The 72,089-nt window shown below is 39.8% G+C and overlaps 1 long non-coding RNA gene across 4 annotated transcripts; it reads left to right on the plus strand.

Moving 5' to 3' along the window:
- Nucleotides 1-9,777: 9,777 nt before the first annotated feature.
- Nucleotides 9,778-29,951, plus strand: LOC135313212 (uncharacterized). Of its 4 annotated transcripts, none has more exons than XR_010372853.1 (3): nucleotides 9,778-10,042; nucleotides 11,023-11,089; nucleotides 27,095-29,951. It is a non-coding gene; the product is annotated as an uncharacterized LOC135313212 (long non-coding RNA). The 4 variants fall into 4 exon arrangements; XR_010372854.1 differs by lacking the exon at nucleotides 9,778-10,042 and adding an exon at nucleotides 10,090-10,427; XR_010372858.1 differs by lacking the exon at nucleotides 9,778-10,042 and adding an exon at nucleotides 10,435-10,559.
- Nucleotides 29,952-72,089: the final 42,138 nt, after the last annotated feature.

The raw sequence follows: 72,089 nt of genomic DNA on the forward strand, positions 1-72,089 counted from the left end.
GCTGCCAGAATAATACTGTGTGGCAGCTCAAACAGCAACACTTATTTCAGGACTGGCTTAAATATCACAGATATCCAAAAGCAATTTCTGTGGAAGGAAATGAAATTTGTCTTACATGCAATGATAGTACCACACTGAAAAAGATTCAGGGTCTATTGGACAGTTTAAGTATGTTTAAATTGTGCCGTCATCTGGGGAACGACAAGAAAGAAGGATTTTATACGAATTCTTGTTAGAAAAAAAAGCCATCAGCATATTCTGTCTCTGTTGGTGTCATCAAAGTTACACAAGGTATGAGTGGAATCAACTCAACATCATCTGGAAAGGACTCTATAACAGCTAGAGACTGAATTTATATAATACACCCAAGAGAAAAGCAGTTTCTTTTTAGTTGACCGTGTGTAGCAAACAGGTCTAGAAACTGAGACTGAAATATGACAAAACAGCATTATCCTGAAAAGAGAAATGCAGTAACAAAAAAGGAAGAAAGAAACAAACAAACATGTAGTGAGTAATGAGAAAAAAATTCAGGATTGTCTACACAAAGCACGAAGTCTTAATGCATTCAAAGTAAGGAAGAGTTTAAAAGAAAATACTTTATTAAAATGAGCATTGTATGCTGTGCTTGTCTTTTTACAGGTCATTAAAGAGTTACAGTGGCTTCACACTACACCACCTTGAGGTTTTCACCTCAAGCAGGATTACTTATTGTTTCTGCTCCAATCCGTTTTATTTCTGACTCCTTACACATGCTCTCAACACCCAGCCAGGGATGAAGGGCTGGGATACTGTGAAACAGGTTGCAAGCTCTGCACTTGGGCTGACCAAGGACAATTCTATTTTGTGGCCACTTAGAAAGCTGTAGTGTGTGATTCTTCCCACTACCTTGTTGAAAACAAAACCTTTCAGTCCATGACATGAAAATGCAGTGTTAAAGTGTCCCCTCTGCTTCTGTAGCAGGTGTGTACCCGGGTCCCCCAGCACACTCTGCTAAAGCCCTTCCCAGAGCTGAAATATGTCGGTGGGATGTTTGGCTCCATCAAAGAAACTTCTGCAAATGCCACTTCGATGAGGGGTGAGGAGTGTCACACCCAGCAGAGGACAAGAACTTTGCTGCAGTGGGCAGGAGGAGCCCAGGTTCTTAACCCAACCTGTGCTGCTTCACAAGCTTTTGCCTGGTAGATGTGGCTCAATGTTTCACTGCTTAACATTATTTAAAGTGCAATGTTTGGGGCTGGTCTATGGGCTGAAGCAAGGACTGCTATCAGTGCCTGCTTTGCCATCTGGGGTCTGGTCAGACAGTGGCAACAGATGCAGCCTGTGCCACCCTGGTCCCCACCACCCCAGCCCTGCACACCCGCAGAGACCCACTGGTGATGAGGCCATCGGTCACAGCAGGGCAGGAGGGACAGCACAAGGCAAACACATCTGCACTGAAAGGCTCACCTCTCATCTCTACCAAAAACCTCCTTCCACAAGAGAAAATTAATGAAGGAAAAAGAAATGAAGCTTTCAGGGCCTGTTATCAGTTCAAACACTTGTGTTAATAAGAATCCCATTTTTAGTTGTTGTTTCTGTGCAAAGTACCCTTTCCAAATAACCATGATCTAATGAAAGATAAACCATCCAGATGTGCTTGTATAACAAAATAAAACATGAGAGACACTGTGGACTCAATAAACCCTCTAACAATAACAACAACTATAAAAAGTTGACAGAGGAACTTAAGAATCGTTGACAATTTTCCAAAGGAAGAAAACAAATCCGGTAGGGTCAGCCCAAAATATTTAAAGTCTAAAGCAATCATCTGAAATGTGCTTTTCATACTACAGATTTTGCTGGCACATCTTTTCATATCCTGCTTAGAGCCACCTGCATAAGTAATGCATGCATTAATTAGCTAGGGATACATAGGCAGTGAGATTTTAATTTTTTTTTTAAATGTAAATTGTCTATAGCATACAGCTTGACTTTTGTGTCTTTGATCTGCTGATAATCTCTTAAGTGTGTGGATTTCAGCAGGCCAAATAATTTTTATCTCTGCTGGGAGTACTTTTGGCAAGTTTTCCATCAGTAGGAAATGAGCTGGAAAACTCTAGTCAAACTTCAAAGCAACAGCTTAAGGTGGTCTTTCATTTCATAAATTTCAGACTGCCTCTGCTATTTAACAACATACTGTGTTCTTTCTCCCCAACACACTTTTAAAAACCGTGAGCAAGATGAATTTATGAAAATCATACATGAGATATGTGAGAGATCCTGCTGCTCTGGAATACAGGGCATTTTCTACATTATAAAGATACTAAGGGAAGTATTAAAGCCTCAAACACTGTCTCTTACTAGTGTATTAATTTGTACAAATAAATTGAATTCAAATCCTTTTACACCTCAGAGTCGTATGGGCTGGGGTGGGAGGCGCATTGTTCATTTGTTTGATTGATTTCTGCTTTAAGTTTTCCCCCCATTTTGTTATAAATATTGATTCTTCTCCATCCCACATTCTGTAATAATGAATTTCTGAGCTCTAGTAATGTTCCCAGGTATGTCTCACATGGCTACAATAAAGTAGGGAAGCCTGCTGTAACTCATACTAGGAAGAGGGGAAACCTAGCTATAGTGGTTTAACCCCAGCCGGCCACTAAACACCACACAGGCACTCACTCACTCCCCCCTGGTGGGATGGGGGAGAGAATCAGAAGGGTACAAGAAAACTCATAATTGAGATAAAGACAGTTTAATAGGTAAAGCAAAAGCCGCACATGCAAGCAAAGCAAAACAGGAATTAATTCACTGCTTCCCCTCAGCAGGCAGATGTTCAGCCATCTCCAGGAAAGCAGGGCTCCACCATGTGTAAGGGTTACTTGGGAAGACAAAAGCCATCACTCCAAGCATCCCCCTCTTCCTTCTTCTTCCCCCAGCTTTATATGCTGAGCATGATGTCATATGGTATGGGATATCCCTTTGGTCAGCTGGGGTCAGCTGTCCCAGCTGTGCCCCCTCCCAGCTTCTTGTGCACCCCCAGCCTATGCGCTGGTGGGGTGGGGTGAGAGGCAGAAAAGGACTTGACTCTGTGTAAGCGCTGCTCAGCAGTAACTAAAACATCCCTCTATTATCAACAGTTTCCAGCACAAATCCAAAACACAGCCCCATACTAGATACCATGAAGAAAATTAACTCTATCCCAGCCACAATCAGACCACTAGCTAAAAATCCAAAGGGCACAAAAGCAATCTCTTTCAGGGGTTAAAATTTAAGATAAGGCAAGACACAAGTAGATGTAATTAGAGAGAGAATCTAAAGACATCTCAGTAGTCATGTCTTCAAAACTATCATAAAAGGTCACCTGGACTCAGAAGTGAACGATGTGCAGAGAGCATTTAACCGCACCTTCTCTTGGAGCAACTGATTCAGTTATTAATTGTCCAGCCATTAACTGGGGCTGTGCAAACAGCTTCACAAGCCAAGTGAGGCCAGGATATGTTTGGCTTCTTGAACATTATTTGCAACTGCATTTCTCTCACTTTTAGTGTAAACTTTAGTCTTAAAACAGTCTGCTTCCTTCTCAGAAGTAATTGTCACTTCACAGCAAAAATGTTACTGAAGGTCACAGAAAACACAACTGCATTTATATAACTATTGTTCCAATTCTTGGCTAAACACCTACAAAGCAACACAACCGGGTATGAACTAATTGGTTGCCATAATGCATAATGCTATCCCAAGAGAAAGTAGAAACCAAAAAAAAATTTTTTAGTGGCCAGTTAAAAAAAAGAAACTATACCAATATGAATGGTTTCTATGTTTGTTTATTTGATGATGGTAATCTTGAAGGAAAAAAAGAGGAGATGATGCAGCTCTGGGAGACCATTTATTTTTTCAGAGCATTGGAAGAACGTGGGATCTGTTGACCTGGAACAGCAGCAAGAATGAAAAACAAGTCCAATGACAGTGCCCTTGGCAGCAGGTAAAAGATGATGTTTTGGGGAATGGGGATGCCAGGAGCCAGCACCCACCAGCAAGCCTGCCAGAGACACAGCACCACCAGCGACAGGGTTGGCTTTGGGCTTCATCTCAGATGTTACCTTGCTGTATAGCTGCTACTGCCGTATGGTACAGCACGATTTGTCTAACCCTCATCAGGTTGCGTGCCCTACTTCTGCCTAAAGACATCTGCAGACAGAGGAAGGATATGCCCAGAAATCCGATTACTACCTCCTCATTCATAAAAGGAGGTTCTGCATTAAAGCAATGAGGAAGCAGGGAGAGAGGCAAGGCAGGTTAACAATTCTCTGGTAGAAAGCAGCACTGGCAAGAAAGAAAAGGAGAAGTCAAATCAGACCCCAAGGCAGACTCTGCTTTTGCACCCCCCAAGCAAAGGAAAACAGAGGGGGTACCCCACAGATACATCATCTGTAGGAATCTTGTGTAACAGAAAAAAATCTCCAAATCACTCAAAACAGGAATAGGCCCAAACGTTATTCCTCAGGTCTAAAGGACGATTACAGATGGCTCTACTGAACTGGCAGCAGCACCAAGGAAGCAGAGGACTCCAGACACTGCTGGGTGGAGAAATGGGCCTGGAACATGACCTCAAACCTGTGGCTGGGGTCTGTCAGTAACACAGACTTGTTAACTTGGGTACGAACTGACACGAAGGGCAGGTTAGTCAGCCCTTGGACGAGACCTGTGGCTGGAAAAAGATGGAATCAGTCCCTATCTTTACAGTGTTCCACTACCGTGATTGTACTGCAAATGCTATCAAACTTATTCCCAGTCCTTAGGCAGAGCACATTGCCACACTGTCACAAACAGGGAGAATACAAAGCTGACCAGATCGGCTGACATAGGCAGATCTGTTGGCTGTGTATCAGGGATTGGGACTGAATACGGAATTCTGGATTTCCTCAGGAGATGCGCCTTCCCCATCTGTCTTTCAGAAGTGGTTCAGATGTAGCACAGAGCAGAGGAAATTAGCTTTTATTTCTAGTACAAGAATGAACACTCCCAGAAGGTCAATCTTTTCTTTTGATAAATGCTTATCAGTAATGCTTCCACCATTTGAGGTTCCACATAGGTAGGGACACCCTGCAAGACAATGCTGAAAATGAGTCCAGTTTGCTCAGAACCAATTCAAATACTAATCCCCTCCTAAACCTGCACTAACAACTGCAAAAAAGCCACCCTGTATTCCCTGTGTTCTTCCAAGGTCTAGGATGCAGCCATCAATAAGGCCTCATGGCGAGCTGCAGTGGCTCAGCACTAGGACTACAAGCCACTGCCTTGTTAGTTCACCAGGGACTCCACTAGAGAAACTGCTTTCACTCCACTGCCATTTTAGAGGCAAACCATTATAGGTTTGTACAACAGATGCTGTAATTAAGGGGAGGCCAGGTTTATTCATCTCTTATTGCTCAACCAGGAACACCAGCTAGGTGGGTTTGTCCTTAGATGACTGAAACAATGCATTTTCGCCTGTGAAAATGGTTGTTACGCCTTCATTCCAAAAATAAAACAATCACAGATCATCACATTAGTTTAAAAATTTTATGACACGTTAATGTTTCTCTGAACTTGAAGTCCTTTTAAAAGTGGTTTGAAGAAAAAAAGAAAAGCAGCTTCCACGGTGTTCCACTGGCACATTAAGTTATGCATTCTGAGTCCCGGAGGTGAAACATTTTTAGAATTTATGGGAGCTCTGGGCTTCCAGTCCTCATGCTGAGCCAGCTATTAATATATGACAGAAAGCATCTGTGATCTACTGCTCGCAGGGTTCAAGCCCCAAAGCATCCAGAAAGCCTGTGCATAATCCTTCACTCACATGGCTGATTGACCACACCACACATAAGTCAATGTGATGTATACGCTCTGATGTGACAAGTCCAAAATATAATGTACTCTGTAAATGACTTGATCTTAATTAGAAGAACAAGGGTCTTTTACATGACAATTTTCTTATAGAAAAAGGCATAGGGCATTCAGAGATATTAATGTCAGCGTCAGTCATCATAAAAACACAGAGACGAGGTCTCTTTTAAGGCTTGTGGGTATGAAGTACCCATTAAAAATGGGATTATGCTACTGCTAATGGGAAAATGATTGCCATTCTAACTTCCCACTAAACAAGACTGTGGCATCATTATGAAAATAGTAGCTCTTTACAGAGAGAATAACAGCCTGGTCTTCTGCTGGAAAATGCCTGGCCCACTTCTTTGATGTCCAGGCTTCTGTTAATCTCTGTGTGAGTGCATAGGCAAGTACACTGGTGCAGGAGCAGCCAAGGTCAGGTGCTGACAGATCCTTCTGAACCATTCAGCCTTTGTCACACGAATGTTTCTACCCTGCACTGGTTTGTGGTTTTTGTTTTTTTTTTTTTTCCCCTGGAGTACTGGATCAAGGCTGTCTAGCTGGAAAGAGATTTAATTCACTTCAGTCAGCATAGAAATATTACTGGTTTAAACTTGAATTTCAAGGAGAGCATATTTTCACCACTTTGGTCTACCTTGAGTAATACAGTTACTCTTTTTTACCTTTGTGCTATCGGCACCTGCTATCTAGCAGCTTTTCCCTGATGGTACAGTTTCTGCAATTAATACTCCAAGCTGATAAGCAGGGAAATTATGTAAGTGGTGTCTATAGGAATTCTGACTGGATGAAAAAAAGGAAAAGGAAAAAGGTGTTATGATAATACCTGGCAAAAGTAAACACATAGATAGAAAAGCATGTCTCCCTTTGCCAGCTTGTCTCAGCGCACTGCATGGGAGAACAGGCTGTGCTCTCCAATGCAAAAAAAGGCAAAGCCCAAGAAAAGCTTTGGGAAGGTCTGCAGCGCAGCCTGTGAAGTGGCTCGTCACACTCCCGCCGTGGGATGCACCCCCTGTGGCTTCCTGCCTTTCTCAGGCAGCTGCTTGCTTTGGGTGGTGGGGTGGGTTTTCTTCCGTAGGCGAGTTCTGTATTAGGGAGCTGTGATTGCAAGACTGAGCCACTGAAAAACTTACCTTGCTCATGTCCCTGAAGTCAGGGCACAGAAACATGGATGTGAGACCCACGATCTGGAGAATGATTTTCCCAGGGACGGTCATTCCTTGCATTTCAGGGGTGCTAACTCTCTAATTTTCTGAAACGTAGGTAACTCAGCTGCATAACTGGGAGGGAGAAAACTCATCCAGACACTCCCCCAAAAACAAACAGCTAATGTGCACAGCCATCACATGCTCAACTAAGTCCACTCCACACACTGCAATGCCCATGCAGGGGGATAGGGATGCAACCCCTTAGATCACCTAGAAAATCTGTGCCTGTTCTCACACACTAGAAACACAAGGCAGTACATACAGGAACAGATGACAATACCAATTTCCTTTTTGGGCTAGATTCACAATTGTGGGGAACAGACATTCATATCCCAGGATCTGTTGAGGATTCACAAGAGATTTGTGGTCAATTCTATCATGTTTGGGCTAAATCCTCTAATGAGTAGTTGTTTTAACTCACTTGACATGGAAGGAGGTCTTGATTTGACTCCTTGCCTCCACAAAAACATACCACATTGTTCGTTATTTTCACCAATTCCAGTTCACCTCAATGCATAATCCTTTGGATTGTGGATCAATAGAATCTGCACCCAAAAAAAAAAATCATTGATACAATTCAAAACCTACTGGAATGAAAACAGGAAAAGCTTCTAATGGACTCTGAGTGATCAGAGTGAAAACTGGGGCGCTGCCACCCGTGTGTTCAGTATGGCTTTCGTGTGAGCCAGAGACCAGAACATTTGCAGACCAAATGCACATCAATTCCAAACAGCACGTTAGATCAATTTAATGTCCACAGATATACACTGCAACAGGCTGCCACTTGTCATAGTGACAATCCACAAGTCCAGTGCTGTTCAGGTATTTTAGTCTTGCAAATGCCTTTTTCTCCAAATGGGTTGCTCAGCAGTAATGATTATATAGCAAAAAGTGGCAGACGAGGTCAGGCAGCAACAGAATGAAAAGTGAAAACTTGAAAGATGCTAGATGAATATTTATGCAGAGCAATCTTCACTCTCGCATTATGGTGCATAATGGGATCAGCAAAGCTAACGGAATTCACGCTGCGTGAGCTTCCTCTGTGAGAACTTAGTTTAATCTGCACATAAGACTGACAACCCGTGAACACAGAGAAAACGTTCAATGGCATGTAAAAACTTCATTGAAATAATGTTTCTGACTATATCGATGTTCTGGCAATGACAGAATAAACAACATTTTTTTTTCCAGGCAGATTTTAAATCCACAGGCCACTTTTTTGAAATAGCATCCAAACATTGTCACAGCAGACTTTGTTCTTTTGTTTCACTGCTGATTTGGTATGTCCTACTGGCAACTGAAAAGCATCCATGGGGACTGAGTAATGAGGACAAAGATTTCAGAACAGCCTGACACTGACCATCACTTAAGGGCTGGTGACGATGAGGAGCAGCCGGGCAAATTTCTGCTCTAATATTGCAAGATTTGTCAGGGAATACTTGTCATTGCAAAATGAATGGCTGTTGGCTGACTTTGGAGAGTCTGTCTTATTTTGCAAGATTTCTTTCTTGAGTTGTCCCAAACTCTATCTCAATGTACATGGGCAGTGAAATCCATTCCTGTGCTGTAGTGTCAGCACAGGACCTGGAGATCAGCCTACTGCTTTAGGGATTCACCGCACAGATAGGTCCGCATCTCATCCACTCTTTGTATTTCTTGTGAGCAGGTCACCACAAAGCCCAGGAAGCTATTATGACCCATCATTATGCACAAACCCCCATACAGCTGATCAACTGTGGCTCAGTACCCATATACTTAGCATAATCTAAACTCTTTATGTTTATACAAGGGTCCTAAAAACTTAACAAGACCATTTTTTTTCCTTGAAATTTCTACAATATACAGACCTTGTTACTGTTTTAGGTCTTGATTTAAATATCAGGACAGTTTTTCTTACTGTACTTTAGCATTTCCATTTCTAAACAGGGGCCTGCTTCATCCCTGTACTTCACTGAATGCTTTAGCATGTGTCTAATCCTTCTGAATCTAAGGACGTATGAAAATGGTCCATTGAATTTGGGCCTCTGTGAGAAACTGGAAGACAATGCAATTCCAGTTATCTGAAATAGCAGAACCCTCCAAAATATTCAATATAAGTATTATTTAAGAGTTTGTGTAATATTTTTTCTCCAGAACATACACATCTATCATTATTCAGTAATGACCTACAGTGTATCAGAAGCACATCAGTAACAGAGGTAGCTAGCTACTTTACGTGTGACTTAAATGAGACTATCCAAAATAAACTTTAAAAGATACAGGATTTAGCCCATACTAGTAATCCTAACTTTCCCTCTGCTGCTGATTTGTTCAAGAGGCAATGTACCACCTGCACACAAGGCACACTGATTTTGACAGGGCCCATGAGCCATTTTGTGTGCAGGGCCAACCCCTGCAACTTGTCCAGGCTGGAGAAAGCAAAGGTGTGAGGACAGAGGATCAAACGGTCTGCAGACCCATTCGCAGCTGCAAGCACCATTGCAGTTAAAACATCTTTCTAAAACAACACTTTCTGTTTCAATATTTTCTTTAGAAAGCATTGCTTGAAGCAGTGCTGTTTGGGGCTTTCCCCCTCTCCGTCCACGGGAAGGTGCATGACAGCCTGTTTTTGACCCTACTCAGGCTTTAAACAGCTCAACGCCCGCAGCTCAACGCCCGCAGCTCAACGCCCGCAGCTCAACGCCCGCAGCTCAACGCCCGCAGCTCAACGCCCGCAGCTCAACGCCCGCAGCTCAACGCCCGCAGCTCAACGCCCGCAGCTCAACGCCCGCAGCTCAACGCCCGCAGCTCAACGCCCGCAGCTCAACGCCCCGCCCGCCCGCACGCGCGCCTGCTCCGTGCGAGCACCGCGAGCGTCTGTTTGCGCATGCTAAAAATAGACGGGAGAACCTGACAACTGCCTTCTGATTGGCTGTCGCTGAGGTGTCGCCAGCCTATGGGAGCGCGGGGCGCGGAGGCCAGTGGCTGCCTCGGTGGGTCTGGGCTGAGGGGGGGGCCTGGCCGGGGGTACCGCCCACCCTCACCTCCGGCTGGACGGCGGATGTGGGCAGGCGGGGGGAGAAAGCCATCAGGAGGCCGGTGGGGGCCGCCGGGAAAGGGGTGAAGCTGGAGGAAGCGCCAGAACCGCCGTTATCGCTCGCCTCCTCCCGCCGGCCTGTGGGGGCCGCTGCCCGCCCGCCCGCCAGCGCTGCCGCGGCGGTGCCACCCGCGCGGGCCGGCTGGGGGCGCTCGTCGCTGCGGCGGAGCCTCGGGCCGGGGTCGTGGCGGCGGGCCGGGGCAGGGGAGCGGCGGGAGCGGCGGGAGCGGCCCCTGCCCGCCGGGCCGGCGGCGTCGGCAGCGCTCAGCACGCCCCGGCAGGTTTTTACATCATGCCTTTCCTCACTGGTGTCTTAGAGTAAGGAGGGCAGTTCCCTGTAAATGGAACATCTTCACGGGAATTTGTGCCCAAGCTGTTTGCGTGTATTTTGTAAATTTCTAAAGACGTTTAACGTGTGTGTGAAGTAGTACCTGAGGTGGCAAATTCATAAATCGGGAACAACAGGTAGCAGAAAGGATCAAAATGGGAGTAGAATTGTAATTTTTTGCATGGAGTTAGCAAGAACAGGGTTAAAACAATCACAATGGAGAATTAGGAGAATGCCCTCAAATCTAATATCAGATAAAATATGTATTCAATACACAATAAATGCATCAAATCAATCGTTTTCACTGGAAGGAAACTCCAGCTTTATATGTAAATTCAGTTATATAGGTGTGTATTAAAAATAAAGTTTGGTACCTGCTAGTGCTTTATCGTCAGAAAAAGTGTGCTGGGGGAACTCGGAAAGCAGAAGCAGGAGCTGATTAGCAGGATGCTGTGTCCTAATTTATTCAAGCACTGGGTAACACCTCTGGAGCTGTTAAAAGATCTCAGAGTCTCGAGTGGTTTTACTGTCTCATATCTCTTTTCCAGAACCTCTTTTCTCATGGGTGCCACACAAGCTGAGCATCACAGAGGTGCGAGTCCAAGCGTAGTGAAGGTAAGAACTGTAAAGAAGGGAAATGAAAGAAGATTTTTTTTTCAAAATAAATTTGCATCTTCTGTTTTTCACTGAGCCTGTGCCTTGGTTCACACCGATAGAAGGAAGCAAGGGGTTCTGTGTTCTGATCCACTTTAAGTTAAATGCTTTGAAACTTAAAAAAAATATTATTTCCCATTGCTTTTACATTAAGTACAGGTAGCCTTCAGTGCATAAGCATTATTTCATCCGTATGAGCTGTCAGTGTCAACTTGTGATTTACATACTAATTGCTTGGAATCTTTAGCAGTAGAAAAGTTAACTGTCCACAATTCAAAGGATTTCTTAATTATAAAAGGAAAGTACTTAACGGCAAAAAGTGTAACTAATAATTATCTACTGCTAAGTGCCAAAACACATGTGAAATGAACGTTAACTGCTGGGAACGGAAGGAAGCTGATTTCTTGTGTGGTAGTTTGAGACATCTAGCATGAAAAAGAAAATCATTGTTCATGTATTCCGTTAATTTCAAATGTAACGATATTTTCTGTGTGGTGATGGCGTTCAGGAGAAATAGCATAGTAACTCTGGTGCTGTTAATTCAGGGGTGGTGTGAGTTATATACAGAGGGACCATTCTCCACATGGGTTCTGAGCACTTCTGAGGGCTTGTAACACCCCTTGCAGCTGGTGGGACTTTTCCAGTGTGCACACAGTCTCCCTTCCTGTCTCTGGGCAGCAGCAGAAATTCTGTGGTTTTTAACCAGTCCCACCATCTGATCACAGCCAAATCCTCTCCTGTGTCATCACATCACAAACCCAGAATGAAGGGGTTAAGGCTTTTTTAGCAGGGTAAATGTTTGTGTTTCTCTTGGATTTAACTGAAGGATTTCTCATTCAAGTCGTAAATGTGAAACTTCTTTAGAGTTGCCTTTTTGCTGTGTAAGAGTCCAGCTGGTTTCGGTTTTGCTATGTGCAGCTGTAGATACTTCCAAAGTTTAGCAAAATGTAAAAGCTTGGAGATCTGTGTCTAAAGAAGTTTATACTGACTTTTAATATGACATCTGCACACTTTCAGTACCACTGCTTGAAGATTTGTCAAACACTAGAGATAACATACCTTTTTAGATTAGTCCTTCAACAAGGACATCTTCTGCTTTTATTATTTTTTATACATTGCTCAGTTAACTTTTAACTGTTTTACTTGCAGATTAATCCCACCTATATTTTTATTTTTCTTCTTAATCTTTGTCATGCATTTAATCTTCAACACAGTTTCTTGTAATGTCATGTACAGCTTCAGTCTCTTAACTTTTATAACTTCTGAATAGCCAATTTATGGTGACATGTCTTGCTACACATGCTCTGTTATGAAAATACAATATTTAATGTTGATTAAGGTATAGAGCTCTTAAGGGCATCTGTTCAGGGATGCATGTATCGTTTCTTTCCCTACAGTGTAATATATTGTCCTTTTCTGAGGTGCCTATATTATAGATTCTTTACCTTTCTCCACAGCCAGTGCCTCTGGGCTGCTTTTCTGAGGGTTTTAATTATCGTGCTGTCTCTGAGACAATTACATAATTAAGTGGCTTTCATTTTCATTCCGAATTTGGTAATTATAACTAAAACAATGAAAAGTACATCAGCTGCAATATGAAGAAGCTCAATCATTAAAAGAAAATGTACCTAGAAGAGAAACATGGTTGAGAAGATTCTACTAATAACCAATAAATGAAATTAAAATGAAGAAGAAATAGGGAGAATTGAGCTTACCGGACTCCGTCAGTCTGTTGCTTTAAATGATAAACTTTTTGTAGCTTTGATGATCAGAAAAATGTTATTCTCCAATGAAAATTTATTAATATAATTGTAGTAGTTAAAAGAAACATTTCCCCAAGTATTGAACAGTAGAGTGCTGAAAGGTCAGGTATTTTATTGTTTCATAATTTTCCATGTTTAATATTTTAAAGATATTTTTTTTTTATTTGCTCTCCCTAGTTCTAGCACTGCCCCAATCAAGTGTGTGTTTGTATACATATATACTTTTAATTTTTATTGAAACAGATGGCATATCTCCTCTTTCAAGGCTGAGGCAAGGGTAAATAGGAAATATGATAGGATTAAAATTAGTTTGAAACAAGAAGTTATCTTTCTCATATCCTATTTCCCATACACCTGTTAGTCTTTGAAGCAAGCAGTAACAGTAAACGCTCAGAGATAGGGAGCATGTTTTGGTTGCAGTGTTCTGAAAACCCTGCCCTGTTCTTTGATGGTTCTTTAGTATTCAGTTCCTATGACTACCTGTTTTTCAGAAACAGAAGTCTAGAATTCAGCAGCTGAACTACGCTAAGCTCAACAGTAATACTCCTACCAACCACAAAGGGAGCAGATTAGGCATTTGTTCCAGCTCTATCAGAAAACCTCTCTCCTAAATCCACCAAAGTCACCTGAGGCTCAGTGCCTTTAAATATCAGATCATTTCTTAAAGCATATAAACATGAGTTCAGAAGCCTGATTTTCAGCTCTTCATTGTGAAGATTCTTAGACAAGCTTAACTTCTGCAGAAATACTAAAAAGTCAGGGTTTCTAGAATTCAAGATATATATATGTGCTCCAGGGAAGATTTGGAATGCTATGAGTAAAATGTGTTTTTCTGGCCTCTGGAGTCTGTATATATCATACATATATGTATGAAACATTATCCGTGCAACTGTGTAGTGCAGAATATGCGAGTGGAATGGTGGTGATGTCTCTGGAAGTCCAGATGAAAAAATGGCCTGTGTAGGGGAATAGACAGGGATCAGCGACCGGAAGATCACGGGATGTGACGGAAAGATAGACTCCTCCCCATAGGATTGGCAGGAACAGGAAGCGCAAGAGCTATATAAGCGTGTGACGCAGCTAAATAAATGGACATTTTGCATCCATCATATTGATGTCTGTGCATCGCTGTCCCCAGGGTGGGTAGAGCCCTGTGTCCCGGAGATATGCGGCCCAAGATAAGTTCTCCCCCAGAAGCGTACAGCAACAGGCCTGAAACAGTTAGAGGTCCTGATTCAGTCAGAAGTTTCACATACAGTTATGCTGCCAACATCAGTGGGTGTTTAAGCAAGCATTTATGCTCTTTGACGAATTTCCACTTGGTCCTGCAGGAATGTCTGTTCAAATGCATGTTTGAGATACATTTCTATCAGAGTAGTGGCTGTGAATATTTTGAATTTTAACATCTACTTTAACGCTTACTAGATGAATACAAGAGTTACATAAAATGTTCAAGAGGTTTATTTGGGGGCTCAGTCCTAACCTACTGCTGGTAAAGCAGATTTCCCAGAGCACGGGGAATTCTGTGTTTGTGTCGGCATGCTTGTGGGTATAGCGTAGAATTTGATCATAGAGGAAACCTGGACAGGCGATCATTAAAAATGATCCTCTTTCCTCATGTGAATGTTAGCCATAGAATTGAGACCTTCAGAACACATCTTGAGATATACTTTAAGAATGTAGTGATTTTAAAGCTATAATACACATCCAGATTTATGATAATAAGAACACAGAATGAAGAGCAAAGCCTTCCATTTAGCATTTAAGTCAATCTCTGACTTACACTGAAAATCAGGGTGAAACCTGTCCTGGTGGTCGTGAATGCCTAGCTTATTAACTCTTCGTGTTACCAGAGAAAGGATTAAATGGGTCAGGGGTCTAATTTAGTAAAACAGTTCCTGTTTTCCCAGAGGTTTCCAGGGACCTTCTTAGTGAATACTGGATTATTTTGAGAGACAAAGCTTCAGAAATTTGAGCTGGCGGAACGAAATGTGTGCACCTTTAACTCTGAGTCACGTGGCTTTGGTATGTGGCCCATAGCTAATCTGTGGTGTTCTGTTAAAGAGCAAAATTGGTAGTGTTTCAGTTGCAAGTTTGGTGAGCAGGCTACATGGCAATCCACAAGAAGCTTCAAAAGATTGATGATTGTCCTTCGGCTCCAAAAAATGGGGAGCTGGTTTGAAGGACTAAGGCCTTGCATGATTTTTTTAGGGTGCTGGCCATACATGTGTCAGGCTACATTTTGTATCAGAAATGTAATAACCACAATCAAATGTTTCTCTAGTTTTCCCATAGCCACATTTTACAGTTGTATCATAGTTTTTCTGGTAAACCATACTTCAAATATCATATTTTTATTCAACTTGCACCAGCCCACATTTGCCACTCAGCTTTCAGTGAGCAGCCTCTGCTGGCAGAGTGCCAAGAGGTATCAGTGCTAATTCACATTTGAGGAGGCAGAAGATCCCATAGACATGTTAAGATTCATTATCGATGAGGACTTTGTCTCCACAAACTAAGGTTACTATTTTCACTGGAGTCGGGAGTCATGCTGCTTTGATGAGGAAGTAACTTGGACCTTATCCAGCTATTGATATTTCTAAAGTGATGATCTGGCTCTAAATCTGGCCACAATGATGCATTGCTTCACCACACAGATCTTATTACATGTGCCTGTCATTAGTAATGCTTCTGACTTTGACTTTTGAATGCCTTGAACACAGAGCCTAGTGGTTTTAGTTTTAATAGGTTTTGTGTGTAAGGCTGTTCATCCTTTTACTCTTGTATAGCGTTGCCAGTGGACTGCTTACTATTCACAGTCATGTAAGAAAGTTGCTGTATGTGCAAACTGTGCTGCTTGGGGGGAATTGTGCAGTACTGGAATACTTTTATATAAAAGGTGATCTGCACTGGTTTTCACCACAAAAGTTCAGAGTGTAATACTGAGATCAAAACGATATGTCATCATCATAAAAAACTCTAATTTTTCATATTCATAAACGTCTCTGTATGACTCAGCAGTATTATGGGCTCCTAAGAATATCTACTATAGCACAGAGGATTCTGGAGTCAATAGTCCAAAGTTACTTTTTTCTTTGTTAGAGCTTGTATGAGTTGATGGAAATGTCACCAAGCTACAAAATGAGTAACAAAACCTGGATTTGGTCTGGTGGTTTTGGCTGCCAACAAGTGTACCTCTCTCAGCTCACGCTGTGTGACAGCACCTGTAGTGCTGCGGGAGTACCCGTGTTCCAGCAGAGTTCTGGCAGAGCAGCCACTGCAAATCCACTCGCACCTCCCGCACTGCGAGGCCGAAATGCAACCCGAGCAGGGCCAAGGTGAAGTTGGTTAGAGAATGGAGATGGTCTGAAAGCCAGGTGTTTTTCCCTTTTTCATGCACATGCACTACCATCAAGTCAGTGCCCTTGTCTGACTGCCAAGTCAGCCAGGACATCAGATGCAAGGTGATACTCCTTTCACACTGCTGGGCAATATTTTAAGTAAAAGCTTGACTGTTGTATTTTCTATGTTTGTCACTTCAGGTGAGATTCTTCTCACTGAATTTAGACACTTGCTTTATGGAGGCCTATCCTAGGTCACAGCCATCTCATTTTAGTGTCTAAGTGTACTATTGTAGATGTCTATGTCTACTATTGTAGACATATTAATAGTTTGAATCCCATATTCCAAACAAAATATGACTGCCTTCCTCTGTATGCTACTTCATCAGGGACGCTTTCCTTTCTTTTTTTTTTTTGATTCCGATGAATCTATTTCTGATGAACAAAGGCTTGTCTTCAAGCTCATTAGTAAAAAGAGAGGAGCACATGTGATTCTAGAACTAATTCTGTCTTAACAGTTGTCCAGTTTAACTAGCTTGACAGGGATGTTGTCAAAGCCTGGTATTGGAAGAAGTCTGTTTGGTGCCATGTTAATTCCAGTTGGGATATATGTGATAATAGGAAAGGGGTATTTATTAATGCTTCATTATTTAATGGTATACCCATGCTTTCTGCTATGTATTTGCAGCCTCAAGATTTTTGTGTATTTTTCATTTGTCTACACATTTTGGTGGTAACGATAGTAGCCTGGCATTTGCCATTTGCCATGTGCTTACGCATATTTCATAAGTCAACTAGTAGAGGCATCACTGTAAATAAAGTCATTTCTGCTTTTTTTTTTTTTTTTTTTTTTTTTGGCATGAGGAACAAAAGCCCCAAACATATTTCTAGCTTTGTATATGCTCTTAAAGACTTTTTATGTAGACTATGGCTTCAGTAAACCCTTTGGACTAGTTGAAAGAATTTGCTTGTTTGTTTTTCTTATTTTAAATGAAGATAAACTAATCCAATTTAAAACTGTTCAGTAGGAAGATTTATTAATCATTATTTGAGTGCATAATAACAAGAGTCCCCCTGCTTTGCCTTTATTTTTATTTAAAAGTATGGAAATATTCTTTAGATGAAACTGAGCAAACTAAATTACAGCTATGCTTTGCTTCCCTGAGTCTTATACTTCACTCGCTACAGAAATTAGAATATGGAAAAAATAAAAATCTAATACCAAGGAGATAAAACCAGCACAATGCAAAAGAAGATAATTACATTGCTCAGCTGTCACAAGGCCAACATTAAAAAAAAATGAAGTGACTCATCTTCCTTCACATGCGCAGCCTGATCAAACATACATATATAATTATTTATTTATATGGTTTTGATTCTTTAGCCAAATGTCGCTACTTTATAATGTGGTTTAACCACTTAAGGATTTTGTTCAAAGTGTTCATTTCTAGTTTTATCGCTGAACCACAAAAAAGTGTTCTAAGCTCCAATGTAATTAAGTTGCATGCAAGTATTGTATATCATTAAATCTTACTTTGTATGAGTACATGAGTTCAAAGACAGCTCTCCTGCAAAGATAAGATACAATATGCGGTGAACAAGAGCCGCTTTCTAGTGAAGGCATATTCCTTACCAAACCAGTGTGTCAAGCAAGGGTATGCTCAAGAGATAAACATCAAGAAATCTTCATATAGCATTGTAATTTTGACTTTGGAGGTAAGTGGACCATTGACTTTCATAAAAAGAAAGTTTATTTTTACCTATGATCTTATGAACAAAATCTATAAAAATGTGCAATACACAAAAATGCTGGAAAGGAAGAGCAGGGGTATAAAACCCTTGAAGAATAATTGCCATTGATTTAAAAATTTTGACAAAATGTGATACTCCCATTAGGTGGAGACTCTGAAATAAGGAATAAATATTTTCTGGGTTGGAGGTGTAAATATACTTTTGTAGAGAGTTCTTATGCAGTCCTCAAGCTGAGCAAAGTGTAACAGTTTTGCCTCATAGAAATTAATGTAAAGCTTAAGACTGAGCAAATAGTATTCATGCTAATTTAGTGGGGGTTTTTTCTGGCTGAGAGTCATTCCTGGTTGTTGGGCAGTGTGTTGGCCGTTCATGTTTGCTGAAGTTACCTGGATAAATTTGAATTTTCAGCCAGTGAGTTATTTACAAACTGTTTGTTTTGAGTGTTCGCCCTGCTCTATTAAATATTTGCTTTGGTTCATTCTATTGAATCTAATTAATCAGCGTCAATTCCAATATGTGCAATTCCTACCAGTGCAAATGAGAGCAACCCTTTTGCTTCTCTGACTGGCATCAGAAGGTGCTTTGGCAAATCATACCGCACTGACACGCTTCAGCATCTTTCTCTTTGTTGAACAAAAAAACAGGAAAAAAGGTAAATGTAGTACAAACAGATCTTTCTGTGATGTTAGTAGCAAACCCAGAAAGCTACTGTAAAAATAGGACACTTCCTGAGCTGTATGAAAGTCAAACCGTTGAAGATAGTAGGACTACGGAGTAAAAGTAACTGTAAACAAAAAACTTGCTGACTGGTGTCATTTTCTTGTCGATCTCGGCAAATATCTACTCACAGGCAATCATTATAAGTAGTGACCCACTTCCTAAAACTGATTTTCCCTTCTTTTATTTTTTACAAATCTTTTGAAAAATTAGTTCAAAGGGAATAAAAATGGTGACATCATGGTTGAATTTTCTGTAATCTAACTTGCCTGAGGAATTGTGGCTGTTTGGTCTGAGTTCCCTCCCCAGTTAAAGAGGCGGGAAGGTAAGCACTGTCAGAAGCCAGTTCAGCCAGTGCAATAATAGGTCCATATGATAGGTCCTTTGAGGCTATATATTTCTGCAAACTAGAGATGCAAGAAGAGCTTACTTAGCTACAGATCTTCAAGTTACATGAAATGGAGCCAATGCCAAAAGAGACTGGGAGACTGGCATGAGTTCACCAAAGACAGACTGATGCAGTCAGGGGCTGGAGCACCTGCCCGTGGGGAGAGGCGCAGGAGCCAGAGCTGGCTCAGGCTGGAGCAGAGATGGCTCTGAGGGAGGCTGATGAGGCAGCCATCAAGAAGGATGGAGCCAGGCTCTTCACAATGAGGCAACGTCTGTGGGTTGAAACAAGAGCGACTGAGAATATCAGTAAAAATGTTTCCAACGACAACAGTCAAGTAGTCCCTTCCAATCTGGATTGTGATCCTATTTTACTGGAAGATCTGACTGTCCAGGCCAGATCTACTGCTTGGTCAGTTGTTGGATCTCCACTAGTGTCTTCTGTCTCATGAAGTCACTAAAACGTTAGAAAAGGAAGTCACATTGCTCCTCTAAAAGCCTTTTAAGACAGCGCATTGCTGGAAGATACTCTGTTGAATCCAGTGTGGTTGAAAGCTGTTTGTTGTAAGCTCATTTCCCATCATTATAACAGTGTGATATTACAATATTCCATTGTTTTCTCTATTTTTGGTATGTGTAAGATAACATTAACTATATCCAGCAGATTTCACTGTGAGTTTTATGAACTTTTTAATACACATGCTGAGCTTTTATCTGATCTTTTTTTAATCTCTGCACCTGTAGTATCCTTATTCTCTCAAAGGCCAGCTGACGTAGCTCTTTGACCATACGTATTTTGACATGTCTTGTTCTTCTCCACTTTTCTGTCTCTGAGTTCCCCTATTAATCTCTGTTCAGTATTGCTAAGGTGAGTTTACTGCCAATCCTGAAGTAGGTAACAAATAAAGTAAAGCTCTTGTGGCCTCTGAATCATATCCCCCTTAAAAATTCCTAATTCTCCATCCAAAGTTCTTTGTTCCTCCCAGGACAGAACTCATCCCACCATCGCTAAAAGGAAATACAGTCAATAGGTTAGAAATGTATCCAAAGACCTAATGCTCCTCCACTAATGTTGTTGTTTTTCTGGAGTTTGTTGATTTTGTCCAGTTGGTTAAGTATAATACCTTATTTTTTATGGCTCCCCCTCAGTTTCTGTGTGAGAAACCTTGTATGTGCAGCTTAGCGTACAAAGATGTTAGCAACACAAAAAAGCTGCGAGCGTCAGACTTCAAAAGAAAGAGCACAAAATGTACTCCAAAGGTCAAAATCAAGGTGACAGCTCAACTACAAGTAGTCGATTCCCACTTTTGGAGAGGTGAGAGTTTTCTGAGGAGAGATGCAGTGGACTCTAACAGGATCAGCTTCACATACTTACTGACCGCTGAAGTATGGCAGATATAGCCTGGGCAAAAAAAGATCCAAAGGTTTAATCCCACTTTTCCTCTCAGACACAGTGCAGCGCATTTCGTGTTTCATGGGTGGTGGGGTGCCAGGGGACAGAGGAGGAAGACCTTGTTTTTTCAAAGAGATGTGATGCGTGGGTTTCAGTACAAGGTAGTAAATGATGGACAGCCGTCTTGTGAACCTGAAGAGGTGAGACTGAGTCCTGAGTCTGCAATTACACATTTACTTCGCTGATCTTCCGTTGCCTGACTTATGCTTTGCTTGTCTAGTTTTGTAGAAATACGTTCAGGAAAGAACTGGAGCCTGGCTGTGTTTGTTGAGACCCTCTAAGGTTCTCTCAAATGTTTCAAAATCATATTCTGGCTATTTGAAATACTTAAGTCATAAGGACAACCTGTGTTCTCCACAGCTTGATGGATTTTACCAATACCGGTTCTTGATTTGATTGGCTTAGTTTCTCATCAATGCAAATGTGTTCCTGTCATAAGTGACCTGTGCTAATTTCACATTAAATAGAAACGAAACACTTATGAAGAAATGCACCAAGGTGGTTAAAATATATTTGCATAATGGCTCAAAAGCTGAGTTTCACACAGCTGGTTCTCCTTTCAGTCCCTTCACGGGAACTGGTTGTGTTCACAGTGTTATCAGCATGCTTTATGTAGGACAAGGCTCTTCTGAAAGTTGCTTGTGTTACATCTGCAGGGATTTGCTTCACTTCGTCCAGAAAGCACAGAAAAAGGCATTTGGAATTGAAGGTGGAGGTTACCTACTGCGTATCTGATACTGAAAGCAAATATAAACTCAAACCATGCCTTCCCTTACCTCATATATCCTCTGTGTGTCTGAGTACTAACTGCTACAGCTGGTTTTTTTAACCAATTTCATTCACTTGTTTCTCATACCACTATTACTGAGAGTTATTTGGGGCTTGCTGCAGCACCAGGGTCCAACTGCTATTTCAGGAAACACTCCTTCAATAAAGCAACCATCGAAAGGTGACTTTAAGCCTAAAGGAATACATCTGGTGGAGTGCTTGCTCCTGAATTAATATTTTGGAGGGCATATTACTGATGCTATCAGTGCCTTCAGGCTCAACGCCTGCTGCTTTCTTGCTCATTTGGAGGATTAGCGTCTGAAGATATTCTTTGGGACACGTGCTCCTTAACATGTGTGATAAAGGTCGAAAATCTATCTCTGCTGTGCCTCATCTCCATGATCCAGTAGAGGTTTTTCCACAGAGCACCAGTTGTGCAAAGTTAGCAGGAAGAGGGGAGAGTTTCTAGTGTCTGCCGGTCTCCGCCATCCTCCAAAGGCATGTGTGAAGGCAGCATGGCTGGTGGTGTCCTGTCACACGCTCTGCTTCCAGTCCCAGAGCTCTCCTTTGAGGTGGTGTGCAAGGCAGCTGGAGTCTGTGAAGCCCTGAGGGCTGTCAGTAGGCAGAGTGGTGGTGGGTGGATGTCAGAAGTAATTGGTACTGGGGCTTTCTATGAATTTTTATCCAGAGCTGAGAGGGTGTAAGTCCTCACTTGTGGCAAAGAAAACACTTCTCTGTCTCACAAAAAAAGAGAACAAAAAATACTTTGAACTGAGATATGGAACGCATTTCTCTCACATCTGGGTTACTCATTTGCCGGAGAGGGCAGAGTCTGTGATTGTGGATCTTGATTTCGAGAGGAGCAAGGAATGCCTCTTGAATGAACGCGTGTGCAGGGTGAGGAAGAGTTTTACAGAAGGCTGAGGGATAGGCTTAGATTTATAAATTATAGCTCTAAGCTAAGACTGGAACTCACATTTTAATTTAAGGCTTAAAGCAAAATCAGATTTTTTTTTTTATGCTTTCTTTTTTCTGAAAGGGAATACGGGATTTGGTACTATTGGGCCTTGGAAGTTGTGTTTTGCAAGAACCTTAAGAGAGCGTAGAAGTTTAAAAAATAAAATTGCCAGAAATGCTTGCCATTTTCAATACACATTTCTAAAGATCACCTGTAGCCAAGAAATGAAAAGGCATTTGAGTCAAATGGCAAAAAAACCTTGTTGATAAAACTCTTTTATGGTGTCTGTGTGCCACCTCAGAGTTTTTATTTTATTCCTGAAACCTCTTCAGTTACCTTTCTGTAATGATGAATTTGAGGACATGGCATTGCCTTTACATCTGTCCTGTCCTTCAAATCTGTTATAATAACATGTGTTCCAAAGTTCAATTTAATATCTATAGGGTTTCTGAAAAAAGAGAAACAGGCAGACAAGAAAAAACCACCAACCTTTAATTGAAATAAGCTGCAGAATCACTTTATGGAGCTACATGAGTGCACAATGAAATTAGGAAACTTAAGGCAAAGAGAAGGATCACAGGAAGAAAAAGGAATGGGTATGATGTCCGTGTGTATTACATACGAGTGGTTTTCCCAGCATAACCAACAGTCATTTTCCAGGCAGCCACGTGCTTCCCATTACAAAATGCACTGTTCAGCACTTGGAATTAGCCGGGTAAACTGAGTTTTCTTGTGCTGGGTGTCTGCCACAGTCTGGGGGTTTTCATCTTGTCTTCAAATGGTTTAGCTGGTTTTGTGAGAGTTGTTCATTTTACCTTCTGTCTAAAAATCCATCCATACTTGACTGTGCTATAAATCAGGTAAAATATTCTCCTTTATCTGCTGAGCCCTGCCAGATGTCAAAACTAAGGTATGTGGGGGGTTTAAACATATTTTTTGTTCTCTCTTCTTTGCCCTGTAACCTATGCATATGGGAAGAAGCTATTCGAGTTGGGTGCCAATGGCAGAGAGAGCTGATCTGAACTAATTGGGGCAAAGAACATGAGATAAAGAAATTGAGACTAGATGTTTTTGGTGCTGCAGAGAAAAGCTGGTTTTGAAGGCTGAGAAGGGAAAGGCAGACTGGTAATTGGGGAGGATGGTAAGTAGTACTGGGAATCAGCGATGAGGAGAAATAGATATCTCACAGATCAGCACTTTGTGGAAAATGAAGGTGAACATAAATTTGAAATCAGTAAAGTAATGCCTGATCCCACTGAATTAAGGTGTCTCATATATCTCCTTAGCCCTTGTGAGCTTGAAATTGTACTGTTAATGTCCTTTTAAGGCAGCTAAGTGAGTATAGCCCTCCACACACACATATTTTAAAAGAGCCATGTTTTATGCTTTTTGCCCATATATGCATGCATTGCATCTTAACTGTCCACTTCTGTGAGTCGAGCTGTAGAAGGTGGAGTGATCTTCACTACTATATCACACAGCTGAGAGTAAAGAAAATACTTCTAAGTGTTGGCAGTGGCAAGGGCCTTACAGAATAGTGCTTTAACAGAAGCATTCCTTCTTTTTCCAGTGTGCATTTCTGTAGAAAGCTGGTAATATCTACAGAAGTTTAATATAATTTCAAAATGCTATAAAAATAAATAATTAGCAATACAATTTGAAAACAAACCTGAATGATTTAAAAAGAAGGGGGAAAGAAATATCATAGCAGTCTTTTAATAAGCTCAAATAAAATACAATGACTAATAAAGATACAAATGTCGTGAACTTTTCCGGCTACAGAATCCATAAGCAGCTCAGAAGCAGTCGATGTAGTGTGTTTGGCTCATTCATGTTAATAAAGACCTCATTTGTTTTACTATTAGGATTTTTTTTCATCGGCTCGAATACGCCATTTGTTTTGACTTTTTTTCACATGCGTTAATTGCCAAAGGGTATCTCAAATGTTCCATTCTTCCTGAGGGGAGAAACAGTCTTTAGAAATAAATTCTGAGTTCTTTCAATTACACTATTTGAAAAATCTGGGTACAATGGGACGGGAAAGTTAAAAACCCTGTGCTCCTTCAACCTGAATTCAGTCATCTGTCATATCTGAGGAGGGAGTCCTGAATTCAGAGAGTTGAAAAAAGGCCAGTTTGAGAAACTCTGGCTTACTGGCCTATTTTCAGATAGTATCTTCTCAAAAATAGCTTTAATCCATTTGTTTAGTGCCTTATCCTTGAAATAAAGAGCTGAAGAATAAGTAATCCATTTCTGTACAAAACATGTGATGTTCCTGTAGCTTTCCCTACAACACTCAATCACTTCAGTCTTTTGCCACTGTTCCCTAGTGTTTATTTCATAGTTTAATTTGGATATTACTGCAGTCTTCAGAGTTCACCAGTCTTTAAAGAAGCACATTTTCCTGTGCTGGATACTCAGAGCACTGAATATCCCCTTCAATCTCCAGGTGGACGTGTTAGTGAACTTCTTCCACAGGCTTTTCTAGCCCAGACCTTGAATGTTTTCTCACAAAACCCACTGGTGATCTGGTGGTTTAAACACAAGGCTAGCAAACTCTACATGTTTGGCTCAAATAACTGCCTCACTAGTGTTGGTTTTTCCTGAAGACATCGCTGATAAAAGAATTTCCCCTTGTTTTAAAACACGTACAAGACCCTTTTTGTAAAAGTAATCTGTGTCTTCCACCTAATCCTTTTGTGCAGTTTTCTGGTGGAAGTGTCAGGCAAGAGTCATCTACAGGTCCCGCTTCCAGATCTACTGTGGGTTTCCTGATGCCTCTCAGTTGAGCCCTTTATGCTGTTTAATGCTCAGTGGTTTATGTGGTCAATGGAAAGGGTAACCTGTCTTTCCCCTTGCCTCTTGCCTCTTTTGTCTTCTTCGGTTATATGGAGGGCTCTTTGTAGCAGAGACCACTCATAAAAGATGCCTGAGATCACCTCTTGTAAAAGTCCTGGATTTTTGCTCTGGTGTCTATTGTGGTTTTTAGAGATTTAGGGCTAGAAATGTCATCTTAAGCTTTTCTGATTCAAAACACAATGTGCTGAGCTCAGAGCTGCTAGATATCATCAGTACCAAGAAAATACTTCCAGACAGCAAATGGTTCAGTCACTGTGAGCTAAAAGTGTATTGTACAGCAATGCCATCCTTCTCTTTGAAGAAATCAATATGTCTGTGCTTCCTGACCTAGTGACTTTTTTTTTGTCTTTTTCATATTGAGCCTCGAGTATATGAAATACGAACAATATCTTTCTCAGTGTTGAAAGGTCTTTTAATACATCCAGAGACAAAAATCATATTATTCGCAGTGGCCTTGGTGCTTGTTAGTGTGAGGAAAAAATCCGTATAATTCCAGCTACCAACACTACTGCAAGAAAATAAGAGAGAGGCAATGTTGTGTATGAATCTTATTGAATTGCAAACTGCTTTCTCAGCAATCAGAGCCATTCACTGATGCAAATCAGATGCTTACATAATGCTGTTATACAAGGAGGGTGACAAGAGCTGCAGTGATTAAGATACTCATTGTGTGTTCATACTGTGTTGTCCTTTCACTTCAGAAAAAACTGACAAATTAACTGCTTGAAATGGACCATTCTAAAGTGACTCAGAGCCAAACACATCTCTGTATAGTGCTGACTTTTCACCTAATTCTTGGTTTTGTTTTTTTTTCCCTGAGGTGCTTCATGGAGCACAGCAAGATGAACAGACCCCTTTCCATGCCGCATCTTGGGACAGCACTCTCATCTGAGATGCACATGCGTGTGCTGTGCAGAGTGGCACATGGCTAAGATTAGGATATGGTCTTTAGCTGACATACTGATGAAAAGGCAGCTTCTAATTTAAGACATGTGCTCTGCATCACTGCACATCCTGACTAATACAAATTATAGCATTTGTGTATGGTCTTGCAGTAGCTGTTTTTCAATAGAGCAGTGTCAGAAATTGCGTTAGAATCTAATCTATTCTTTTAGTTAGTTGGTATCAAAATAAGCATGTATATACTAAAAGCATCTAATACTGTTCTAACTGTCTAAAGAGATTTTTTTCCTCTTATTTATCTTCCTCCACCATTATCCCTTTGCAAAGTTCTCTGGCAGATGAGTTGAAAAGCACTCTTCATTTAAAATCAATTTATATAGAACAGATAAATGTGATATCCTAATGGAAAATGTATTTGTGGAATTTTCTGTGTCTGTAACTACGCTGTAAAAATGCAGTGTGAATTTTTTACATTTCAGATACTCAGTGGTATCAATGAAATGCATGTGCAGAGTCAAAAGACTAATGATTGATTACAGAGATGGTAGAACTACTGTAACCAACTAATTAGAGATATAAAGATACCTCCTAGTAACTCTTTTTCATTTCTAGATGACATGCCTAAACATCAAAGCTAGCTCAAACAGCTGTAATTATTTTGACCTGATGATTTTCTCCATGTTTCTTGGATTAATCTTACCATACCGTAAGATAAAGCAAGTAACATTTCATGCGGAATGAGTTCAGATAAAGTTTGTAGGGCCTATTTGCAGCTTTGTGATAATAGCAGAAACAAAATAGACTGTATTGAGTTTGGGGAAAAAAATGCTGAGAACATTTTTATACTAAAAAGGATGTTTGTAAGGATATTAAGTTGCAGGTATTTTTTGAAGTTCCTTTAGCATACTCCTTTCCAATAAAATATTTTTACAACAAAGTGATATTGCTGTACAAATAGTATAGCTAAGGCCAAGTCATGAGCAAGGCAAAATATGAGATGGTAAAGAAGAAAACATATCAGTAATTTGGACAACCTCTTTTTCCCTCCTCCACATTTCTCCTCAGGTCACCAAAACCAAGAGTGCAGAGTCCTTTTGCTGCAAAAAGTGATGAACGAAGCACCAGTAGCTGCACCAAGCTGGGAAAGGAAACAAGAGGAAGAAGATAAAAGAGACAACAATGGCTGAAATAGTACCAGATATATTTGTACAAAAGTTTATACCATCCATATGGCGATGCTACAGTATTACTGTTATTTGCATTGTACCTGTAGGTTTCAGCTGAGATCCTGCTGTGTTGGCTGTTATAAAAGCACATAGAAATGCAATCTGTATTGAAAATATTCTGAACATTTGAGACAAAGAGGGTTCAGAAGAAAAGCAGGTGCCTAACATACCTTATATTCTGTTTTCGATTGTGGTACTGATCTGGTTTTGATTGTGGTCTGACTGCTGGCCAGAAACAATATATTTTAAATATCTATTTATATATAAAATGGTTCACCCGATGTCAGAATTCAGATCTATGGCAGAACCAGAAATAGGTCCAGGTCACCTGGTAAACAAGTTTATTTCCTTATCCTGAGGTTAACTCATTATATATAATGTAGTGATAAATTAGCTGAATGAAATCCTCTTCAACTTCCCTTCCTTGTAACTATTTCGTGACATTAATTGTGTTTCCACATTATCTGACCTTCCGTATTTATTCCAGTATATTAACAATCTTCCCAGAGAATTTAATCTCTGCCCCACAGGACATGCTGTTAAGAAATGGCAAATTAAAAGAACTTGGTACCAGCTGTCTGATCTTACATCAAATGCATCCTCTAACTCATAATGCCATAAATTAAAAAAAAAAAAAATCACTGGTGTGAATTACTTATGTCTTTCAAGCCTGCTGCCATCATAAGTGAAATTTGGATGGAACACAGTCAAAATCAAAAGTAGTGAAGACATTCCACCCTTCTCTGAGCTTCTATTACAATCTCTGATCCAAGAGAATCGGGACATTTTAATGTAGCATTTGTCTCTTTTTGTATTTAAGAAAATATGAAAAATAGCTTTGCTTTTCACGTGAAATAGGCAATATGTTTAATAGTCTAATGCATCTTATCATAAGCTACTGTTGTGTGTCACTGGTCTTTTGGTATGCTATTGCCAGATATTATACTCTCACATCCAGAATGTGGATGAAACTCACTCCCTGACTACCTGGAATATATTGGAAAATGAGTAAACACAAAGGGTTTCTGTGTACATTGTCTGGAAATGGGAGGTAATAAAGCACCAAGGGCATGGCAAAAATGCTATTTCTGCATTCCTTTTGCAAAGCTGCTTTCCCTCTGTTGGGGAAAAGAGAAGCTGCCTCGAGAGGAGCCTAACCTCAAAACTGGAGTGGAGCTCTGCTGTCTTACAGAGCCAGACGAGCCAATGCACAGCGGGAGCTCCTGCTTCAGAAACAAGAAAGGGTATTTGGTACAATGATAGGCACCAACATCTTATTTGTAGTCACTCATTCAAGCTGGGTATCTCAGATGGAGCTGAGCTGTGGGCAGGAGAGGAGATGTCACGAATAAAGCTTTTGACACTTGTTTCTTAAGGAAATTCCTGATTTTTCCAGTCTTCCTTTTGCTTTCCATTTGGAAGATCAAGATGTAATATTTTGCTTGGTATTTCACATTTGCAAGTCAAATCAAACACACAGAAAAGTTTTTGCTTTAAATTGAGTCTGCTTCAGTATTGGGCTTTGTGAGCCAGGGGGTTACCACACAAACTGGGATTAAGGAAGATTTTGCAGTGGTCTCTGGGAATGATACTTCCTGAGCTTATTCATTTGCAATCAAAACCCTATCATGTATGCATTTTGTCATGACTTTGTTGTCAGTGATACAGCAATGATTGGTACGAGGTTTTCTCTGCTTTTCAGGAAAATTTTTAACCTAAAAAATTATTAATTTTTTCTCTGTTTTCCTCACAACTTTAAGAATGTCGTAAATGGGCACTATTTGTTAATGGGCTTTTCTGTACTTATTGCTCTCTCTGTCCTCAAAATAAGTCTGTAATGAGAGTCACTGCTGTTGCTGTGTTGCTGTAACTCATTATCCACAGATGGAAATGAGAACTGACCATGGCACAAGATGAATCTGTTCATATCCCAGCACCACCAACTGTAACACGAATGGAAGACGGCAACATATTTGCTCATTCAGGCTGTGACAGGAATGAGAAATGGGACAAGGGCAGCTCTGTTTCCTTCTAGGGCTATGCTTTGAAATGTTTTGAGTCCTGAAAATCTCCAACAGCTGGTTTATACAGCTTTTTTCTACTTGCCCATCTTTTTAACAAAAATATTAACCAGAGGATAAACTAAATACACTTTTCTTTTCACTAGGACTTGATCCTACAAGCAACCAGCAAACTGCTTGTAAAAACAGTGAAGGTGACAGACAGTTAACAGAAAAGACACCCAGAACATGAGAATCATTCAGAAACAATCTGTAAAGCTTCCCCATCTTCTCACCAATGTAATGTTGGCAAAGAAGTGTATTGGTCATGTTTACGGTAAGAATATTCAAAGATGGATTGAAAAAAAGCCTGTTCTTGGTCCATTGTGTGAACACTATTGTAAGGATTTTTGTTTGTCTGCACCATCCCTAGATCATTAAATTCCAGTTTGAAAATTTCCCTGAGAAGCCATGCCTTTGGAACATATTTATGTTGCTGATTTATAGTTGCAGCTACTTCCAAAGTGATGTCCTAGGTTTTTTTGTTCCTTGGCCACCATCATAGCATATGCCAATACTTGGTGGCAGTCCTATCCACGTACCTCAGCTCTGTTCCCTTCATATACTGTGTGTTTCTGTGTTCTTTCAAAAGCATTACATAAAATGAGTCAATAAAAAGGCATATGATAATAAGCATACATGCCTCAGGCTTCATGGTTTTAAAAAGTCATGCTTACACAGAGAGCATTGTTTGTTAGAAGTCAGCAGTCTCAATGTAACCCATTATAACTTTGTTTACTCAAGGGCACACAATAAGCTCTCATTTCAACTCCCAGCCAAACACTCCTTTGCTTAAACGCGCAGTATCCTATCACCCACTCAGGCTGCCATTCACCTCACAGGCATTGTTTTGGCACATATTTTCCATAATATAAAGTTGCACGTCATGCCAGCCCAAAAACAACAACATTCTGTGAATCAAGGGCACAATTATTTCATTACTTTGTCCTTTGGTTAATTAGCCTTGAAGTAATATGTTTCTGTTGCTCTGGATCGAGAGAGCGCAGTAAGTGCTGTGGTCTGGGATGCTGAGAGTGACAGAGAGACACTGCAATAGCCGCATTTTCAGAACTGCAGAGACTGTCCTTGCAGCAATTCACATGGAAGGACAGGAGAAGCTCACAACTGTTTGTGGGTGGAGTGAATCGTGTGGAATAATTTTGATAAAGGACTGGTGCACAGAAGGATATTCTCACATCTGGGGAGGGGGGGAAGGAAAAACAGAAATCAAGCAAGTTCCTTTGTTTCCTCCCCTTTCCTGTTTTCAGGATAAAATAGAGCAGCCAGCAGTAAAAAGCAGGTAAGAAAAGTGCACTTTTGTGCCTTATTCTACTCTGTCAGTTCCAGTCCATGCATGGGATTGTCTCTCCCCTGCATGTTCTGGTAATCCGTCCAGTCAAGCCAGAAATCAGCTGGAATTTCAAAAGTTTTGGTGGAAAACATTTTGTGTCATTCACATAACTGCACTGAAACAGGTTCCAGGACAGTTTTGGCACTCTGGCCTCTAATTATAGGCACTGTAAAGAGGCATGTGGCAATTAAAAAATTAGCAGAATTATCTGAACTTTGTGAACCTCAGATGATGTTGAGTTTGGGTTCAGACCAAGTTTGGGGCAAAGGTACCAAGGGTTCTTATTTAGTAAGAGCTGTTTTTATGGTCCCTGTAACTTGGACTTTGACTGGAGCTGGTTGTCATTCACATTATGCTAGATACGTGTACTAAATAGATATCACTCAGGTTATGAATTTTGGCAGCCTTGATCGTGGCTTACATTTGAAGGTAATTTGTAGTATCATATTTTCATAACTACATTTTAATTTTGTTAACTGCTAGAGGAATTATTTAGGGATTTTTTCCCCCTTAATTTTATTAAGCTGCAAAAAGAATTCTTTTCCTTCCCTCTAAGAAAATTGTAAAAGCAGGAAAGAGTCTGTTCTCGTACTCAGCTGGATTCTGTAGTGAGAGAAGCAGTTATGGGACTGCCCATGGTGCTCCTTGAGGACATGACAGCTGGTCACTTAAATCATGGATGACCTCTTTCTTGGGGATGCTTCACAATTACATTTTAGGAGCACATTTGCCTGCAGTTGTGTTTTAGGAGCACACCTTTGCCTGTTTTGGCAAGCCTCTCAGTTTCTTGCTTCGCTTTTGTATCTCTGGTACACATTTTCCCTCTTAGCATTGAGTGTAACAGAGTATGTTGTAAAGCTTTTGCCATTTTCAGGCAAAACACAATCAAGCAGGTGGTAGGGAACCCTATGCCAATGCAGTTTCACAGGGCAGTAGTGAGTGGCACAGTGACCACCTTTCCTCCTAACCCACTGGGGATGCTGCCATTGTTCCTGATGCATAGTCTACATCTTTCAGCATGTTCTGTCCTTATTGGCTGCCTTTATTCCTGCCCAGCTCCTGGCCTCTTCTTCTGGACTGTGATTGATGCTGAGCCACATTTAGTGATACAGTAATTTGCCTACACCCTTTTTGATTAGAAATCATGGTCTTGGCTCTGCCACTTGCTGAGTCTCATTGCCATTTCTACCTTCTTTTTTTCCCCTATTTTGTCTTTTTTACTTTTGTTCTCACTAGAAGTCCCATATAATACTGGGGTCCCTGTGCAGTGGTGTGGGTCTTCAAATACCTAGTTGGAGTGGGACCCTCCCCTGCTGAGCTTGGAATTTAATGCCCTTTTTGTGATGCCTTTGAGTTTGGGTTTGTGCACTTACATTAACATAGCAAGAGACATTGCCTGCCCAAGAAGCATACAGTGAAAGCAGATGTAGAAGACAGAAGAAACCCAGAAGGAGATAAACAAATGGAGTAGCTCACTCAATTGCAGAAAACAGTAGTATTTATTCCTTTCTTTTTCAGTTCTGATTTATTTCCATTTAATTCCTTCCTTTCAGTATTTTACACTCAGTTTGGAGTCCATGTCAGGGGACCCTGAATTGTAGGACAGAAACTGCTAATGGTACTTAAAGATTATTCAACTTTCTTCCACAAACCTGTATGGCTGAGAACTGGTCTTTTGTTGCCACCAAGACTTATTATATTAAATGGCAAAGCTGTTGAGCAATAAATCAGTATCTGGTATACAAACAAACAGCTTCTCGAGACTGGGCAATCAAAAAGCTCAGATACTCTGTTTCCAAGCTACTGGAGAAGCTGTTCCTCTTTTTAAATGCACCAAATACAACCAAAAGCCAAGGCAACATGGTATCCTGACAGTGATGGGCTCCTTAGTGGCTGCCTGCAGAAGAACAGGGCAAGAAAGGACTTCCCTCCTGCCGTGGAGTGCTCTCCCAGGCCCCAGCAGTTCACGGCCCAAGAGCTTTCTGTGTCTTTGTATTCCCATGGCTTGCCATTGCCAACTAAATGGCCAGATGTTACTGCAGTGGATTTAGATAGGGAACATGGAGCTGAATTTAACGGCCCATGCAGTAGAGCTGGGAAATGGTTCATGGGAAAGATGACCAGTGTAGGCACACTTTTCAGTGAAAGCCCTTGTGGGCACAAGCCATGGCACTCGTTGTTATGTCCTCTTCCCTTCGTGAGGGCAAGGCTTTTGGAAAGCCACCCCACTTCCAGTCACTTCCAGTCAGGCAAGCACCAGGAGTTGATCTGTGTGATACATTAAAAGATCTTCTCCATCCTTGAGCACACCCGTGGCAGTACTCGTTCTTGGAAGCTGATTGCAGGTAGCCCAGTGAGGAGGGTGTGCTGAGGACAGTGCATCTCATCCATCACCTCTGCCATCACTAAGGGAGGAATGTGCTTGCTCTATTTGGGGATGGAGGGTGACCTTACAGTCTCTTCTTGAGCTAGACTGTTTTATGAGCACCACAGAGCACTGATGCAGTGCCTTATACATCAGACTGTGAAAATAAACATGAGTTGCGAGGGCATGCATTTAACGCGTGCTGTGGTTCACCATCTTTTGAAAACCTATTCCTTTGCTCACTGAATTGCTGGTATATAGATATAATGTTGATCTGTCTATTTCAGGAAGAACACTGAGGACAAGAAGAGGTTAAAAAAGACTAAACCAGCACAATGTTGGGTTGATCTTGAATCTTTCCGTAAAACATAAACCTAATTCCTCTACCTGGTAGGTGGACCAAAGCTTGGCTATGTGTCACAGCTCACTGGATGTGACATTCTGAAAAAAGCATCCACTCCGCTCCTGGCAATGATTTTCAAAAACAATTTGCACTTTATCTCTGTGACACCAAGAGATCACACAACAGCCAACACAGTCAGGTATCAGGAGCGAATCAATGGCTGGCTTACCTCCCAAGGCCTGTCCCCAAATTTTATTACAGCTGACAGTGGAGCCAGCAGTTAAAGGGCAGCGTGAGATGACCAATTTGTAGATAACACGGGGCTTTGCACTCTAGCTGAGCCTACAGAGGCACAGTTTCCTTTAGAGTGATGATAGTATCAAAAAACTTCCAGCATAAACTTGCAAAGAGGTTACCCAGTTTTGTCAGCCATGTGAAGCCCCACAAATCTTGTCTTAAACAGCAAGATAAAAGCAACAATATGAATAACAAAACCAATAGCTATCTACAAAATATAGCAAAAAGCAGTGTCTTGATTAAACCGTGCTTTTTAGCTACTAGAAGCAAAAAGCCAACATAAACACATGAAGTGGGTATAAGACATGTGGTACTGGGATATAGTACCACATTTTCCATCTTCTTTAGAGAAGGCCACACATATTGTCTGTGAATGGGAAGCAGCTGGGAAGTAATCTTTATCAGCCTGAAACATACTCTGGCAATCTTTGGAGCAAGCTATATTTTGCAAATTACACTACTTGCACTGCCAAGTGGAAAGATGTTTAATGTGAAGACTTCAATAATGAAAGGATTTTAGAATAAAAATAAAAGATCCATTCTTAGCTCATTATTCTCCAATATGAGAACATAAATACTTGTTAAAGATAGTTGAAGACTATCCCTACTCAAAAAACTCTAGCCAAGTGGCCTTATGTGCTCCTCTTGAAACCAGCAGTAAATCCACTGACTTATGTCATTTCTTTGCATAGTCTTCCATCAGCTCATCTAAGTATGAAATACTGTCAAAACTTCTGTTATTTCAACCACTTTTTTCATAATTTACTGCATTTTGTAACTCTCCATAACTTGTGCTCATCTGTGCTTCCCAATTGTTCTGGAGGTCTCGTGGTCTTTGTGCTTCTAAAGATTTTAAATCATCCTGGAGTCCTAATCCTAAATAACCCTGATCATTAGTGGGGAAATAAGTCTCTTTCAAATATTAGTGCAAACTTACTCAGTCCCTTGCTGGCTGTGACATGACAGCCCATTTTAGTCCCACGTTTTAGATGGATGAATGGTGTGTGTGAATTAGCAGCACTTTAGTGTTGGCTCTCGGTTACAAATCCAATGAAGAATGTGCACCCAGGATGAATACATAAAAAGAAGTCGTACAAAATCGCTCAGCTTTTTTAAAATACCTTGGACCATGGTGCTATATTTTCAGTAGTTTCTTTCCAGTTGGATGTGAGTTGTGTCAATTGGAGTTCAAGGAGAAAGATGCCTCTGCATGTCAGTGCAGCTGCTTTTCCTAAATATGGTAATGTGAAGGATCTAAGGTGAAAGTATCTGTCACTCTTCTTTCCACAAGCCCATTAGTTGTTTATCATAACGTGGCTTTAGCAGGAACGGCTTGCGAACACACAGATAAAGGGTGGGCGTGACTGCAGGTGGCAGAGCCTTTGGATGATTTGTCAAAGAGGAGTCCAGGCAAATTTTGTGCCTTGCCTGTGGTATTACCCAAAGCTGGGCAATCTGAAGGGGACGTGGAATAGTTATGGGGTGTTTGTGAAGGGCTGGGGACAGAGCCAGGCAGCACCTCAGTCCGGTACTGATAAACATCTCGATATTGAATGGAAGGGATGTAGTCATCCTCTCCCTGCCCCTGTCATCTTTGTGCTTCTAATTTTGCACAGTATTTTTATTTTCTCTTCTTTCCCCCATAACTATTACATTCCCTTTCTTCTGCTTTCCATCCTGTTAGCCCCGGATTTGACAGGAAACTTCTGGTGATGTCTGAATATGAGTCAGAACCCATCCAGAAACACAGCTTACTTACCATACTGATAGGCTTGGGCTTTTGCTGAGTTCTTGCTACCCATTGTATAGAGCCACATTTAAAGCACAGTGTGGCTTTAAACAAATATTAGATCTAAAATCTAGGTCACCCTTCTTACTGAAGGGCAGATAAGAGGTTTGCTCATTTCCTAGTGAAAAATCATTTTTTACTGATTGACTTGATGATTTGGAAAGGAAAATAATTTAAAATAGCAATAGTGTAGATAATTATGCAGTTTGAGTTTAGGAGTGGTTTCTCAGCATTAGGCAGAACATTGTTTAAATGCTATGAATGACAATGATTAAGGCAAATAATTGATACCCTCTTTAGAGTACTGCATCTGTAGCCCAGTATTCTAGGATACAGTCAGGTGCATACTAATGAGGAATTACTAATAGTTGGTGGGATTTTTGAATGTATGGAAACTGTAAAGGCACGATGGTTCAGAAAATAATCTTTTGAGTGGTCCACAACTGTTTTGAAACATCAGACATGTTTGATTTTACCTAAACTGAAATTTCCTGGATATCTGTTAATAATTTTTCATCACTTTGCTGAATGGTCAGATTTTGAGCCTTCTTTGTTAGGCATTTGTGTAATATTCAACGAATCCTTCATTACTTGGTACCCAATCTTTTGCATGTACGCACATTCAGAAAGATAGACATACTTTTATATACATATTTGTCCAAATTAGACATACTTTTATATACATATTTGTTCATACTGGGAATACACATGGATATTTAAACTCTTTACCACACATGCTAATGTTACAAGATGGCTTCACACACAGTAAACTACTTTCTGGAATATCTGGTTTTAAAATAAATAAAACAAAGTTTCTTTCAACAATGTGTCATAGCTGTAATTATGCATGTATATAGGACCAACCCAACAGTAAGCAGGTCAGAAATTTTGAGGTACATCTATTGCTGAACAGCATCAAGGTCTTCCACCCTAAAACCATTAAACACTGTAGGAGCTCCAAGAAGGTCACAAAGTACTGTTCTTTACAGCACTGAAGACGATGATGTTTCACAGAGATTTCATTGTGCAAAGATCAGTGCAAAATGCTCTTTTAGAACATAATTGGAAAGAATGCCAAAACTGTTTTAAACTCATTCCAAATACCTTCTGGATGCCCTTGAGTGTGAAAGAGCAGAAACTGGGTAGGAATTCACATGTTAGAGAGAAATAAAAAATCCCAAATGAAGCTATGGCCTAGTTGAAAACTTGGTCTAGCATATCAGAAGCTCCCTTTATTTCTCTGCATGCAGTCTCCTAGCACTCAATTTTGTTGATGCCTAGGAGAAACTGGGGGTCAATCTGTGCCTCAGAATGGGCATCTCAAATTAGTATCTACTTTGCAGAGACCACAAATGTAGAGTTTGCAAAATACTTAGTGGAGTTCAATCTGGCCAACAACCTGTCAGTGAAAAAAATGTAAACAGCGCTGAAAACATCTCTGGTGCTGAATTCACATTTTAATTACCTCAGCAGAACAATAGTGACTCTAAAAAGCAATACTAATTTGTACTAGCACTTACAATGCCCTCAATATTTTTTTAAGGGATACTGTTTTATGGGTGCGATTAAAATTCACCTGAAAGCCCAAAGCTTCCATGGATTCCCACCCCAGAAGTGAGGAGCCTGTGCTCAAAGCATTTGGAGCAAAGAGCTTCATTCCACCATACCTTGAACAATGTGCCTACGGACTGGAAAGTTAGAATTCATCACACAGCCCTTGAAGGATATCTGTCAGAAGTCTAGAGTCCCTTCATACCTGAAGGAAGGAAAAAGACATTTCTAGGACATGATTTCTCTCATCCCAAAATAGATAGGTCAGATTAATCATTCCCTAAGAGTACCCATTTCTCTCAATTTTCTATAGAAGGAGCTCAGAAAGGAGGCACCTGAATCGTAGATACTGAAGCTTTTGTGAGATCAGCCTCACCCAGACCGTCTTGGCCTGTCACATAGCTTCAGTGGGAACACCTGTAAATATATTCAAGGGGAGTTTTAGGATAACAGCACTGAAGATAGTGATGTGCTACGGTACTAAGTTATTAACTGCCTTATGAATAACATTAATGAAATATTAGCTTGAAATTAAAAGCCTGAATATATCTCTAATTTTTGGTGTAGCCTAAAACATATTAACTGTAAGGTCAAGATTCTTATTTTCAGTTACTTTCTCAAATGAGAATACTTGGGTATAAGGAAAATTAACAGTATTTTTAGTGTTGTTGATGAAACTGGAAATTAAAAAGTGGAGAAGTAGAGAAAATGGCAACTCAGCTTTCATAAGTTTTTTCCCCAAGTGTGAATTCACTGTGACGTTGTAAAAAAGCGATAAAAGTGTTAAGAAAGAGAAAGAGAAAAGACAAAAGGGAAAAATCTGTCTTTGACTACAAAACTGAGTGGGTTTTTTTTCCATTTATATCTGTAAGGTCTATTTTTATGGGTAAAATTAATATGAAGATGTCTCCGTTCTTCGGAGTTCTCTCTGTACAAAGTATGTGAATTTAGGCTGTAACTTTGACAGGAACCTCTCCAACCTTTTAAATTTTGATTCTTGGATATAATCTTTTTTATTCTGAACCACCATATTGACAGAAACAGACAAATCCAAGTGGAAAAATTAAACCAGGATGCCTTGCCCAAAGTGATCTTTTCACTAAACTAAAACAAAAGTGACACCCCCCCTCCCCCCAAACAATCATGAATTACAGCCACAAGTGTGACTTCCCTGACTCAGCTTGGCTTGATTTCGGATTCTTCATATTTCCTTAAGCTTTTCATAGTTTGATTTCATTTCTGCTGCCAAGAAAGAGAGAAAAAGAATCATGTTTCAACATAAATTCTTCTCTGGAGTCTGTAATGTGAGATTTGTTTAATAAATTACATAAACAGATACTCAGAGTACCCTGTCCACAGATTTTTGGCCTGCACCACTGACAGTACTGTGTTCTCTTGATCCTTCTGCTTGGAAAATGTTGAATTTTTGGTTCCACAGATCTGCATATGTCCAGTACTTCCTGTAGTAACAGAGTAGTTTATTTTTTGTTGTGGGACTTCAAGATTTCATTGAGACTCCCAGTTCTGGGAGGACCTCAGCTACGTCTTGCCCCTTGTGGCATGCGTGCACTGCTGCCATGCCACCCCTTGCGCAGGTGGCAAGCCCAGGGCACGATCCAGGAGGGAGCTGCTTGCACAACACTGCTCTCCAGCCGGGAGCTCAGTCTGGCCAGTAGTGGGACTATGAGTACCTAAGGGTCATGGTATGGAGCACATATCACCTGTAGTCTAGATATTGTCTAATCCTGCTGGATCTTGTACTTTAGGCATGTAGGTGATGTTTTGGATCGTGCTATAGGTCTCTGCATAGAGGCTGCAGAGAGAGCATCAGAGAAGATGCTGTTCTATTGTGTGAGATGGTGGTTGCCCAAGGCTGTATTTCAGCTGTGCAGTGTGAACAGATATCAGGCTACAATGCATTTCGTATCTCTCAGAGGTTTTTCGGTTGTAAAACAATATCTCAGACACTGGCCAGTAAAATTAGTGGACTGTAAATCCCACAATATAAATCACTTCTGGGAAGTGTTAAAAGACATAGTTGGAAACAACAGTAATTCATCTGAGGTAATTGAATTGGTTCATAAATAAAAGAAAGATGTGTGATACATTGATTTTTTTGCCTCTGTGAATGTAAGGCTGCTGAGGAGGGGAGAGGGAGAGGGAGAGGGGAGAGGGAGAGGGAAAGGAAAAAGTGTTTTGCAATCCCAAAAGTGGGAGCACCTCACAAGAACAGCAGCAAGGAGCTACATACCGGTGACCTAAGTATAATATAGGCAGCTTTAGGACTTGCCCACAAGCTTGATCTGCTGAATGTTTAACAAGGCAGTCCCAACTTAAAGCCACAGCTATTCTGTTTTCAGTTAATCAGCACTAGTGAATTCACCCCATTTTAATTACAATGTACTTAAGTAGCTGTCACTCATAGTGTCTGTGCTGCAAAGTGGGTACACTTTGAGCTGTGCCATGCAGTTCTGTTTGCCGATTTTGAAACCTCTTGGAGCATGTCAAAGCCCCATAGGCATCCATATTTCCCGCTAGAGGACACTGGGAGGCATGGGGGTATACTGCAACCAGAATTCACATAGAAGATCATGGAGATCCACACGTTGCCCTGTGGTATAAGCACAGGTACTGTATCGTGAAATAAACAGTTTTTGTGATGCTTTTGCTCATTCTTCCAACATTTTAGATAGAATTTATATGCTGAGTGTGTACACTCAGTAATAAGATGAGAAAATTAGAATTATGCAATTATTTTTTTTAATGCATTCCATTCTGCAACTTGAATTTGGAGAAACATGCATGTTTGTGTGTGTATTCAGAATACAATATGATCAGACCACATGCTTTAAGTTAAGTTGATATGACAACCTAACCTGATGGAAATAGTTTGTAATCTGATTTACCTCTTCTTAAAAGAAAGGACAGACAATTTAATTGCTTTCTGTAATGCAAGGACTTCTCTGACTAGCAGGCTGAACTTGAGTAGCAGATCCCAGCTTCCTGCTACTGATAGCTATTCTTCTGCCTTGCAATTATTGAAGAAACAAAAGCTTAGATTAGTAAAAAAATGCAGTTTCTGAAGCTGATTTGATAAGGGTTACATACTGTGCTGATTAATTCTGAAATGTATTTTTAAAATCCCTTGCCTTGTCCTTTCTTGTCACCTTCCTGTTTATACCATTCATCATTTAAACATTGTCTTTTCAGACGGGATTCACCTAACTTTAGCCATCTAGGAGTTAATAATCTAGTCTAAGTGAGAGTCAGTGGAACTTCCTGAGGGTGATTCAGTTTATCCTAAAAAAGGTAACTTAGCCAGATTGGAATGAATTGCCCTCTGGAAGTGGGCTACCCACTTACCTGTTAAAGAGAATGCAGCTGTCTAGCTTGGAGTAGATGCCCAACTACTATATAGGTAAAGTGAGGTGAATCCTGTCTTTAGAGTGGAAGCTGTTTGAGGAAGAAATTCAGGCCCACAATTTAACATTGCAAAATGTTCCTGTACATACCGTTAGGATTTAAAACAAAACAAAACAAAGCAAAACCAAAAAAAACACCACCCAACCCAAACAAAAAAAACCATACCGCAACAACAACAAAAAACCAAACACAAAAATCTACACCATGCCAAAACAACAACAATTAACCTCCTAAACCCAGTCAAACATGTTTGGTTTCTACCAATAATTTTCCATTGGCATCTTCCCAAGTGATCCTGAGAGTCTTGAAAAAGCCAGCCCCTTATGTCTAGATGCCTGAATAAGTCATCAATATCTTGGGGCTGCTTGAGACCTGCTGGAAGTACTGGGAAGTCCAAATATTAATCTTCCAATGTTACTGCACAATCTTTGTAAGCTAGAGCTCTTCTTATGTTGACCTGCTGAAATTTATGATGTGCGCATCTGGTATTTTTTTAAATTTATAATTTTTTTTGATGTAAAAGTGAAACTAGAGTTATTGCATCAAATTTTTTTGTCACTTCAGCTGGCTTCTTCTTAAAAGAAAATTTGTTTTCATTAAAAAAAATTATCCAAGAATCTCTTCCTTTCCTTGTCATATGTGTAAGAGATTTTAAATTCACTTGGTTGAAGAATAAGGATTTTCAAGTAGTACCTTGAATTTTTGATATTTTTTTTTAGCAAGCCTTCTGAGCACAAGTTCATCAGCTCTATTAGCCAAGCTGCTTAAGCCATGATTAGCCAAACACTTTGACTTCATTAATATTATCTAGCTACATGGACTTTCCTTCTGGAATTGATTTTCTCCACTGGCTATGTTTAGGCAGAACACAGCCACTTTTCACTGCCTCAGAGATCTGAAACAGTCAGAGAGAAACCAGGAATCTGCTTCCAAAATAAAACGTCTGCAAGAATGATGGTGAAAAATTGTGGGTTTTCTCTGATTATTTTAGGGGAAGGTGTCGTTACCCCAGAGTTACGAAGATGCTGTTCTGCAGTCTTGTTATAACTGATGTTCACTAATTATTCTTTCAGGACTGCTTCCTTCCCATTTCTGCAAATAAGAATTGATAAGTAACAAACAATAAATCTTCCCTTAAAATGATTCTGATTTTGTGCATTGAAGCATTTGTTTTGAAAAATTTTTTGATCCTCAAAAGTAAAAGAAATATTATTTAGTTTCTTCTTCCTCATTTTGTAGACAACACTATTTAATCCTTCCTTAAACAGAAACCTCTGCTGGAGCAACAGACAGCTACCAAAGCCAAGATTAGATAATAATAAACATGTTTATGTCAGTCATGATGAACTAGTATAATCCACCAATATGTGATTTTTGCTACTAACTGCTTGTAGGCAGTCAGAGGCTGTGGGTGGTGAGGCTCTCACCCAGCTCTTCCCGTGACCTGTAGGCAGGGCAAGCTGAAGGAACAATGCCACCCCTCTGCGGAGGGCTGGGGGGGACCTGTGGGATGGGTACTCACTGTCACAACACTTCTGTTCTAACATGCTGTGCCTTCCAAACCTGAGGTCTTTTTTTTTAAAAAAAGTGTCTTTTTAAAAAAGACTTCATTAAGGCTCTTAAACAAGATCAGGTTTTAATATTACAGCCCCAGATCCCTTACTCAGCTACTTTCTACTTCCATAGGTGCCTCTTGGGCTTCTAAGGTTCCCTGGCAGCTAAATTTCTGTTTTCTACAGGACCGTGAGTGTTGCAGTTGGATGTTTCAGCATCTATCTTCCATTCAGACTTGAAGGGAATCCAGCAACATGGCACTTCTCAGTGTGAATCCCCTCAAGGGAGTAATCTGCTAGCTATCGTCATGACATGTCCAAAGTAAATCAACAAGATGTGACTCTTCATAAAAGGTAGTTGCAACAACTTATCACTACAAATTACTTCTAATGCTACAGCTTAGTGGCAAGGGCACTTTCCCAGCACGTGTAGGGTTCCTGGACTGGACATCTCCTCAGTCTAACAAAGTTCAAAGGCACAGTTCGTTCTTCTGAAATGGTGGCCTTTAGCATCAGGTTACACGCACTTTTGGACTGGGCAAGCTCTCCACCTTTACTTCTGAAGGCATTACAGCCAAGACTCCAGGAGAGGATAAGCAAACAATACGGAGAAGCTAAATCTGCGTCTTGGATATTGGGCTGCTTGTCTTTAACTGAGGCAGCCTGCATTGTGATCCTCACATTTTAAAGTCACCAGCCATTAATTAAGTAAAACAGAGGAAAAAAAATCCTGGGATCAAAAATCTAACACCTGCTAAGACCCATAGACATTAATCAGGTCAGTTTACCACATAAGCTTTTGTTCTGTCCCTTTCTATCCCTCTGTCCCCTTCCAGCCTCACGACCTTAGAGACCAAATTTAAAAATGCAGTGTTTTTCTCTTGGAGTTTTCTACATGAATGACACCTTTCACAATGCACTTTTAAAATGTTGCTTTCTGTAATTACAGTGGAAAAGTGCTTGAGGAGAGGAAGAAGAATAACATTTTTAGAGTGGATAAAACATTTGATGAAATTTGAATGCTGTAGAAATAGAAACCCAGCTTGACTGCAAGCAAAATTAAGTGGATGAAGCCAGGAGGTGGAAAAGCTGTGTTCCTCATCATAACTCTGCCACAAAGGTCCTGGCAGAACAAAATGTTGAAAGCTACAGTTTGTTAGAGCTGAAGCTGCCTTCAGAGAGCAGCTCTCTTATTTTCTATATGTAAGAACTGTATGTTTCGCTTCGGGCTTTTTAAAATCTAAGTTACTGATAGGCTCATACAACCTTGCACAAATGGTATCTTGACACTAAACCAACTCCTGAATGATAAATCTAAACTCATCATGTTCGACCATTCCTTAGCCTTAATTCTGTGTTCATTCACTCAGTGCATAATTAAGATTGATTTACATGGGAAATCTGTCATCCATTCCTCCTGAACCCAGAAAAAACTTACGCAAGTTGTGAGTAACATATGCACATGAATCCCTTAGATGAGCTCATGGTCCCATATACTGCATTTTTTTTTTTTTTCAGACACATCAGTATTACTACTACTTTTCAGTAGAATTTGTACTTTTGAGGTTGAGGGTGACTGAGGCAGTTTCTGAAATGACATCATCCCAACTCTGACAGGCCAGTGGAGACTGACATTTTAAAGTAATACTGTTTAAAAGCAGAGCAGCGAAATGATAAGAGCATTTGCCAGGTTAAAGGTTTCTAAAAATAAATAGAGTGCTCTTCAGATACGAGTGACTGGATTATATATGAAGAATATGATTTATGAAAATATGATCTGCAAGTATTTGCCATCATCTGTTGACTTTGTGCTGAAAATCCTAAAATTATTCACCTTTTCTAGCCCTGTGGTGTGCTGAAAGCACTTTGCCTGTTGTCGCAAATGTGTTTTACAGAATCACTTGTCTGCAGAATGTCATCTGTCCTCTTTCCCACCACACATTTGTTTGTGCTAAATTGCCCACACCGAAGCACATCCCCTCCTTTTTTATACATTGAAACAAGTACCATAAACAGCCTTCTCACACAGGCTGAGACACAAACACACGCTGTCAAAGGAGGGATTTTTATGCTAAGCAACCCCTGAAACTAATTTTTTCCTTTAGCTGATGCTAAATGGGTGACCTCAGCCAGGCAGACCCTCGAGTTTAATTTCCCAGAGTTATAGGCTTGAGCTTTTAGATACATTTTTCATATACCAAAACAGCTGTGTATGCTCTTGTAGATAGGCACAAAGGTTAATCTAAATAAATTTGTAAGGCTTTTGATGGAGACTTGATTTTGACTGAATTGCTAGAATCTGCTGTTAAACAAGGTCTCCTGTTTTAGCAGCTGGCTAAAATACTCTCAGGTGAAATCCTTCAAGAACCCCATAGCTTATACTTAATAAGATTTAATTATTTCACAACTTATCTCTTTCACATTAGTGCTCCCCCTGCATTTGCCACATTCAAAGGAGCAATTCACGTGTTGAATTATGAAAAATAATTCTAGTGTAGAAATACGGGTAATATACACAAGGTCAAAAAACAGGCAAGAGTAATTTCAACAACTAAATTACTTGATGTAATACTTTGGCTTGATAGTCTTTAAGAGGAGGCTTTACATAAGTCAAAGGTCTTTGGAGTAATATGCAAATCAAAAGCCTACCACTCTCCTAAATCCTTTTAATCCAGTCGTTAATCTCAATAATGACCTAGTTTTTGGAACCTTTACTGTGTTCAGCCACTTAATCACATTACCTAGTTTGCCCTTTGCAAACTTTTAGAGGAGAAATATGTGCACATAAATAACAGCCTGCTAAAACGTAACTGAATCCCCCCTGAGCAAGTGCAGTTTTATAGAAGAAAATCTCCTAGCACCTGCTGAAATCTCATGTAGCCTCTCTTTACCATAACACGAGGATTTTTAGCGGGTAGTAGAGCTTTGCATAATACAAAGGAAGGAAGTGGCAGATATCAAATTCTCATACTTAGCTGACAATTGTTAGAAAAACATCAAAAGTGATGAATGAGCAGCCATTACATAGTCTGGATTTTTTTTTCTCCGTATCAGTTGCTGTGCGTTGTATGATCACTGACATACCTGTTTTTCTGCAAAAATCAATAACAGAGAAAATCACTGGATCCATGTGAGTTCTGAAATTGTAGAGGAAGGAAATTATCAACCATGAAACACACAGTAACTTTCTTCACATGATTCCCTTACAGAGAATAAGAACTGATTTAGATTTTGTGGAAGACACTTCATCAACATCAGAATTCCTCAGCAAGGGAAGGCACAGACCAGCTAAACCACAGCACGTACAGCACGAAACTGCTCTCCAGTACCGAGCACAGGTGCACATTAAAGCCCGAAGTTCACTTACACTGATTCCTTGGCTGGCAGATAGACTCTGTACCTGGAGAAGTATGTCAGAAGAATTTTACACAATAGGATGATGCACCTTCTGTGTAATTCCACCAATGAGGTAATCACATACCTACCTGCTTGTCAAATATCTATCAAAAATGTTAAGTACATTTTCAGATGAGCTGGTAGAACAGTGGGTGATTTTTTGTTTATTTTATTTTTTAATTTTATTTTATTTTATTTAATAATTTTCTGTCATTTTACTTCACTTTTGAAAGAAAGTTCTTAAGCAAATAATTTATTTTTTTTTTTTTTAAAAAAGTTCTTCTATCTCTGATCTTTCATAGCCATCCTGCACTAGAATCGAAGTTAAATAGTATTTTTAGCTGTTATGCCTCAGAGAGAATACCGGAGCATAAAACAATAACTGCACCCCCATGAAGTGTGTATAAAAATGGACAGTAATGTATGCATTCTCTATAAAGAGTCACAAAGGCTAAAAGCATTTGTTAGTTCTCTGAGGTCTAAAAGACCTTGACAGGTACAATGCATGCTTTAGTAAATAGGCACAACAACTCTGAATTGAGTTTGTCATTATTGTGTTTCAGTTTTTCATTCAGTGAAAGTAAAAGAAAGCCAAAAATAATAACAATAATATAAATGAATGTTCACACTACTGTTGAGGATCTGAATGATCCGACGGAGCCAAGAGCCTTCTGTAGAGAAGTAATATGGCTCTATGAAAATTATGCTAAAAATCTTTTAGATTCAATACAAAATGAAAATCCTTGTCTAGATTTTCTGTAGTATCCCATAGAATTCTGCAGAAGAGATATAATTTTGCATTATATTGCATGGACTGGTGCAAAAACCTTTCAAAAGGTTAACATTTTCTATCACATTAATATATTTTCCAAGACTTTCCTCTAAAGAATGGTTTCTTCAGCTTATAAATTCCCTTCTTGTTTTACATCTTTTTAGCCTTTATATTGTTTCAAAATAGTTGTCCATATGTAACGAGTTTCCACATTTAATCACTTGAATGAATAATTATGAAGTTTTGTATGTCCTTGCTTTACCTTCCTTGTTAAGACTACACATATCCTATTTTTAAGAAGAGTTAGTCCATTGCACAAGTCTGTTTTGAAATTCAGATAGATGAGCATGCCAAACAATGGTCTTCCATAAATACTCAGAGTATCTAACTTACAGGCATTTTAGATAATTTCTTCATCATATTGCCTGAGTTCATGACTATGCTAAATACTGCTCTAGGATATTTGTGAAATAACAGAGAATCAGAGAATGGTTGAGGTTGGCAGGGTCCATTGGAGATCATCTACTGAGACCCTGCTGCTCAAAGCAGGATCAGCTTCAGCAGATTACTCATGGCTGTGCCCATTCGGGTTCTGAGTATCTCCAAGGATGGAGACTCCACAACCTCACTGGGCAACCTGGTTCAATGTTTCATCACTCTCACAGGAAAAAATATTTTTCTTGAGCTTAAGTTGAATTTCCTGCATTTGAGTTTGCACCCATTGCCTGTCATCCTGTCACTGAGCGCCACTGAGGGGAGCCTGACTCCATCTTTTTTTGCTTCCCCCATCAGGTATTTACACACATGAATAAGATCCCCTTGAGCCTTCTCTGCTCCAGACTGAACAGTGTGAGCTCTCTCGGCCTCTCATTGCATGTGAGATGTGCCAGTCTCTTAATATTTTCCTGGCCCTTTGGTGGACTTGGTCCAGTATGTCTTTGCCTCTCTTTTAGTGGGGAGTCCAGAACTGGACCCAGCACTCCAGCTGTGTCTCACCAGGGCTGAGCTGAGCAGAAGGACCATCTCCCTTGACCCATAGGTCTTCCCAATGCAACCCAGGACACTATGGGACATCTTTGCTGCAAGGGCACATTTCTGGCTCATGGTCAGCTTGCTGTCCACCAGGACCCCAAGGTCCTTCTCTGCAGAGGTGCTTTCCAGCTGGCTTGCCTCCAGCCTGTACTGGTGCATGGGGTTATTCCTGCTGAGGTGCAGGACTTGGTATTTGCCTTTGTTGAACTTCATGAGTTTCCTTTCAGCCCATTTCTCACACCTCTTGAGGTCCTTCTGAATGGCAGCATATCCATCTGGTATATCAACTGCTCCTCCCAGTTTTTGTGTCATCTGCTAACATGCTGAAGCTACGTTTGGTCCCACTTTCCAGATCATTAATGAAGAGCTTCAACAGTATTGTCCCCAGTAGACCCCCAGGGTGTGTCAGTAGTGACTGGCTTCCAGCTAGACTTTGTGCTGCTGATCAAAACCTGTTGAGCTTGGCAGTTCAGCCAGTCTATTGTCCTCTCATATGGCCTGTACTGAAGTCAATAAACAGTACCAATTGCTCTGCCATGCCATTCTTTTGAAGGAAAGTTGAGTAGGTACTAAGGGTAAAATTAGACACACATATATGGATATATTTTTATAAGAGCATGTGCAGTCTCTTACAATTAGCATTCACAAAATTGCATGCATTGGCCTCCATATAGCTGAAAATATCCTTTCTACTGAATTTATATAGCTAAGTAAATTTAACTTGGTCATGCAAGGCTCTATGGATTTTATCAGAGGCTGTATAGATTTTTACTACCTCTGGTAAAAATTTTCTGCAACGTTTAACATAAATAATACACCTTTGACTATTTGAAGTGCAGTAGTAAATACAATTTGCATGGAGTGTAATGCAGGAGAGCACAATGCTAGTGTATGAAAATTACATCAAGGTAACATTTCGCTCAGTGTAATGACAAATAGAAAGAAGAACAGCTTATTTGCATTTTCAAGGTTGCATTTGCCAGTTCTAGTGACTCATCTTTGAGGCAGTCTCTGAACATTGACAGATATAATTCAGACAGCTACCTTTCCTATTCAAAAATTGCAAGCCACTTCTGAGGCACCAAAAAGAATGTCTTTTTCTCAGTAATTTTCAAGATGTTTTCTTGATAAACATAAAAAAAGATCACAGATTTTTCATTTCTGCATCAGTGGCAACTACAATCTCAGAGAAGCAAGGCAGAAATCAGTTAGAAAGATAAAGGGCTATAGCAATATGCAAATGTAGCAACTGAAATGGGTTTTGGCAAAAAGAAAATATAAAAACTCTTGAAGTGTTTGTGGAAAGGGGAAAGGTAGGATAGCTAAAAGATTTTACCAATATCCGTGTACACATATATAGTCCTGTTCCATGAATATGCTTAGTTTTATGCATACAAATACTCTTAACGAGATCAGTGACCAAGTACACCTGTAAATATTTCCAGGACCGGAACTACTGTAAAAAGAGGAAGATTTGGGATGAGGGTTGGAGGCAGAGTACCTAAGCTAAGAGTACACAGAACCATAGGAAGACTGAGGTCAGGCTTTAGATGGAGGTCTCTAGTCCAATCTCTACTCCTACCACATGCTCAAAGCAGGATTAACTGCAAAGTGAGGTGAATTTGCTCAGGGCCTCACTGAACAGTCTGTTCCAGTGCTTAACCACCCTCATCCTGAAGATGTTGTTTTCTGTAGCCTGACTAGATTTCCTTTCCTGGGACTTTCCACTGTTGTCTGTTGTGTACGTCCTAAATTATCCGTGGGGAATATGGGCAGCTAAAGAAGGTAGTCCAGCACACATGAGATGGAGCTACCTTCTTGCATTTCCTATCTTTCTCCCTGCATGGAGATTCAGGTGACTGTTCTTCCAAGGTTGGCACTTCATTGGCTACATGAATGTCTTCACTACTGCTCTCCCTCAGAAAGAGAGATAGGTGAGCTACACGTAGGAGTTCTGTCACTTGCCATACCTTGTATACCAGATTTCTTAAACTCTGTATTTGAAAGAGTCTTAGTCATTCAGCTGTAGCCATTGTTCCTGTACTGCTTTATGCTGTTTTTTTCTCAACTATGTTCCATAACTACTTCATTAAAATACTATAATATTGATTCTCCTTTCCGATGCATGTTTTCAGACTATATTAGAGTTCTGCATAAATTCCTGTCCTAAAATGTTGGCATTCAAGGATGACCCCTTTAAAATAATATAAGACAAAAAAATTGCTATGGTAAATAACATAACCTGCTGCTGGAGAATCAATACTGCATGTGCTCCGTGCATACCCCCAGCTGCTGCCATGATTGTGGTTTGGTTTTTTTTTTTTTTTGTGAACAAAGCCTAACTGTCATGGCCAAGTTTTCCCAAATTTGATCTCATTTAAAACACTACACTTGTATCAGTAATCATGGAGCATTTGGTTTTCCTACTTGTTTCTCACAGAAGCAAAGGCCTGAAGCAGACCTCAGGATCACTTAGTCTTTCCCAACACGTGCAGGTCCTGTCAAAAGAGGCTCAACAATGTCTATGTCAGTTCTGATGGGCATCAAAGACAGAGTAGTTTTGGTCATTTTGCTAACATCCATTCAAACAATGGCAGCACAGCTTTTCCTGCAGTGCATCAGGTTCTGTGTCTCCACACAGGTATTTGTGAATGGAGACGTCTGAAGAAAGAAGAATCATCTGGTGAACAGTGGAGTCAGTCTGCTGCTAATCGATAACCCAAAGCCCAGTGCAACATGATTCTAATGCAATCTGCCAGAACAAGAAACATGTGCTGGCTCATAATTCAGACATATGATTCAGACATGGAAAGAAAAGAAATGAAGGGAGAGGGGATCAATATTGGGAAATCTCATCTGTAGCTGCCATCTGAAAGCTCCAACGATTGGGCTTTCTGTAACTTGAAACATTAATCTTGATGATATGCAGAGTTTGGGAAGATGAAAAGGGAACACTAGATAACAGAATGAAACCTCTTAACAATTTTATCAGGCCCAGCTTTCACTTTCACTCACATAAAAATTGAAAGAGCAAGCATAAAGATCAGCAGCCTTTCAATGCATAAGGCCGTCAAGGTATGCTCATATTGTTTAGGAAAGTTATTTTGCTTCATCAGCAAAATAACAGCTGAGGGAACCCGAATGAAAAAACCAGTTATCAGGAGCATCTTTCTGAAAAGCCTAATATATATTGATATATATTATAATATATAATAGAATTATATATATATATTTATATATATGTAAGATACTGGTCATTCCACCACCATCAAGAAAATGGACACAACAGTTTGGTTTAAATCTTATTTTGTGAACGCATACTTCATAGAAACTGAAAAAGTGGTAAATTCCTGTGCTCATTGGAATTCAACACAGCATGAGCCTTAATAAAGCAGCTATTTATACAAAGAGTGGTGAGAGCCATCGTACTTTAAGACAGAGGCAAGATTAATATATTCAAAATATCAAACTAACTTAAAGTATAAAAGGGCAGTAGACCTAAATCTGTAATCATCTCAAACCCTTTCTAGGTTGAAATTCATTCACTCACTAGAAGGAAAAGAGAAAAATAGATGTTGGCTAATTTGAATTGGCATCTGTTTGATTCAGTTTTGATTGCATCGGGATTGTCTGGGTTTTATGTGCAAAATTTTCTTCTTTTGATTAGTGTTCCTCCATCCTCTGGATATTAGCTATAAATCACAGAATAATCATGACAAAGTTTAGTTTTGTTTGAATGCCTATTATAATTCCATTTTGTCTCATTTATACCCTAATCAAATAAATCCCACTGGAAGTTAGCCAAGGGACAAAGCTGAAGCAAATGACAGTAAATCAAGAACTGATTTTCCTGACATACAAAGTTTTAACCTTTGTGGGACAAGTATTTAGTCTGTAATGAAGAAGAAATGCAGCAAGAGAGAAGGCTGAGCTATCTGAACATCTTTGAGGCTGAAAGCACCTCCTCTACTGCCTTCAGACTCCAGCATCAGCCCTGGACATTGGCTTACACATTGCAAATAAGAAAGGGCACAGCTTGTTAGGACTTACAGGCCAGATGGTTTCATGGGAGTGAAATAAATATTTGTGTGCTGTTATCTACAGGTTCTATTCCTCAGTTGTGACAAGTGTGCCACTGGAGGTATGAAATTACAAAAAAGGTATAAAATTAGAAACGCTGACTGTGTGCCATGAGGTTCTCACAAGAACACAACTTGTTCACACAAGAAAGTGTCATCTAGTTTGGAAGGCAGCACAGACATATAGCTATGACCCTGCAGGTGCTTGTGGGATCATCTCATATGCCTAAGTCCCCATCAGTAAATAAGCAAGCAATAGTAGGTTGCATTCAGCGAAAGACTTAACAGACTCAGCTAAAAATTTACTATCATAAATTAAACTTCAGGCTAATAAGATCTTTAAGGGTTTTTTTTGCTCAAAAATTTATTTAAACAGAATACAATGTATAAATATTGAAATATCACTGAGCATTGGAACTGGGTGTTTCTGCCACTGGAAAATATCTTTATCCCGAAGACAATGATATTTTTGCAGGATCCCTGGGAGGTAGGTGTTGCACCAAACAAACAAAGCCTTGAAGTAGTCTCCATTGTGCCAGGCACCATTCAAGCGCACACAAAAATATGTGCCTGAAAGAAGTTCCCATGTGAGAAGCCATGTTGACTCCTTGTCCCAGAAGGGATGGAGGTGCAAAAGGAGATTTGGGATGAGCTCATCTGACTTCAGACACCTACAGTGCAGATCCTGTGTTTTAGTCACCCACGGTTCCCTTCGTGCGATAGTGCAGAAGTAGACATTTTATGGCGTGGTTTGTCTGACCTGTTTTGGATGTCTCCTTTAGGATGCGAAAAATTGCTCTCTAGAAATGGCTATTTCTCTCCATGAATCTGGCGAACAGCCTACATGACAACTGTGCTGTCAGTATCTACACTTGGTCAGCTGAATCCTCAGCCTTGTTGCTTTCTCCTCCCCTTGCGTACACAAGCTGAGGCAAATACAATCTGCTTTTAAGGTTAGTTTCCAAATTTCTGTTTGGAGCCTCTACAAAAGACTGTCACCCAATCTGTGTAGCTAAAAAAAAAAAAAAGCATAAATTGAATGTTTTTAATTATTTCTTGAGCAGCAGGGCATCTAGTGGGTATTACATAGGTGCCTTCACCCCTCCTGGGCCCTGCAACAGGCTGCCTGCCTTTGGGTAGAAGGAAAGCAGGAGGCTTTGCCTGCGTAGCAGCGGCAGCTTGGAGCCTGAAAACGTGATGCACCTCTCCTGACCTCCCTGTGCTCTCAGGTCACTGGTGTTTCTTAGCACTAGCCTATCGGCACCACATTCTTTCCTTTCTTGAAATAATTTAATTCTCACAAGGCAGGGAATAAAACATGAATTAACAGTACCTCCTCTGTACCCAAGCCAAGATACCTACGTATGATCACTTCTAATGCCCCTGCTATTTGTTTTGATTATATACAGCATATAAGAAGACAAAATCAATTTTAAAAATTGACATTAACAAATATGTAAGAAACTAGTAAGAATTATTATTACACTCAGGCAATTGTCTCTATATACTAAAATTTTTTGTGAATAGAGTTGTCTGATTTTGTTTTGGGTGCTTTTTTAAATCTATCCACAAATGTGAAGAGGCATGAAAACTAAAATAGATCTGGATTAAAAATATTTACTTTGTGTAGAAGTTATTATGTACTTGAGCACATATAGGCCTCACTTTAGTCATAACATAAAGAGGCGATCCATGTGAATGTAATGGGATGCCTGGCTAAATTTTAAATTCCTCAAGGACAGACAGAACAGCAACTGCACATCATTGACATTCTGAGCCTGACAACAATACAGCAAGAGCTAGAGAAATGTTTCTAATAATAAGGTTACTCAACAGAAAAAAAAAGTTTAATGAGATTTAAATTAATTCATTATTTTGGTCTTGAACTGACCGAGAAAAAAAAAGTTAAATTTTTTAGGGAAACAGTAGATTCATTCAGGTGTTCTGTATGCAAAATGCTTCCATTCCTTAAGAAAAAATTTCACCGTCAAATTTTAGCTAAATGTAACTTTCCACATTCCACCAATATTTGTTCTTTGCTTTTTTCTGGTTTTCAGTTTCCTCATCAAAACAATGAGTACTTCTCACAGCCATGTTCCTATGCTGCCGTGTGCTATCACAAACATGTTACTTCGGGATTTTTAAAACAGCCCAGGCTTGCTTACCACTAGCAGGCTCTATTCCAATATGTAGGGGAAAAAAAAGATATTAAAAATAGAGCAAAATGACCAGTACTATAAACTATTATTTCTCAGTGTGCCAATGTTTTCTTTGACCTTTCTGATGACATTATGATGTCACAACTCTGCAGCTTTGACCTATTTTCTGCATAGCCTCCACTGGGCTAGATTTGATGGAAATAAACATCTTACATAACAGTCCGGCTGTGCGCGCAGCTTTTTTTCTTCTCTGTTTTTCTGGATTTTTTTTTCTCTGAAGGAGATTTTCCCAGCATGAATTCTGCATGTACAATTAACATTTGCCAAATTTAATCTTCAAAATCTGTTAGGGTTTATAGGAAGATCAAGAGACAGAGCTGCTGTGCTTCATCACCCTTCCCCTGTAATCACACAGCTTTGCACTAGGAAAGAGAGTAAGAGGTAGGTTAAAACTGCAGTTATTCCCTTGAAAGGACAACTAAAAGAGAAGACTGTGAATGTGAGACTTTGTACCACTGGGATTATTTAAACCAAACTCTTTCAGGAAAGAGCAAAGATCAGGTACAGACTCAGAGACATAAAAAATACCCTGACCTGATAGCTTTTGCTGTTGTGTTAATAGCAAAGACAAGAAAAAACAGTATTGCACAGCAGAATCTCTAACACTTTCTTTTCTTGTTTCCTGTATTTGTTTTGACTGAATGTGTAGCAAGTATGTATATGGACAAAGACTGGATAGGAAATCTTCCTAAAGAATAAAGGATGAAATAGATATACAGAAATATTTTTAACCAAAGTGAATACAGAAATAGGTGCATATATACCAAGAAAAAAAAAAAAAAAGCCAGAATACGTACAATGAATTGGAATTACCCGAGTTACATACACAGGTTTTTAAAATTGGGTAAGTTTGCAGAGAAAATTTTGCAAAGCTTTGAGAGTTGTTTACTTTTGCAACTGAAGTTACAGGAGATGATACCATCAACCTCTGCTTTCAAAATCACAGAAGAGTTTAAAAATAATTACAATTAAAACCCAGTATTTTTGTTTTTTCTTGTATTTTGTCTTCTGTTTTTACAGCCTTATGGCTTTAAGTCACCACATTTTGCTCCACAAAACACAGGCAAGAGAAAAAGCTTGCTTAAAAGAAAATGAGGAAGCTGAAATTTATGGTAGTCATTGGACACTTCAGGATTTCTTTTCTTTTTTTTAAATTTATGGTACCAGCTCTTCCCTCTCTTACACTGATTTCACCCACTGTATCTGTTGGCATTAGTGATATGACCCAATCAGATAAACAGCATAATAAACTAACAGACCTACGCTTTCCTAACCAGAAGTGTTAAACCTTCTATATTAAAGAAGAAATAATTTGACGTGCCACAGTGGAAACAAAGTAGCTACTTTTCATTTTTAATAATTAAATGCTACCTAAGCCTATGTCCTTTAATTAACCTAATCACTTGCATGCTTGCAAGTGCCCGTAGTACTACATAACTGCATCAGCAGAAGCCCAGCAGCAGACTCACCCACCCTCCAAGAGTTTGGGAAGCCCTGTTTCCAACTGCAAACTACAGGACAAATGCAGGCTGACTTCCTCCACTGCATAAACAACTGTATTCTCAATTTACAGCACTCATTACGGGTTTTTCCAAGCATTGTTGAACTCACTACCTCTATCAGCAGGACATGTTATTACGTTTAATAGGCCTCTTAAATATTTACTTTTCTCTGGAAATAACACCTCTTCAACTCAACATTCTGTTTAAAGTTACGGGATTTTAGGAATAATTCTTTAAGTGGTGTCCTTCCTGCCTTAGGGAAAACTATGCAAGGTACAATTTAACCTACAGTCTTTGCTATATCAGATCATTTAAATGTTCTTTCTGAGACAAAAATCCTCTACTTGCTGCTTTCTTTTGGTCTTTCATTTTCACTGTAAATTATATTATCACATTGGAAGAATTAGGAATGATACTGCAAAGGAAGTCCTTGCCCATCTTCTAAATAGCCTCCCAGTTTTTGAGGTGAATCAAGCAGAAGAATTGGAAATGCAAATATAACTTAACATTTATATTACCTAACTTGCCTTCAAGTCATGTACATTTTTATGTCCATAAAAATTATAAAAATAATTTAAAGGTTTATTTAATGGATGTTGCTTTTACTTAATTTATCCCATGGGTCTAATACCTATAAAGCAAGAACACTCTGGACTGAGTCTTAAGATAATAGGTTTATTGCATTGGATATAAGCCACATTGCAAATCCTAATGCTGCCAGAAAATGGTAAACTACAGACGAGTTTGTCACACGAACTGAGAATCTATCACTGAACTTCAGAGTTGGCAGAGACATTTACCTCTTAACTCATGTTTAATTTCAAAGGAACAACATTTCATGAAAGGTCCCAAAAATAAGTAAAACTAAATTATATCCAGGAAAAAGCATTCACTGTCTATCAAAATAAACTTTTTTTCATGCAGCAGAACCTTCCCAGGCTATTGATGTTGCATTGTTTTTTAACTGGATTTGAAATGGCAAGAAGAATGTACTCTAGCAACCTAAAAGCTATGTATTGATAACATTTGGTTGTAATGAATGTCATTGGCAGAGTGTTGCAGCCAAGTAACACCAAAGCCCATCCACAAAAGAACCACATTTAAGACGGTTTGATTTCCTGATGGGAGGGAATTTGAACAAAGAAATTCTGAAAGAGTATGCAGGTAAACTTGACAGGTCCATGCTGTGGGGAAATTGATCTCACAATTTCTCTCCTGTCTGAGGTAAGGAGAGAAAAGCTTTTGATTCTCTTCTGCTTCTGCATGTCCTGGATCATAGACTGGCTTTAGTTTCTCAGAAAATCCTTCTGAAAGACAATTAGCTGAAACAGAAGCTGCTACTGAGTCTGCAAAGTAGGAATAGGGGAATAAAACACCTGCTAGTGGTGTTTATGGAATCACACCACCCTGTCAGTCATATTCCCTCCCTTGCAAATCCTGATTTCACTTCCACCTGTGAGCCTGACTGCTGCAATTGAATTCCCATTGGGCTTGCATTCATGTAAGAGTCACAAATGAAAAGTGACAAAGTGTCATGACTTGAGGTCAGGACCATAATGCACAGAAGCTCAATAGAAGACAATCATTGTCCCAGACTGCAGCTGAAACATGCAGCTACTTAAAGCAGGAAGCTAACCTCCACTCATATGATGTATAGCAGAGCTAAAAATGCATTGGTAACAACATTCAAGAGGTAAAAATGGGCACACAATCATTTCTGTGTGAAATGGAAGTGAAAGCTCTTAATGAAATAATTTGTGTAAATTTCTCATGCGCAAATGGAAGCCTACTACTGCAGTTTTATGAGGCTTCAACCAAACAGATATAAATTCCCCTTGCAAAACCAGGTAGAAGAGATTCAGGTACCAGATCACTGTACCATGTATATATGAAGAGCTCAGAAAATGTGGAGGAACTGTAAGAGTTAATTTCTAGTTAATGAAGAAAGGTGATTTTTTTTCTTACGTTCATAGCTAACCAAGAGAAGGATTATTCACTTCATAGGAATAAGAAAAACTCAAGTCTTAAATGTCTTAAAGCAGGGAATAAATTTGATATAATCAAAAGTCCAAAATATAAATTACATGAACACCAGATGTATTATTGGGCATGCTTTGTTTTAAATTAAAGCACTATTGTATAAATTTTTATGAAATTACTTTTAATTGATCCCTCCTCCCAAAAATTTTTTTCAATACAACTTTATGAAAATGCATTGATTTTTTCTAACAGTTTTGATGAGGAAAATACTGAGTTCTCAAAAAAATTCAATAGTGACCATTTTTCCTTCAGATATGCACTAAACATCCCACATGCGTTTCAGTAGGCTGACAAAATATTTAATTAGTGTTAATTGAAATCAGCACCGCTTCTATAAAAGAAAAGTCCCATTCCTTCAGAAACAACAAAAATATCAATTCAGTCTCAGAAATTATGGTCACACTCACTCTGTGGGTAAAAGCCTTCCTGATATGATAGAACTATCATATCAAAGATATTTTCCTGGGAGATGATGTCCTTTCTCCAGTACTCACCTTTAAGAGATCTGTACTGGTTTGGTTTCTGGGAAGAGGACTTTAAAATTCTGAGAAATTGAAGTTTTCTAAAAGTTGCCTAAGAGATGAGAAAACTGATATGAAAAGCAAAAGGACAAAGACTACTTTGGTGCGCAAAAATACAAGTGGACACCACAACTCTGCCAGAAATCAGTGGTTCTGCAGCTTTCAGATTCAAACTTCCATAACTAATTTAGGAAAGTAAACCTTTCCCTTCATCCTATCTATGTACAGCAATATTGTTGTCTTTATCAGTAAAATCAAAGACAGAGAAAAATCTGTCAGTCTTAGTATGCTGAGTTGCTAACAAAATGAATAAACAGATGCAATTCATGACCTCTTCATGGTAAATCAGGTTTTAAAGTTTGGTCTGAGTCTTAGTCAAAGTTACAGAAAAATGGAAGTGGAAACTGTATGCCCACATTATTACAAGCCAGGTTTCCAGGAGAATTTATGAGCTGTGAGGAATTCATAAGCCTTGGACATCCATGCCTTTTCCTCTTAAAGCTGATACATACTGTGTATGATTTATGAGCAAAACTGGTTACACATTGGATGCCAAATTGAATCTGTTCCTTAAACCAATTTTATGTATGTCTATGAAAATGACAGAAACAAGATACAATTTCAAAACAGAAAGGATAAACCAACTGAAAGTATTAACAAGATTTAATGCATCACCTCCCACTTCTCCAACTACTGTTCACGAGAGGAGAAAGACACTGAGTGGATGGGGGATGGTCTCAGGTCTCACACTTTAAGAGCACTCCTTTCCCTATGACGGTACACAGCTTTGGGACGTATAAGCAGGAAGTGAAACAATGAAAACATCCCCTTGTAAAGGATCGTAGTTTAAGAGGCTCCCATGTTACCTATCACTTACCTATCGCTAAGTTACATAAATTCTTATGTTACATGAGGATTCCCAGTTAGATCTCAGACACTGATATATGCAGATTCTGTCACACTCAATGGCTATGAGCGATGATTAAACAGTAAGAGTCCCCAGGTATAATTTAGAAGGTTTTCCAAACCTAAAAGGCATCCTCCTTTACCTCATGCTGGCCAATGGACCAAAGCATCACTCTGTTCTGCATCACTACGTGCATCCTATGCTGAACATATCTCTACCATTTCCAGGGTCTAAGAGGACTGCTCCAGACTGAAACCTTTTGACTGCTTTCTGTGGCGCTTAAGACAGAGGAATTTTACTCCTGTGAAAGCAGAGTTTTAGCAATGCCTACATTACACCTCCTGCTGCCTCATCCCTATTACATGAGGTGAAGAGGCTAGACTAACATGAAGCTTTCCCAAGAAATCTTCAGAATGAATTCAAGCAATATTCTGATTTGTTTTCTATCCTGTTATTGGTGGCCTTCCTTCCTTTTTGTGCCCTGTATTCATGCTCATCACACAAAGATACTAATGGACAGGTAAAACAGATGCCATCACCCTTTTGAGTCAATGGGAATTTACACAGGGACTGAAACTGGCTTTATCTAGATGGTGTTAAAAACAAAATCTCTTTGGGTCTCCTTAGGTTTAGTATGAAACTGGGTGAATTCCCTAGGTTTCTTGTATTTGCTTTTACTTCTGCAGGGACCTAGAAAGTATTCTAGGAAAAATTATGAGCCTCAATATAACCTTTCTGGCAAATAATTCATAAGATATAGAATACCTAAAACCAACAGATAAACCCTGAGATAAAACACTTCAAAACCCCAGCTGTTGCTTTTATTCAATGGATGTTTTTCTTAAGCAATTAAGATAGAAATCATCAGCATATAGGTAGATGTATGACATAGGTACTTGTATGACATTTTATGGCCAGTGGAAAGAAACAAGGTCAAAATCATTACTTCCTAAAATAGATGTCTAAAGTAGGTTGGATTTTTGCACCTTAAAAGTGTTTAGTTCACTGTATTGATTGGAAAAGAGATCTAAGATAACTAGCTCCAAGGTAGGTGCTCACACTGTAAACGATATTTGAATTAGCTGAATCCCATGCCTAAACTGTAAGAAATATTTCATTTATTTGAATTGGAATCGCTGGCTTTTTTCTTCCAATACATTTTCTTGCGTTTTTCTTTCTACTCTGAGTGACAGGCAAAACAGATACATTTCCTGAGCACATATATTTTTGTCTTATTCATTCCACTAAATTTGAAAAAAAAAAGACTTCTAACTGAAAAGCAATGAAAAATGATTACTGCAAATAGTATTTACCACCTGCGATTTCAGCCCAGATTCTAGTATTAGAAATACAGAAATTGAATTTTCTTGAGTGAAGAAGTGATATTACTCATTATAATATATATGATTAACGTGTGATTATTTTGAAAGGAAAATATCTTGTAATTCCAGGGTATTTTCTCTAGGCTCATTGTCAGGCAAATTCTTAAAGCTGTTATTTGAAGTTTCCCACAGACATCAGTAAAAGCTCTTCTCAGCACCAAATACCAGCACAAGCCTGAACAAGCTGCACTTAAATGTTCATTCCCACAATCCATCCACTGGTGTTTCGAAATGGCTTGTTGCTTGCATTAACCTGTAAGGCAAAAGTCTTTCTTAATAAAGCTGACAGTGGCTTATCTCACAGAAATCCAGCATATTGTGTTACTGTATAATGTAGGCAGGCTGGACAAAGATGATTCCTGACCTATGCAAGCACAAAATATATACACTGGTTTGGGTAAGAATCTTTCTTATTCCCATACAAGCAGCAGTCATTATTACTATGGTGAGATCTGGAGAGCAAAAGAGCTGATTCATCACAGGTCACTGAAGTTTAATGGACTCCTTCCTGCATACCCATGACCACATCCTCTGCTGTAACTGGCACTGAGAAGATCCCTCTTTCCTATAAACTGCTGCTCCACAACCTTGGGCAAGTCGCTTGGGGCCAACTCTAGTAAAGATCTTTAGTGACTAAAACAAAAGGGCTACAGAACAATCATAACCTTGAAAATAAACATCCTAACTGCTGCCTAAGCGTGGGTGTGCCTAAGCCTGCTGAGGCCTTCTCTTTTTGTAATGTGAAGGTTTCTAAGCACAGAGAAGTGCCCATACCCAGAGCTGATCCTGGCTTCTGAGTGGCTCAGCACCTCCTCGCGCCTGGGCATGGCTGTTCCTCAGCTTGTTTCACGCAGCAGGTCCATCCAGCACACTGAACACGAACACAGCAGGACAGGGATCCTTGCAAAATGCAGCTGTGCTACCAACTGCAGCAAATGCTGAAAGTCTCCTTGAAGCAGAGATCAGGAGTCAAGGCATCTTCTCTGACGCAAGTACCCACTCTACCAAGCGGTGAGCGGCACCCTCTTTTCTGTCTCCTTGTGTAAATCTTGAACATTTTGCTGCACAGTGACCTGGCTTCAAAGGGAAGGAGTAGAGCATGTCTCTCACCACAAACACCCATCATCCAGGGATACCACCCAAAAGTTTCAAGCGTTGACAGTGTTCACAGTGGAAGCTACATGGATGGAGGGGGGTTCATGAGTGTGATGGTGAGACTTACCCCTGTGCACCAGGTTTCTCACTGTCTAGCTCTGTGAAAGTTGCCTGCTAGGTAGCTGGCTTTAGAGGCAGCCCTCTCCTCAGCATGCTAGCCTGAAGCAGCTACTCCTCCCAGGTGTTTAACTCTCCCCTTGTGCCATCCCAGGAGCTTTGAAAGACTTAAAAAAGCCAAAGTTCTGCATCTGCTCTAAGTATTCAGTTTCTTTCCCGCCAGCACCTCCATGCCCTGGCCATTGTATCACAGTACTCCAGCAACATACTCCTGCTTGCCCTTTTTGCTGGCAGTGAGGGAAGGATCAGGACCTGTCTGAGGTGTCTCAGACCTGCTTGCTAAGAAGACAGAAGAGAAAATGGAGGCTGACTGTATTTAAAAAATATATATCACCAGTATGTTCCCTGCCTATGTAAGCAACTAAAATGAAATCATTCGGACTTATACATCTGTGTACCTATAAGGATATTGTCCTTTGTTTCTGTTTATCACCAAAAAAGAGGGGATTATTGTACTCTTGATCCCCCTGTATACCTGGGTGCAACAAACTTTGTGGCAAGGGCCTATTTTTATTTTTTCACCTGATATCTCATACAAAGTCTCTACAAGTCTTCCATTGTGCTTCAGTGGACTTGCAGTAGAAATAATAGATAATACTCCATGTCACTCTGAGGCTTATGTCAGTATTGCTTAGAAGCACTGGTACTTTCAACTTCTCCTGAGACATTTAAACACATTCCTTAAATGACAATTCCTCTGCAAAATTTTTCTGATAAAAACACACTTTCTGTATTCTTACAAAATTGTTTTCTTGTTTTCGAAGTGCTGTTCTGGATTTCAGTCCTTTGCCCATGATAGATTTTCTCAGCCTTGTGTTTGTTATTCTAAATCATAAACCTAAGCTTTGCTAGGAGGGCTGACAGATTTAGATCTTCTGCATTAGCTGTATGATGCTTAGCAGTGAATTTCCCTAACTTACTGGACAAAATATTTTCAGCCAAAGCAAAAGTGCTTTAGAGCTGTGTTCTTTTTAACACAACAGTGACACCTCCCAGATGCTGCAGCAATAGAAATAAAACCAATAGTCATTCTTTTGTCAAGATTAGAATGAAGTGTAAGAAAGGATTTTTTTTTAACCAGGATATTTTATAAATGCATAAACCTCATCTGCTTCCTCAAAATGTCTTTGGTTTATCCCTCACTGTTTGTTTTTTTCTCTATCTTTTCTGGCTTGTCTAGGTTCGGTATGAAAATGTAATGCTAGAAAATGTTGGCTGGCACATGCTAAATCCACACATTTTGGAAGTCTAATTTTGGCAAAGCAGTCTACCTTTGTTATATACTAAACTTAAAGCTTGAAGGAACCTAAACTTAGTTTGATTAATTCAGCAATAGTGTAAAGACATCCGTTCTGCTTACAGTAGGACTTTAGCACAGTGGAAAGATATTTACTATGAGGAGACTTTATTGTTGTTAAGGGCATTGGCGCTATTCTCTCAACCTTATTCTAGGCATCTAATTAGGTACCCTGAGCTTGAACCTGCAAATACACCCTGTGCCTCTAGTAATAAGTAGCTAGTGAGACAGCACATTATTGTTGTATTCCATGTTGCACGTCCTTGGAGAATATTAAAATTAGAGTTTCATAAATGAGCAAGTGTTTGCCTCAGAAATGCTCAAAATGCTGAAAACAGATTACATTCCTATGGCTGTAGGTCAACACGGTCTTCTGAAGAACATTCAAGATTATAATAAAACACATAGTTGGTGCAGTCCTGAAGGGGCAAGTTTCAAAATTAAGATCAAATTATGCGCTCTAAGAGAATGCTCTAGATTTTCTATGTTGATTTATGTTTGTTCAGATCGGGACTGTGCTTTTGAAACAGATTTCCCAGTCATCTCACCTAAACATGCTTTGGTCTACATATTGGTGTAGCCTCAGAGCAACTAAACCAGTGTCCTTTAGCAGGAAACTAAACCAGAACCCCCCAGCATTCTGCTGTATGCCAATCCTCCAGCAGCACCCCTACTATATGCCAACTGCTGCTGGGTATTCACTCAACGGGAAAAACTGTCCTAAAGTAAAATCCCTCTATCACCCACAGTATGGGCATTTGTTCCTCTGTATCTCTGTTTCACACAGTAAGCTGAGATCCATGCTCCTCCTACTCCGTGCGCCATACTACTTGCAAATGTAAATACAGCCTCTGTAATATAAAGAGCACAGACCTGAATCTCAACTGCTGTTAAATCCAGGTTCTTTCTTTAACATCAGTGAAGATGCACTGATTTATATCTCTTAAGGATCAGGGTCTAGTGAAATGGTTTTTAATTAACTTGGAAGATACGTCAGGAAACGGGTGTGTCCTGGTTTCAGCTGGGATAGAGTTAAATTTCTTCCTAGTAGCTAGTATGGGGCTGTGTTTTGGATTTTTGCTGGAAACAGTGGTGATAATGCGGAGGTGTTTTAGTTGTTGCTAAGTAGCGCTTACACTGGTCAAGGACTTTCTCAGCTCCCCGTGCTCTGCCAGGTGCACAAGAAGCTGGGAGGGGACACAGCCGGGACAGCTGACCCAAACTGACCAACGGGATATTCCATACCATATGACGTCATGCTCGGTATATAAAGCTGGGGAAGAAGAAGGAAGGGGGGGACGCTTGGAGTAATGGTGTTTGCCTTCCCAAGTAACCGTTACACATGATGGAGCCCTGCTTTCCTGGGATGGCTGAACACCTGCCTGCCCATGGGAAGTAGTGAATGAATTCCTTGTTTTGCTTTGCTTCCACGTGCAGCTTTTGCTCTACCTATTAAATTGTCTTTATCTCAGCCCATGTGTTGCCTCACTTTTACTCTTCCGATTCTCTCCCCTGTCCCACCAGGGGGGAGTGAGCGAGCGGCTGGGTGTGGTGCTTGGTTGCTGACTGGGGCTAAACCACGACAGTGTGTTACAGACATTGAGTTGTTAATCTCTGGGTTTTTGTTAGGCATTTCTTAACTCTTCAGATGGCTGAAGAGTAACTCCAATGAAAGTTGCAAAGCAGGTGCTGATCCCCTGCTCAAAACCCTTCACTGCACTTCAGTAACTGCAGGGCTTCTTGCTAATCTGAAGCTGAGATCCCTGAGGACTTAAATGCTGAAAGTAATAAAATAGAACACATCAAAGCCATGTACAGATAATGAAAACAAAAGGTTATCTAAAAAGTTTGCTTTGTTGTCTAGGGCAAGGCCCTGGCCATGCTGAAAGACCTTGGCTTCCTAAATCCGTGAGTTGGGCTTTCTTCCATTTTACCATTTAACCATCGAATACAGACTATCAGCTGGCATCTGGATGCATAGTTTTAATTTAAACACTATTGAAAATGTGGTTTAATGTAAACACCAGATTTCATATAGAACCACTGCTGAGTTTCTGAGAAGAATGAAATGAAAGGAAGTCAAATATATTTCACTTGCTTCTGGTATTATTCATTATTATTATTATTATTAGTGAGCAGCTTGGGGTTGTGGAATGAATACAAAAGGATTCATATTCTCCTCATTAGTGATGAATGACTCCTCTGTTATGTAGGATGTCATTGAACTCCTTACGCTGTATAGTTCACATTTGCTTCCTAAGCAAGCGGGACTTGGATCCTCCTAAACCCCTGTCATTTTGTTGTGGAGATCACAGCGAGTCATTACAGTACACCTTCTGGCTTTCAGATATGTTACTTGTTTGTATTACGACACCATCAGGACAAAACCCACTGCACCAGGCCCAGTAAAAGACACATGATAAGAGACAGTCTTTGCCCCTGGAGGACTCACCATCTAAGTAAATATATCCATTTGGTATTGTGGAAGTCAGCAGAGAATTCCCCTGAGGCTAAGCACAAAATAGTCTAAAATACAATTATTTTGAATTGTTAAATAAAACAGCACTGGATGAATGTGAAGTGGCACCATGATTCAGGTATGTTTTGTAAGGCTTCTTTTTGATTTGTCTTTTCTTGTACACCACTAGCATTTTCCAAGCCATTAAAATACCCCTGGCACAGCCTATTAGTGTTGCAGAATGAAATGTGTATTTTCTCTTCAGGATTATTCTTTTACAAATAGAGGTTTCCTACCAACTTTGTGAACTGGATAGGCATTAAGTACTAACAGATTTTACCCTATATCTCCTAATTTGGAACCTGAATTGATTAGGTCTTTGTTAGTCAATGGGATGGAGGTGTATCACTGAAGTGTTAGAAAGGGCTTTGAAGTGGGTAAACAAGCAGGATATGTAACTCTAGAAATTATGGTCTCCATCACATTCTCCAGTAAGACATTTTTTTCATGTATTAGACTCATTTATTGACCTTTCATGCTGTGTGTTCCATGCTCCTGCCAAGTAATGGCAGCCAAATTTTTCAATTAGAAATGCAGACCCTCTGAAGAAAAGGCCGTTTCTTTTCACTTACATTTCTTCTTCGTTTATTTTTATATTTATTCAAGAACTCTGGAGAACTGCAAAGACTACATTATACCCAGTTAATTTACAGCCCTCATTTTTATTGGGTTACTGTGAATTCCAGTTTTTAAATCAGTGTTGCTATGTCACAAAAAGACATGTGTGTACATCTTGTGTGCAGGGATAATTTTGTATGAAAGAAAGAGCTAGAATGAAGTGCTAGAATGCTAATAGCATATCTGTAAGTTACATAGCAGCAGAGCTGACAGGCAAACAGATTCTGGCATGCCATTTATGACTATTTTGTCACAAAATTAGTTTTGTGAAAATGTTGTTTAGCACTTTGGGCATTTTTTGTTTGCTTTTCTTTTTTTTTCTGAAGTCTTCTAAATTGAAATTCATTATGTTAAAGTTTCAAATTCTAATGAATCCAAATCAGTTTTACCTAGTTTTATATTTACAAATGTTTCCTAAGTGTGAAGGACTTGGGAGGCCAGGGGAGGTCAAATTCACAATACAAGATATTTGATGTAGTATTTTGATAATCATTTGTACCTAATTTCTGCTTTGGTTTTGCTTGGCGTCAGTCTCCAGCCATGGGTTTTTTTTCCCTTTCTCTTTGGAAGGTCTTATTACTTTCTTTTTATGCAATACATGCTGACTAGTCCTTAAGTAACCATAATGTTTTGGTCCAAATATTAATTAAATTTTTTAAATCTATTATAAAGTCCAACCCAGAGTCATCTTGTATTGGGTAAAACACTTTTTGTCTGACAAAAGACAGACAGGCATTTCACAGACGTATTAGCCTGGAGCCTGGATGAGCACAAAAGGTGGCAAAAAGCCAGTCACCTCATCTGTGTTATGCAGGGTCACTGAAAAGTTGTATTCACATGCTTATTCTCTCTTGAAATTGCTGAAAGCATGTAGGGAATTATTTGGAAAAGTTGTAATGAAGACACAGTAGCAAGAATAATTAAATTCTGTTTCAGAGCAAGGAGCAGAGCCCAGTGTGATGTCTCTATCCTCTTGAAGACAACAGGGAATCTCATGTCAGCTTCAGGAGGGCTCTGATGTCTCCCTTGATCACCTACTTATCTTTCCATTGCATTTCTCCCTTTCAATAGACCATTCTACTTCTTCCAAAAGGTTGTGGGATCCCCTTGATTTGCACCAGCCAAATGCTTGATTTTAATCAGGTCTGGGCAAAGGATTCAGAGTTGATTGGTTTGTTTACCCTCTATCATTTTACTTAACACTAGTAAGGCACAAAGCTAAAAATTATATAGCTGACATGTAGGCCTTTTTCTTCTAGACCACCAATTACCATAACATTAGCAAAGTTGCCTGAAGCCATAGTTCAGGGGCAGCTGGGTTTCGGCAGCAAAACTGGCTTATGAAGTTTCGTTCATCTCCCATCAATCCTGCTGCTGACTCTTCTCCCTCACCCCCCCAGTGCTAGGGAAGGGGTAGTTTATGGGGCCATACGGCACATCACAGAATGGTTAAAACAAAAGCCCTCCCCAAAATAACCCTTCATTTTAGTGACCCCACAGACAGCGCAGTGCCACAGGTGCTGCTGAGCCAGTAGAAAAATGAACCGTGATGGGAACAAGCAGCCCACGAGGGAAGCAAACCAGCCAACAACGTCTTCAAATGGCTTCTCCTCCCTGATCTGTTTGCTATGGAACAGCCCTTGCAGGAGAACTGAACTGTGTCTAATGAAAGAAAACAGTATTAAAAAAAAAAATGAATAATGGGCCCAGGATATTACCAATGAGATAATAAAGTAAGAAAAAAGTATTTTATGATAACTTCACAGAAAAAAGTACTGCACAGGAACAAGGTGTGGACTCTTCAGGGCATATTGTCAATATTTCATGAGAGTGTGATGAAAGGACACATTTAGCAATGCAGCATTAAATTTCTGTCTGACAATATATATATCTATGGCAAGCAACAGAAATAGTAGCTTGGACCCTGAATCTGTGTAGTTTTTCAAGGAATTCAGAAATTACCTGTGCAAAACTTAAATAAGATTGAGACAGAAAATGTAAAATGTAGTGTTTAAAGTTACTGAGTGGAATTTTATTAAATAGAAATTCCTCAGTAGTAGCTTAAAATAAAATCATTTCAATATCTTTCTGACAAGGAATGCGCACAGTGTGCTAAGTAATATTATAGGTATCTCTAAGTTTACCAAAATGAAATGTGTCTGGGACTTGAGCATTTCCTTCCAGGAAGAAAAGGTTGAGTGATATGCTTTCAGATTTAACAAAATACTGAAGAGAGGTGATTAGAAAAATGAGGAAAAGTGTTTCCATCGGAAAACACAACTTCATTGAAACAGAAATATTTTGAGTGAATGAATCAGTTCTAATGAAATACTCTGGTGTAAAGCTTTCCAAGGAGCTGTTCCGATAACATAAAAATACTTTATTTTTACTTCTAACTCCTTTTGTTTAGATTTTTCAGTCATATTAATATATCCTCCTCTATACATATAATATATCATGTACTACATCAATTAAGAAGACTGCTTTTCCTGGAAAATAATTGCTTTAGTAATCCTTAGTCAATATTTATTTTTGAACTTCATATTCTTCTGGAAGTTTCTGACGAGAAATAAGGCATATACTGAAACATTAAAATTTTCCAGAGAATCGTATTTTGTGACTCCCAGCATCTTTGATTCCACACTCGGTCTTCCCTTAGTACTCTGACTGACATGTTACCCAGGATGAAGCCTGCTGATTTTTGCAGTAAATGATCTTTGAAGAAGATACCTAACCACAGTTAAGGTTCTTTCCATCATCATAAATGTGGGGGGTGGGGGTGAGAAGAGAGGAGAGAATGAGGACTCAGCCAACTGAGATCTTTATTTGCCTGGGAACATAATTAAGCAAACACATTGCTCATGACAGTGGATGGATTAACAGCCCCTCAGCCTGAATGTATTATGTCTGAAGAGATGCTTTGCCATAAAAAATTCACCACACTGCCCTTATAATGTGGTCTGGAAAACCACGCTCAGGGCTAAAGGAGCTGGTCAGTTTTTATCCCACCACAAATTGCCCTCTCTGCCAAGGTTACAAGATAGGTTAGTGTAGTGAAACTGTGATGGGAGCAGTGGGCCACCAAAAAATGCTTGAAAGCAGTAGCCTGTTTCATATAGGTTACTAAAAACACACAGGCATTCAGCTGCAAGGATTCACAGTTGCTGCCGGCCAAGTGCAGTCAGGGTGGTGACTTCAAGCCCTGCACTGTGCGGTTTTCCAGGAGAGTGCTCTGCCAAAGAGGAGTGGCACTCTTATCAGTAGTTGGGGATTTTTTCCCCTTCTGTCTGTTTTTTTTCATAGCTTTTACTTAATTTGCATTCCCGAAAAGCCTATTTCACAAATATACTGCATCTGCAGTGATGAGTGAAAATGCCCCATTTGTTCCTGAGACTAGATTGTGGGATCCCATCTAGCAAAAATGCTAATGAAGAACAAATACTTCCTTCTTTCCTGAGGGCAAATTTAATCATGGAAGTGTAGCACTTCTAAGTACATTAACACCTGCAGTACAGTAAAGAGAAGTCGGCAGAATCTGATATTGCCTTTGAATCAGTCATACAGGAGTGTTTTCATTACAGAGAAATAACAGCTACATTTACCAAAATCAATTAACTATATTGTGATTAGAAATGAGTGAAGTATATATATATTCATATATATGTATTTGTGTACATATATGTGTGTGTATATATATATGAATCAAGATTATATGTATATTCATATTATATAGATATATGTATATAATCATATGCTCCATCTTGCATATATCTATTAGAGAGAGAGAGAGAGAGTATATAATAGGACCACACAATTTCTTCTTATTCAGGTGTCCCAGTTTTAATTTTTCACAATTACTTGGCATGTAATCAGTTCATGCAAAGATCTTCAAAGGCTTGAATGGATTCCTGCCAGAATCAAAATCAACCTTGACTGCTGCAATACAACTTCAGTTTTTACTGTTGGAGTACAGGCAGAAGTTCTGTAAGCTTCGGTGCAGATGGATGTTTCATACTTAAAGGGGTCGTGTGATTATTAAAAAAATTCTACTTTGACAGGAAAACAGAAACTGTAAGAAAATCTAGGTGGAGGTGAGGGAGAAAATAAAGAGGGAAAATGGGAAAAGAGGAGTCAACAAGTAATAGAGTTAACAAGGGCTTGTAAAACACTCATCCTTAAAAAGATAACTTTGGCCACAACAGATAATATAGAAAACAGGAAAGTAGTGAATGGAATAAATGCTATGACTAAAGCTGCAGATCCACAAAGGGGATGAATTCTTTACCACAGAAGGATTTGATGTGAGCCAGGAAACCATCAGTGCCAGATATATGTATAGATAAAAATGTTAAAAATAGGTTTTAGGAATATAGCTGAATTCACAGAAATTCACAGGTGGGCTAAGTATCTCATTCCCACTGATTTCCTCAGTGGAGACAGTGGGTATCTTTGGCACCTTAATATTATGTCCTTTAGGACATGGTCCAATTCTCTTTGAAGTCAATGGGAGAGGAGACGGAAATAATCACAGTCCAGACAAACATCATCATTGATACAAACGTTCAAAGTAGGAGAAGGTAACTGAAGGGAAAGAAAGGGTAACAACCTTCCTAGCTCCAGAGACAAAGTAAGTCTCGCTTTGAAGCATGTCAGTGTGGAATCACAGAATCAGAAAATGGTTGAGGTTGGCAGGCACCTCTGGAGATCATCTAGTCCACATGACTCTCAAAGCAGGGACAGCTAGAGCAGCTTGCCCAGGACTGTGTCCAGCTTAGTTCTGAGCATCTCCAAGGATGGAGGCACCACAACCTCTCTGGGCAACCTGGTCCAGTGTTTGACCACCCTCACATTTTATTTTTTTTTTTTTTCTCTAAGTGGGATTTCCTGTATTTCCGTTTGTGCCCATTGCCTCCCGTGCCCTTTGGGCACCACTGAGAAGAATTTGACTCCATCTTCTTTGTTCTCCCCCATCATGTATTTATGCACACTGGCAAGATCCTCCAGGCTGAACAGTCTCAGCTCTCTCAACCTCTCCTCACGTGTCAGATGCTCCAGTCCCTTGATCATCTTTGTATAACATTACTTGTGATAGACTGAGGAGATTAGCTGAATGTGATCCATGTCAATTTTCTAGGATCTACAGATGTAACTCCATAGTTTAAATCTGGTCATTTGTACTCATGGATCTCAGCTTTCCTCACTGCAACTCAGCTGTCCATCTGGGTTGGACATTGCCATTACTGTGGAATTGAGCTCCTTGGAGAACACCCAGTTAAGTCAACAAAATACAGAGGAGTACTTTGTGCTGGCCTTCCAAATATGATACTTGCTCCACCACTGTGAGCAAAATTAATAAATAGTGTATTTAAACAGCCACCACTAAGCATCTGAGCTTTCACCCTCTGGCAGTGTTATCCACCCTTCTTAGAGATGTCAATTCTTGTAATCTAAAAACTTGAAACTGTCTTGTTGGTTAGCTTCAAAGAACACTGGCAAAGTTTTCTTTGCAGCTGGAACAGTTAGAGACAAAAGTCTGGCATTAGTAGTTCCTATGTATTTTTAATGAAAGATAGAAACATGCAGCTGAATGTTTTGAACAACCTAGCTGTCATAGTATACTCAGTTTAAACTTTTCACGAGCTGCACTAACTGCCCATGTGCATATGCTTAACCAGCCCCCTTGCAAAGTGAAATGTGATCAGCTAAACTTCAACAGAGGTGGTTTAAGCTGATGCATATTTCTTTGCCATTGGGAGAGCTATAGCATATACAGGGTTTATTATGCCAATTTATTAAGCTGCCAGACCCTATAGGTTTTATTTCCCTATATACTGACATACTGGTATTTTTACTAATACAACTTGACTAGGATGGGCATAGGTTCAGTATCATAAATATGCTTACTCAGTAGTTCATTCCCCTCCCAGTATAGAAATATCTTTTAGTAATAAGTGTGTAAAGACACATATAATTGTGTTCACATACCTCAATGCAACTGTACCCCTGCCCAGACTGGGAAGGGCTGCTGCATTACTTCAGTTCTATCGGTGTAGGTACAGCACTGTAATTTTTGCCCTATCTAGTTCTTTTTGTAAGAAAATGGTGAGGAGAATGAGAAAATGCCAGCAACATAAACCACTGTCTAATAGGCCAAACTGAGACCAGTCTGTTCAGGATTCAGTCTCTGCCTGTGGCAGATATATGGATTCATGTACGTTCTCCATATTTGAGGAGATGTGACCGTTTTCCAAAACTCCACTGCATCCAGCCCATGAACAGCAAACCGTCATAATAGTATTTCCACAAGAGGGGCCAAACATGTATACAAAGAATAAATATTTTGTGAATGTGGTAAATGGCTCATGAACGGGTAGCTGCTGTCACAGTGCAGACATGGGAGAGGACTGTGCATTGTGCAGTTGCAGTTGCAGAGCGTAGACCTTGTCCTCTGCGTGTAGCGGTGCGGGAAGGAGAATGGACAGCCTCATTTCTCATCAGCGGTTCTGTGCTGGGACAGGTGTATGGAAAGACCATAAGAAATTCAATG

Source organism: Phalacrocorax carbo, chromosome 1 (assembly GCF_963921805.1).
Source record: "Phalacrocorax carbo chromosome 1, bPhaCar2.1, whole genome shotgun sequence".
NCBI classification, from domain to species: Eukaryota; Metazoa; Chordata; class Aves; order Suliformes; family Phalacrocoracidae; genus Phalacrocorax; species Phalacrocorax carbo.